The sequence below is a fragment of the Cupressus sempervirens genome, chromosome 4, assembly GCF_028749045.1.
Source record: "Cupressus sempervirens isolate cs-2001-9-10 chromosome 4, ASM2874904v1, whole genome shotgun sequence".
Lineage (NCBI taxonomy): Eukaryota > Viridiplantae > Streptophyta > Pinopsida > Cupressales > Cupressaceae > Cupressus > Cupressus sempervirens.
The window spans coordinates 721,073,062-721,145,150 of NC_143121.1; positions in this window are offsets into that span (position 1 = coordinate 721,073,062).

The following is a 72,089-nucleotide window of genomic DNA, read 5'->3' on the forward strand; positions in this document are numbered from 1 at the left end:
CACTACAAAGAAGAAGGCCATATAGCATTTGAATATTCCCAATGCAAAGGAAGGACATAAAAAAGAAGAAGAAGGCTATGCTAGAGTTGCACATTTTGATGAAGATGGAAAATCATCACATTCTAAATATTTTGAAAGAGAAGAAGTCCTATTGAGTGGTGAGAATGCACCCTAATTAAAGAAGGAGCTTGTTTTGTACAAGGTGTGGATGTGAAGATAATTGTTGTGGTGTGATCATTGATGGTGGAAGTATTGATAATATAGTGTCAAAAATGATTTTAACAAAGTTGAAGTTGAAGAAACAAAAATGCTCACATCCATATCGTATTACTTAGGTGCAAGATTTCTTAGTGAAGTTTAAGATTGGAAGCTACTAGGATGAGGTAATATGTGATATCATACCTATGAACATATATCATATGTTGTTAGGTAGGTTGTAATATTTTGATAGGCATTTTGTACATGATGGGTGAGAAAATACCTACACTCTAACCAAGGATGGAGTGAAACATAAGTTAAAACTATTGACTGATAGAGAAGAAAAGATGTGTAGCACTTCCAGAATATGTTTTTTTGATGAAAAATAGTTCTCAAAGGTATGAATCATGAGCATATGTGTTTCGCTATAATTCCCAAGAATAGTAAAGATAAAAGTAGAGGAGGTGCCTAAAGAAGTTGTAGATATGTTAGAAGATTTTTCTGATATTGTAATAGATAATATACTTGATGTATTGTCCCCAATGAGAAAGATCAATCACCAGATGGATTTGATTCGAGGAGCCTATTTTTGGAATAAGGTAGTGCATAGAATGACACCAATACAAAGTGAAGAGTTGAATAGACAAGTTCATGAGTTGTTTCAAAAGAAGTTGATTTGAGAAAGTTGTATTCCATGTGTTGTACCATCCATATTAGCAGCAAAGAAGAATGGAGAATGGAGGATGTGCATAGATTCTCATGCTATCAACAAGGTCAAATCAAGTACCGATTCTCATTGCCAAGGATGGATGATATTATCGACTATTTGAGTGGGGCTGAGTATTTCACAAAGAAATATCTAAAGAGTGGGTACCATCATATTCGTGTCAAAGAAGGGGATGAATAGAAGACTACTTTCAAGACAGGGGAAGGACTATACAAGTGGTTAGTCATGCCATTTGAGCTAACCAATGCACCAAGAAGTTTCATGAATTAGGTATTGAATGAGTTTTTGAGTAAGTTTTTCATTGTTTACCTAGGTGATATTTTGATCTCTAGTAAGATAGTGGAGGAGCATTTGATCCATATTTGTAAGGTGTTTGATAAGTTTAGCAAAAAAAAGTTGTTGATAAACCTAAAGAAGTGTAGTTTTGTAAAGAAGGAGTTGGTGTACTTATGATTTGTAGTCTCAGTAGAAGGTTTGAAAATAGACAAAGAGAAAGTGAAGGCTATCCTTGAATGGCCTACTCCAAGGAGTGCTATAGAGGTAACATCTTTTCATGGATTGGCTAGTTTTTATAGTATTTGTGGACCCTTAATTGAAACAATGAGAGGTGATAGGAAATAGTTTAAGTGGACTATAGGATCACATAAGAGTTTTAATTTGTTGAAACACAAAGTTACTGAGAAATCTATTTTAGCACTTCCTCATTTTAATATGGTGTTTCAGGTAGACTATGATGCTAGTGGTACTACAATAGGACTTGTTTTGAGCAAAAAAGGTAGACATGTTGCTTATTTCAATGAGAAATTGAATGATGCACAAAGAAAATATTTTTTTTATGATCAAAAATTTTATGCTATAGTTCAAGCATTTAAGAAGTAGAGACACTATCTTATTCCTAATGATTTTGTTTTGTATACTAATCATCAAGCTTTTCAATATTTGAATAGTTAAGGAAAATTAAATTGAAGGCATTTAAAGTGGGTTGAACTTTTTGTAAAGTTATACATTATTTTTGAAACATAGGAGTGGGAAGTCTAACAAAGTTGTAGATGCTCTCAGTAGAAGAAATTTTTTGCTGATAGAATTGTAGATTGAAGTGGTTGGGTTCAAGGAACTTAGAACTTTGTATCCAAATGATCCTAATTTTGGTGAAGCATGGAAGGCTTGTACAGAACCTGTTACACTTGATAGGACAAAGTGGTTGGATCTCTTGATCTAGGATAGTATGTTGTTCAAAGGAAGGCAATTGTGCATTCCCCAAAGTTCAATGAGAGATAATCTCATCAAGGAGAAGCATAATGAAGGATTAGTTGGACATTTTGGTAAAGATAAAACCATAGTTTTTGGCTACTAAGAATTATTACTAGCCATAGTTGCAACAAGATGTGAAGAAGTTTGTCCAAAGTTGTAGAGTGTGTCAAATGGAAAAAGGAATGGAATAGAATACAAGGTTGTATTAGCCATTACTTGTACCAGAGAAGCCATGGGAGGATGTCAGCATGGATTTTGTTCTTGGATTACCAAGGACACAGTGAGTGTGTGATTCTATTTTTGTGGTGGTCGATAGATTTTCAAAGATGACACATTTTATTTGTTGCAAGAAGACTTGTGATGATGTTCATGTGGAAGAGTTGTTTTTTAGAGAAGTGGTGAGCCTACATGGTCTAATAAACAGTATACTTTCAAATCAAGATACCAAATTTGTTGGGTATTTTTGGTGTACATTGTGAAATAAGTCCAAGAAAGAGTTGAAGTTCAATATATCACATCATCCAAAGACTGATGAACAAACATTAGTGGTGAATAGGAGTTTGGAAAATTTGCTAAGATGTTTGGTTGGAAACAAGCCAAAAGAATGGGATCTAATTTTACCTGAGGTAGAATCTTCATATAATAATTTTTTTAATAGAAATGCTGGTAAATCACCATTCAAGATTGTATATGGGAGTAGTCCTAGAAATGCTTCTAAATTGTGATAGTTGGATAAAGGAGAAATAAGTAGTGATAAAGAAGAAGAATTTGTTGAACATTTGAAGAACATCCATGAGTAGGTGAGGAAACACATCATAAAGATGAATATACAATATGAGGCTAAGGAAGGTGTGAAAAGGAGGTATAAGGAATTTTAGATTAGAGATGAAGTCATGGTTCATTTGAGAAAGGAGCATTTTTCAGTGGGTATATATAATAAGTTGAAGTGAAGAAGTTTGGACCATGCAAGATAGTGAAAATGCATAATTCTAAAAATGCTTATGAAGTGGAGTTGCCTACTAAATTGAATATTTCACCGATATTTAACATTTCAGATTTGATAGAGTATTATGAAGTAGGTGATGGAGATGAAGTTGTAGAAGCATAGTAGAGTATTCCAGTAGCTAGTTTGGCTACAAAGGAGACTAAGGAGATATTGGTCAGTTGTGTTGGCAAAACTACAAGGAACAAAACTTGTGAGGAATACTTAGTCAAATGGAAAGAGAGGCTAGTAGAGGATTCATCATGGCTAGCAAGGGAGAAGGTTAACCATCTTGGTTCTCCTCTAAACACCTAAGACATGAATGAGTCACTTCTCAAATTACCTTGGGTGTCTACAGGAGCACCTTGGATGTAAGAGCAATCTTGCATCATCCAAAAATATCTTTATTTTTAGCCTTTCTATTTTAATAAGGAATAGTAGACATAGTGGTTGCTATTTATGGGAGCTTACTATTTTCAATGAGTTTTTTTATATGAGCTTATAATGTTCTCATTTTTTAAAATGAAGGTTCATTTTAGAGTTGTAAGCTTGCAATAAAAATCTCATTGCTCTAGCTTAAGTATTAGAGAAGTTATTGTGGACTTTTGGTGGAAAATTTTGCAAAAAATCTTTAGGCTCACTATTGGAGGTGTAAAAGTACATGGATGAGGTCTAAAAAATTGGTAGAAGAGTGTCAGCATCATTCTAAGCTTGTAGATCATGAGCTGGCATTTTCAAAGGTTGGTTATAATAGCCTATCTGATGAATGGTATGAGAGTTATGGCCTTTCAAAGTTTGGTTACTCAAAATTCCTAAAATAAATGATAAAAATATATTTGGCTAACTCTAGATGTATGGTTAGGGTTTGTTAGCCCTAATTATTAAGTTTGAGCATCTAGAACCTTCTCAGGTAGCATAAAATTGCCTATTTAAGAAAGGCCCAAACATTATCTAGGATAGCTCTAGGTAGTAGTTCACATCATAGTCTTGTAGATTACTATAATGAAGAAACCCATTTGGGTTAGCATATTGTAATTGAGAATTCTATAATTTTGTATTTGTGGTGATAATAAGAAGTCAATATTTTGTTCTCCCATTTGTTGTTATTTTTTTGTTTTTGTTATGTGTTTATGGTATTAAGCAGAGGACCCTTCATCAACAAAACACTTGAACAAATGGATGGCACATTTCATTGAGACCATTAGAATGGCCAAAATACCAATTTATTGGGACACAGTTCTTAGTGTGAATTTAGATGAATAGATGGTGGTGGTCAAAGCTGATCCAATGTTTTATATGACATCTTATTTGGTATATCTATTAGCAACAAGGACCATAGATTATCCATGATTGTTTAAGAGGGAAAGCATGCAAGATGCTAATTCATTTCCTTATGTGGTATACCTCTAGTTAGTAAAGAAGAAGCTCTTCGATTAGAGAAAAGAATACAAAATAGTGAATGATACTTTCATTTTTGTAGTCATCTAGTTCATTGAGGGGGATTATGCGAAAAGGATGCTAGTAGAGGTTTCAACAAGGATTGTAGAAATAGGCACCTACCACATTTAGTTTAAGAAATTCACCTACTTAAGGGTAGTACACAAAACTATAAATCCAAAGAAACTCCCAAGATGTTTGTTAGATGGGCTCATTTTATTGGAGATTGTGAGACAAATCTAATCTACATATGACAAAGTGAGGAAACAACATAAGAAAACCTGGGTATGGCCCATCATCATAGGTCTAGTTGGAGTTAAGTAGAAGTGGGATATCATAAATTTTGATTCAGAATGAGATTAGTATCCCTTGGAGGAGTATAACTCCCCTCATTCATGTTTTGACAATATTGGCATAGTTCAATATTTTGTAGGATAACAATTTGAACATGAAGATGCCATAGAGGATCATTGGATGAATTTAGTAGATGACTAAAATTTCTGGATAAGGGATTATTTTAGGATGACTCTTTATTTGGAAAGCAGTGCCTTGAAAATAAAGGTCTCATTGAAGGTTGTTCAACAAGACACTTCAGATGTCTTGGATCCCCTGTATAATCAGGATAAGATATATGATTGGTTGATTGTGAACATAGAAATTGATAGAGAAGAAAATAAAGATATCAATTACAAGGAGAATCATATCATCTAGTTGACCAAGTAATGGATTAAGAAGTCATTCAAGTTGGACCTGGTTCCTCAAGTAGTAGTCTTTCAGGCCATAGCCTAGCTAGTAAGAAGAATAGAGGTAAAAGTTACAATACCAACATTCCTTTCTCACTCTCTAATTAAACCAAAAATGGTATATATGTTAGAGTAAATAATTAATTAATTATTAATTATTTATTCTTTTACTTAATCTTACTTAGGTTAATGCATATAGTGAATTGTTGTAATGATGAGTTGTTGACAACATGGGAGTTTGTTCCCTTCTAGCATGTTCCACTTTTTTGTAGAAGTGTGCTTGGTTTTCAAACTTATCTTCTTCCACTTTCCAAATTTTTCTACAAGCTTCCTTGAGCCCTTTATATTCAATCTCTCTCTCATTGTAAATTCATTCATTCACATAGCAATTTTATTTTCCTATTGTGAAATATTTTCTCTTGCATTGTTTGCTTCAAGCTCTTGCTCATTCAGTTTCTCTTCAACAAGTTATTTGCATACAGGTGATCTTGATGCACTTTGAAGTTGGATTTTATCAACTCCTACATGGTATTAGAGACCCTACTACTTCTTGTTCGAAGGATTTTTGAGGCTATGATTTGCAGACACAAACTCTATTTTGTTTGTGCATTTTTCTTCAATCCAAGGGTAGAGCAATTTTTTAGAGCACTTTGGGCCCAAATGAACACTGCCATTGGATCTAAAAGGCTAGTTATAGCCAAGATTCATATCAAAATTTTAAATTTTGGCTTTTGAGCATTAGGAAAAAATTTTTTAGCCCCCCTATAGGTTGTCATATGGACTGTACAGATGAAAAAAATATAAAATAAATATATGAAGGGTCGCCACCACAACAATGCTCATAGCCACCACAGGGCTGCTTGCACACCACCCATGCTCTACCAAGGACTGGCCGCATTGCTCATGTAGTGCTCAGCCCCAGCCACCACCAGTGCACAATGCCCACTCTGCCTTTGCTAGTAGCACAGTCGATGCGCCACCAAGTTCTCCTCTCAGGCACCATTGTCACTAGTGCTTTGCTACCTATCACTACTCTGGTGAGTGATGTCACACTACAAGCATCTTGCATCAACAAACTGTCAGTTGAAGTCACTTTTCCAGTGACATGTCATCTTTTGGGCCATTGACATCATTGTTGCTGGACCCTATACTGACATCATTTTCTAGATGGGTGATGTCATCTTTTTGGTTATTGACATTAGAAAACTAGTGACCAAATTATTTTCTAGTGACGAATAGGTGATGACCATATGGGTGTCAAATTTAATCCAGTGATTGTATTTTTCTAGCAAGGTGGTATTTTGGAGTAGTAGTTAGTTTTTTTGGCAATAACTTGAGCATACAAAGGTATTTTTCCAATCTAAAAGAAGTGCTAGAAAGCTGACTCAGAGATAGAGAAAATGGTACTTGTTTTATTACATTCTAAGTTCATTTGAGCTCCTATTTTTGGCATCAATGTAAAGGCTTTTCTTTCCTCCTTCTCTACATCCAGAATCTAGTTTCTTTTTCAATTTGTATTGCTTCCCATAGTTGTTTTTTGTGGTATTTGAGTGATATCATTATCTATTATGGGGGGGGGGGGGGGTTGGGGTGGTATTTCCTTTTCTATAATTTAATTTAGAATAAGGCCCTTCTACTTCCATCTTCTTCTTTCTCAATGGAAAATCCATCTATGACACATCTCACACCACATAACTATCACACCTAGAAGGCACAAATGACTCAGCTTCTCATGTCAAGGGGCTTATGGTCATTTCTAGATGAGAATCAACCTATTCTTGCATGAGCTTTTGATGTTCATTACCACAACAAAAAAATGGATGAGGCCATGGGATTGATTGCACTGAACATTTCAGACAATCTGTTGTTTCACTTGGATGGATTGACCACTCCACAGGCTTATTGGCTCAAATTTTAGACTTTTTTTGGCACAGTGAATGAGTTTTAGGCACTTCAGCTTGATGCAAAGTTGACTTCTTTGTCACCAACCAATTTTCCCACCATTGAAGACTTCTTGATGAAGTTCAAATCTCTACATGCAATTTTACAAGGATGTGGGAAAATCAAAACAGATGATGAGTGCATTTTTTTGATACTCTCAAAGTTGCAGGGATAGTATTAGATTTTTTCTTCTACTTTCTACTCCACTATGGATGCCCTTGGTGACAAACATAGGATGCCTACATTTGAGACATTTTGTGATCCGTTGACATGAGAACAAACAAAGATCCAATAGATGGATGCCTTTGGCTCTTCTAGCCAAGCATTGGTTGCTCAAAATTCTAAGGAGAAATCAAAGAAGAAAGGAAAATCAAAGAAAGACACATCAAAATTTGATCCTGAGCCTCTAGCTACTCCTCTAGCAAACCCTTCAAAGGAGTATCATGTTTTAGCCTTGCATTCTTCATCCCCTGATATAGCGAAAGGTCATGCTATTTCTTCTCGAACTACAACTTTAGGGCCTACATGGATTCTTGATACTGATGCCTCTCACCATATGAAAAACACTCCTAAGTTGCTTACTTCAGTTGCTCCTTGTGCTACCACATAGATTGCTATTGGGAACTCATCACAACTTTCAGTTTTGGATTCTACTTCTATTGCAGTAGTTAGGGACTCTCTTTAGGATGTTCTTTGTGTCCCTAATATTTGGATGAACCTATTTTCTATCTATCAAATTTTCCACTCTAGCTTTGGTAAGATAGTTGAGTTCTCACCACATGATGTGGTTATTTAGGACTTCCATGATTCTAAGATGAATGTGGCTATTGGGAGTGTTGACTCTACATCTAGCCTTTATAGATTTGATGGATTTGAGTCTTCTAATGACACAAGTTCATGTTTAGTTGCACATGCAGATTCAGTAAGAAGACTTTGGCATGAACATTTTAGGCATGTCAATTATAGATATCTTTAACAAATGAGCACATAGGCACTTGTTCTTGGGCTTCCCTAGATTTCCTATCTAGATGGTGTTTGTCAGGGTTGTGCACTTGGCAAGAAACATATGGATTCTTTTCCACATGGACAAGTCACTCATTCTTTGGCACCTTTGCAGTTGATTCATAGTGACCTCATGTCATTTCCTACTCCTTCCTTTTTGGGTGCTAGATATGTGCTTACATTCATTGATGACTTCTCCAGATGCACATGGGTGTACTTTCTCAAGTACAAGTCTAATGTCTTCAATTCATTTCAAGTTTTTAAGGCATTTTTAGAGAAGCAATCTGGTCTTTCTATTCGGTGGATATGCACAGATAGTGGGGGGGGGGAGTATGTGAACCAAGCTTTTAGAGATTTTTGTTCTAAGCATGGTCTTCAACATCAATTTTCAGTGCCCTACACTCCTCAGTATAATGGTGTGGCTGAGAGAAAGAATAGAACACTTCGAGAGATGGCTAATTGTATGATTCAGTTCAAGTCCATGGATTTGTGTTTTTGGGTAGAGGTAGTCAATTGTGCTAACTATATTCAAAATTGGATGCCTCACAAAGAACTTTGACATATGACTCCTAAGGAGGCTTCGTGTCATGTCAAGGCTGATGTATCATCATTTCAAGTTTTTGGGAGTGCAACATGGGCATTTGTACCTAGTGCTTAAAGGAAAGCACTGGAATAGAAGAGTCAAGCACTCATTTTTATTGGCTACTATGAGGATGTTAAGGCTTATAGGTTGTTTCATCCTAATTCCAAAGAGGTCCTATTTCAATGGGATGTCCAATTTGATGAGAGACCTCCTATAGTTCATTCCTTGCATCCAATGCCTACTTCATCTCCCACTACTCCCTCCTCTTTTCCAAGTTGTTCCACAAATAATGAGGATGATGATCATGGTGATCCCCATTTAACTCCACCATAGGATCCACCCTAGATGCCTAAATAGGCTTGAGCTATAGTTGAGGCTACAAGATCTCTGGCTGGTGACCCTTCAACTTCTCATCGCACCCGTTCTCATACTGCAGGTTCTAGTCTTCTTATTCATGCTATTAATGATGATCCTTAGACATTTGCAAAAGCAATAGGACATTCTCCATACATATTTGGTTATGATAAAATGCATTACATATATACCAATCCAATTCATTACCTTTTGGAGTTAGCTAGAATACCAAATTCATCATGATTCACAAAGATGACCCAACTAATGTAACTCAAGTTCTAAATACAAACTTAGTGATGTTCTAATATATGAAAAATATTGTTAATGATCAAAAAACTCTGGCACTTAATTGAAGTTGAAGCTCGGTCCATACTAATCACTTTTGACTAGCTCAAACTTGGTCAATATTGTGTGACTTAGTGAACACTAAGAAACTCGGTAGATATTGAATCACTTGGTTAACACTGCATGACTCGATCAATACTAGATTCACTAAGTTAACACTATGAGTCGTCTTAACACTAGAGAACTTGGTTAAAACTATATAGTGCTCACTTAACACTAGAGGTTCCATTACTTTCGTTGGATAGCTTCGGAGACACTATTATGCTTAGGCTATACTATAAACTATCTCTGATGCTTGGTAGATGCTGCATAGCTTGGCATGAACTACAAATTGTCTATTTATCTTAATAGCAACTAAGAAAATTGGTTAACACTACTGGATGAATGATAAGTGCAATAGAAACTATAGATCTTGGTATCAATGTAACCATTTGACTAAATGTTGTGTCACTAATAGAAAAATTGATCTTAGTGTCAATAGTCTCTCCTTCTATGATAAAATTCTTTCAAACTTAGTTGTAGAATTTTAGAACTAGACATACAACTCTTAAGACAAGTTTAAATTAATATCATCCCCAAAAATGAAGCCAAAATGGTAGGCCAAATAATGGTATTAGAAACCTACATCATTGGATTGGCTATTTAGGATTGGACACCCTACTTTATTTCTAAATGAATTATTCAGTCTCATTTAATTACCAACTAGGGAGGTAAACTTAAAATAGTATTTTCAAATTATATGCTTTAAAATTTCTCAATCTTAAGCTTAACCTATTAAATTTAAATGCTTGAACTTTAGGAAAACTAAACTAGAACTAGTAAATGAAATTACTCTAAAGAAGAATGTAATCATGGTCAAAGGCTACTCTAACTACCTATGTTGTAGGAATAGTTCACTGGTTTTATTATCGATGGCTATAGGAGTAATAGATTTCTACCTTACATAGAAATAAACAAGGAAATGAAATCTACTCTAACAACATACTTCACTCAACAAGTGGGCCCCCTTGGATGAGTGATCAAGAAATAAATCAAGATATATGATATAAACTTAAACTATACATTATATTCATTCATGGAGAAAGATAAAACTTGATTGAAAAAAAATATCACAATAGTGTTTCTATGAAGATCAACTCATTCTACTTCTTCCACTCTCTAAAATATAGTTCTTATTTTAAGAGAAACTACAACTACTTCCTAAATATAAGATCACTCCATTCATGAGGATCAATTACAGTCTCATAAAGTTCAAAATAGAAAGAAAATTAACCATGAATAGATCCTCTAGGAATATAGCATGTTGTGGAAGCTACATCCATGTGTTGCAATGGTAGAAAGAAAGAAATTGTTTGCCCCGCTTGTGAAGGTCTAGCAATTCATGGTTTGCTTTGACTACTCCAGCAGTGAAATATTGATTCTTGAATGGCCACAAAAAACACCTACAAAATAATCAATGTGCACATGACCTTCCATATATATACATGTACATATATATGTGTGTGTGTGTGTATTCTCATCATCAATATTAGAGAAAATTTGTAAATTTCCAATTAACACTCTTGCAAGTCCTATGCCTACAAGAAGAAAACTACCCAAAATGTAACATAGATGGGGAACCATTTATCAACATGTATAACTACTTCATTATACTATTTTTGTCTATGAATTCAAGAAAGTATAACATATTTAAACTATCCATATTTCTACTTCATGTCTTCAAACACACACACACACACACACACACACACAAGTTCATATGCATGAAACCATCAAGTCATGGCAATTTCCAAAATAACTATTTGAAAGCAAGATAAAAAGAACTCAGAAAGATGACCTTTTGGAGGTGTTGGTGTTTTCAAACATCACAGTTTCAAATTACCCTAATGAGACCAAGATACATCTAGGGGTAGCTACTTCCCATCTTCAACATACCCTTTCAGACACTAGGCCAACTATAAGGCTAGACCCTTCTTCTACTTCAGACTCTACAAAACCTAGGTAGGTAGACCTCAGATTCACTTATATGGTACTAGTGCTAAAACATACACTTGAATCTAACAAAGAAAATAAAACGCTTAATCTTCAAACACTTATGCAAAGATCTTAGACATGAAATAGCTAATAAAATGGCCTAGGAAATTGATAAGCTAAGTGAGGGAATCCTTTCAACTCTTAAACGGAAAGGGAAATGGGTGATTATAATTGTTGATTTTAGCAAATCTCCAAATATTCAATAGTAAGAACAAGTTGATCCTATAGCTGATCAGTGCCTTATCCATTGGGAAATTCCATGAATTACACACATATATCTATGATAAAAGTGACATATTCCATACATCAAGATATTAGATCTACCTTATCACTTTGTGAATCAGACACCAGTGTTTATAAAGACCTCATTCTCATGAAGTATCCTTCTCAAATAACCAACAACCCTATAAAATACATATCAAGCATTTACTTGGACCTTTTTTCCAAAAAAAAAATATCAGGCATACAACCTTAAGGGGATGCAAATGGGTCTACTGAAAACATTGCAGATTACAAAGATAGGAGACTAGAATTAGAATGAAACTAAGAGATTTATGCTCAATTGTATTCATTTCTTTGAAACTATACATTCAGATGCATGTAAAACAATTCATAAAACCACTAAATAGATTAGAATTATCTATATTATCTTATCTATTATTGTTCATACAAGAAAAATATGCTAAAGAAAATGGTATCACAATAGTGAAATATGTTCAAAACTAGAAACCTTGCTCTCACAAATATGAGAAAACTCAATATTGGAACCCTTAAAATAAATAAAAAAGAGAGAGATATAGGAGATGAATAAAATCATAGATCTAATCTAGAAGTGATGTGTGTCCACCTAAATCTTCATTCCTTGTTGTTGTAAAGCATCTCTCATCTTTCTACCCCTGAAATCTTATTTGATTCTCATAATTATTTTGTAACAAACTTGAAATATCTCTTCTTCAATGATGAAAACCCTTGTGTTGCCAAAATATCTAAAATGTTGATAAAGTCTTTATTTAACTAACTTGGAAGTGACAAAATTTTCCCCTAACAACATTCATATTGCCTTTTATGTTCATTTGGTTCACCATTTCACTAGAAATCAAATCTGCATTGCCCTAATTGAATGAAATTGAAAAATGGATAGTTGAGAAAAAACCTCGCATAACATGAACTAGTGGCTTCCTATATGAAAATAAACTCCAAAATGCAAAGTTTATTCTCTCCTAATTCTGGTGATATATAATAGTGCCATACTTTCTTACTAGAAACACCCAAAATCATAGTTTAAATTTTAGGCTCTTGTCATAACTTTGAAACTGCATCTTATTTCAAATTTTTAAAATTTTCTAAAGTTATAACTTTACCTTATAATATTTATTTAATTAAAATGACCATACACATACTTTTGAGAGAAAATATTAAAAAATTTATTTTTCATGACGGTGTCTTTTTCCCTCCTACTTTTCAATCTGGGACAAACTAGTTTGACTAGCTCTAACATGTGTCACATTTTGATTCACCAATTTCCTAGTCAATCACTTGACACCTATCACCTGAGTGCCACATGTCACTTTCTCATTAGTCCCCTATCTTTTGACGTAGATGCCATGTCATAGGTCACTATGTTGCTATCCTAGTCACCATGTTTCCACATCATCATGACATAGTGGCATCATGACTCGTGGTACCACGATGCACATCAGCATCTAATTGAAACACCATGTTATCAATCACTATGTTGCATGACACCTCATCATGGTGCCATGTCATCACAACATAGCAATGTCATGACATGTGGCACTATTTGCCATGTCATTACCTCAATTTTTGTGACATGTTTGGAGACCTTTTCCATGTGTCAATTTATAATTTTCCCAACTACTACCATGTGTCATAGTTTGGTTATTCCTATAGGTCTAGGTAATCATGCCACATCATCATCTTTTTTGGTGTGTTTAGGTCAAAATTTCCTTTGTCACAATCCATCTAGGGGCCCCACACGAGAAGTTTGTGGCTCAAAATCCCTGTGTCTTATTAGACACTTAAGAGCTAAGCATTGAAGTATTTAAAGAAAAAAAGTTTACCTCACCACATGCATGTGGGATAATGTGTTCTAAATGTTTTCCTCCTTCCTAAAATTCTATAGATTACTATATGGTCTCTTCCATTTGTGAGGAATGTCCAAACACTACCCACCATGGTTCCTTTTATAAAAATCGAATCCAAAATCAGTGAAATCCTATCAATATCTTCAAATAAGGTTTTCCTTTTAAAGAATAAAATGTGAAAATGGGGCAAAAAAAGTTCAAAAGAATGTAATGACACTTTCAAACCTCCTCATTCAATAGCCTCCAATACTTATTCTTCTTAGACCAGTGCAGAAGCAGCATTTGACAAGTCAAACTTGCAATAAATCCTTTGTTTGTTGTTGAACATTGCTCTTATGGGAGTGAGGATGAGGTAATATTAAAGTAGTCTCTATTGTTGATACTATTCAAATTCTTCTTCAATGCATTTCAACTTCAATATTTTGCATTTTCCATTCTCATTTGGAAATGGATGCCTCGCCTACCACTAATGGCTTTGTTTTGCCTCTAACACTAGGTCTTGCCATTGACAGAGGAGAAGAGAAGAATTGGAATCTCTTCTCATATGGAATAGGATGCTTCCTCTAATATAAACTACTCCCACACTTCAATATCATGGTTTCTCCTTATTTTTTGCCATTTTCATGGAAGCTTTGTAGCTTGCATAGTTGTTCTAGCAATGCATTTATTATTTGGCATATTAGTTGGAGCTAGATAAGGTTAATAATCTATCTCAACACATTCACAATATTTTCTATAAGATAACCTATCCCTAGACTCGGCTTCTATAGCAATAGACATCTCATAGCACTAGTTGCTTAGTTTCTTGGCATGGTGAAAACTCTGGCTCAATTAATAGCAATACCATTGTCCTTCCCACTTAGCTCCACTACTATTGCATATTATTTTTGGTGTTAAAACTAAGACTCAAGGAAGCTTCCCTAGTCTCCTACATTGATCAATTTATTCATTGTCTTTAGCTAGTATACCTTTTGTCTTTTTAGCTTCTTCATCTATTTGACAAAGAAAGGATGATATATGCACATAACACTTTAGTGATTAATATCATTGTAATCCCTTTTTCAAAACATCCTCCTCAAACTTCTATGGTCAAAATGAAAAAAATTTTCCCAATATAGATTCTATAACATCTTGAATCCCTATACTTAAAAAATTTCCTAAAGTCAATCGATCCCCAAGGTCGAGAAATGATCATTGTAAGTGAATTTGGCTATACCTATACTTGGTAAATGTGTTGGAGTAACCTTTGGTGAGATGGTCTATCAGAGTAGCACATGGTGGGTCTAGCTTAAAAAAAATTGAATTCAATCACCTAACCACTCAAATTGATCCATTGGACCCACCAAAACTAATCAAAATCAATCATTGGAAAAATAAATGAAATTCACATTTCCACTTATCTATAAATTGTGATTTCCCTATCAAGGGGTCCTTTGACTAGTTTTAAAAACTGACCAAAACTTTCGATCAGGCTCTAAAAATTGATATACCGAGTCTCGATTCCACATTATTGCACCATTTCGAATCTTGTCTCATAAAATATTCTCAATTAAAATATATTGACTGTCAAAGTTCCCTACTTAGAACTACCTATAGGAAAAGTTGTCAAAAACCCACAAAACACGTTGGAATTTTGGATTTGAAAACAGGGAAAACTAACACTTGAGGGCACAAAAATTGGGACATTGGTTCACTATCACAAAGAGAGTATAAATATGGGATTAAATCTCATGATGAATAACATGGTGCATTTGGAAAGTGGTGAAAGTGGGCTACTCAAATTTGTAGAACTAGAAACATTGGCAGAAAAGTGGTTTTTGTAAATGGAATGGACTTGGGAAATTATGCAGATGGTTTCATCAAGATTTTAAAATCAACACACTTAAAGTATTTTTAGAGTAGAATGCAATGCTACAATCCATTTGATCTCAACTATCATAGATCTAGAGTTATGACATCATGAATATGGGTACCGATCACAAGCAATCTACATTTTATGACACCAGTAAAACTTTACAAATTGCATATGGAATCACATTCAAAAACTAATCAAATGGATTCATCAAGAGCTCAAAATTGAAACATATCAAGTCTCCAACCTGTATAATGCAATGAAAAAGGTTTTTTTTCTCATTTTTGTCAATTGGGTTAAAGTTATAACAAGCCAAACAAGGCCTCAAAGAATTCTGAACAATTTACATCAGCATGACATTACTAAATGACTAACTTTGAGGTATTCAAAACCTAATCAAAACATATCAAAAATAAATGAAATCTAAAAAATAGGTTCTTTGATATGGATATTAAACACTCCCAAAGTAGCAAGTTATGAAATGTAACCAGGTCCAAGATATTCATCTGCAAATTAGGCCTCTTGTTGATGTTTGACACTTGGGCCAAAAATGCAGATTTGGACATAACTCAAAATAAAACTTCATAGAATGACTTAGAATGGAAATTTATCTTCATAGGACAAGTAGATATACTAAATGAAAGGTGTTAGAAACATTAAATACCTCTTAGGCCTCAAATGGATAGTCTGGTACACATCCATTAAAAAGTGCTTATAGGGCTTTTTTTTGAATGGTACTCAAAATTAGGGCTTCAATTTTGAGTCCCAATAGTGGCTCTATTTGGGGATGCATTTTCCTTGTAGGCATGGAAAGGATTTAGATCTGTGGAAGAAGAAAACCACACACTTGACAGCAAAAACTTCTTTTGGACAACTTTATTAAAAGCAAAAACAACTAGTCCTAAACTATACAAACAATGGCCTCGGGCCACTAAACTTTAACAAAAACTTTTACCTCTGTGATATATCTAATTTTCATTCCACTTCCAGGAGGTAAGCTGGAAAAATATCTTCTATCAATTTCACCAATCATATTAGAATCTTGATTCAAATCGCTTGGAAAAATGAAATAACTTTCTTCACTCTCATAGTGCATATATAAATCATCATTAACTTCTACATCATGCTCACTATGAGAAAACAAATCAGCATGATCATGTAAAGTAGGATCAATCTAAAAACCATCATCTACATTGAGTGCTACATGCTATCAACTAAAAACATGAATGATTCATATTCTACTTTGTTCAAAAAGTTGCATGTGTCAAAATTTTGCAACTTACCTTGTGTAATCGGATGTGAAGAGTATGTAAAATCTGATCATTGCCTACTTGTAGTCATGGTACTCATCAAATTAGGATTATCTTTCACTACAACCTCTTCACACTCAATCAACTAATTAGTCACCAAGAATGAAAACTTATCCTAAAAGTGTTGATCTAAATTATGTTGATCACAATCATTTTCTTTATCTAACAAAATGTCAGAATGGACCTTGAACTTATCACTACAAGACTTATTAGTGCATAAAGAAAATCCATATTTGGATTGACAACTTTCACTATTTTCCATTTCATTATCAGAAATATCAAACATATTACATCAATACCAACATGAGAAGAATCTAAAATAGTGTGAAATATCCATTCATTAACATCCCCTACATCTAACAAGTTGTCATGTGCAAAGAAATCTAAGGTACTATCATATAAAATTCCAAAATCTAACAAAGATTATTTGAATTCTATGTCTCTTTCCATATCAAACTTTGGGGAAGTGACATGATTGAATGAAAAAAAATTATGAGGGAAATGAGCATCCTTAGAAACACTTACATGCTTTTCAAAATCACGAGCCACTAGAGCTAAAATTTCATCAGGGCTCAAGAAGACTACCTCACAAATCTTCTCCTAGCTGTGATTATCATCTAGATGACATGAGGAACTTACAACAACAAAATCATTAGTAAAACAATTTGGAACATCAGAATTATTACAACATTCATTCTAATCATGAAAAGAACTACCTCCACTGCTATTATATAATTCCTCAACTCCATATTCATTAGAAAAAAGTTCATTTTCACTTTCATATCCATCTTCCTTGTGCTGATTTCAATCATTTGATTTATTTGCATTTGAATCCACCTCTTCACATTCGAAAGACAAATTATCTTTCTCTATGGATTCATTAGATTCATTACTACCTTGACTTTCAGCCAACCCATTATTATCATTATAAGATATAATATGAATTCTATAATTATCACTTTCTATCTCCTTAATGAATCTTTCAACTTGAAAAAACTCTTGAAATCTTATAGGTGCTAGCCAATTAACTGAATCAGGCTTCAAAACATCAAGAAAAACACTAGGCAGGAAAGACTCCTTGGGCCTAGAATGAAAAGGCATCTTGTTGATTACTAATTTAATCTTTAGATAGCATTTCTTGACATTTAGACCTTTATTATTTCCTACTTCAAGTCTTATGGCACTAACAATCTTATTGTAGATCTGTTTATTCAAGATAGCAATGTTGTTAACCATAGTCTCCAAACTTTCAGAACTTGGTAAACTAATCTCAGATCTAAAATCTAACTCCATGTTAAAATAAAATTTGTGCCTCTTTCTTCTAGTGATGAAAATAATTGAATAGAGGCAACCATTTTTAACACTTGACTTCCATGAAAGAGAAACATGAAAATCAAAAATACCTCAAGTGTTGATGTAAGACTTTGATCTACTGATTTGACATGGGTGCATACTAAAAATTGTTCACACCATTGATAGAAATTTGTAGAGCTGCCACCTCCTTGATTGAGGATAAAGAAATCACTGTTGTGATTTACATTTAAACACTTCTATTTCTTATAACAACATATTGCAAACAACACTTTGAAACTTATCAAGAATGTATACTTTCTTTTCAAGAGACTATCAAAAGATTTAGATATGCCCATACAACTAAAAGTCCTTCAAAATAATGAATTCAACTAGTAAGGAATTGGTATAGAGATTTAGAGTTGCCACTCACACTTGTGAGAAATAAAACATATTTTTTCACTTGAGAAATCTGAACCAGATCTTTTGATGTAGGAGAAATGCAAATCATCAAACCACTCTTGTAGATTTATAAACTTTACAAAGAGAATGCAACTTTGTTCATTCTTGACTCTAAATTTACAATAGTGCTTTGAAAATAAAATTTGGCTAAATTGATTGAAGATGAAAAGTCTTAGCAATACAATTTACAATCAAGCTCAAAGCTACTACTACAAATGGATAAAACATTACTGGGAGACATGAATATTCAGCAAAGAAATGGGAAACACCTCACAACCTTGCTGATGTAACAAATTCTTCCTTCTATATTGAATCTTTTTTCAAATTCTCAAGGTTTGTCTATCATAAAGATTCTAAAAATTCTATTCATATCAAAGATTCTAGTACTTATAACAATGAATTTCTTCATAGACTCCCCACTAGAGTCACCATTTTGTTGGTGACTCGGATGGGAAAAACCATTCTAAAATCTAGAATTGAAATGTTCAATTTACACCATAGATTCTTGTCCTTTTAACTAGGCTTATTGCCCATCATACTGAGTAGGGTCACCATTTTGTTAGTGTTTTGTAACATCATGGTTTCAAATTACCCCGATGAGAACAAGATATATCTAGGGGCAACTACTTCCCATTCAATTTACCCTTTCATACACTAGGCCAACTATAATGCTAGACCCTTCTTCTACTTTAGTCTCTATAAAACCTAGGTGGGTGGACCTCAGATTCAATTATATGGTACCAGTGCTAAAATATACACTTGAATCTAACAAAGCTGATAAAACCCTTAATCTCCTAACACTTATGCATAGATCCCATAAATGAAATAGCTATTAACATGGCCTAGAAATTGATAAGTTAAATGAGGGCATCCTTTTAGCTCTTAAATGGAAAAGGAAATGTGTGATTATAATTGTTGATTTCAGCAAATCCCCAAATATGCAATAGTAAGAACAAGTTGATCCTGTAGCTGATCAGTGCCTTAGTCATTGGGAAATTCCATGAATTACTCATATACATCTATGATACTAGTGACATCTTTCATACATCAAGATATCAAATCTATCTTATCAATTTGTGAATTAAACATTACCACCAACTCTACGAAATATATCAAGCATTTACTTGGCCCTTTGTTCCAACAAAAAAATATCTTAGACATACAACCTTAAGGGTATGCAAATGGGTCTAAGTTATTTTCCCCTAAACCTCAAAATATTGCAAATTATAGAGATACGAGATGAGAATGAGAATGAAACTAAGATATTTTTTCTCATTTGTATTCATTTATTTGAAACTATACATTTAGATGCATGTAGAACAATTCATAAAACCACTAAATAGATTAGAACTATCTATATTATCTTATCTACTAGTGTTCATACAAGAGAGATATGCTCAAGAAAATGGTATCACAGTAGTGAAATATGTTCAAAACTAGAACCCTTGGTCTTAAAAATTTGACAAAACTCAAGATTGGAACCCTTACAATCAATCAGAAAGAGAGAGATATAGGTGATGAATGAAATCTTGTATTTGATCTAGAAGTGCCATGTGTCCACTTGAATCTCCATTCCTTGCTATTATAAAGTATCCCTCATATTTCTACCCCTAAAATCTGATTTTATTCTCATTATTATTTTGTAGTAAACTTGAAATATCTCTTCTTCAATGATGAAAACCCTTGTGTTTCCAAAATATTTTAAATGCATCTGAAATGCTAATAAAGTCTTCATTTAACTAACTTGGAGGTGAACAAATTTTCCCCTAACTATATTCATATTGTCTTTTATGTTCATTTGATTCACCATTTCATTGGAAATCAAATTTGAACTCCCCAACAAAAACTAACAAAAAAAAATGGAAAGCTTTTTTTCTCCCAATTTCGATGATAGATAATAGTGCCATACTTTCTTACCAAAAACACCCAGAATCTTAGTTTGAATTTTAGGCTCATGTCATGGCTTTGAAACTACATCTTATTTCAAATATTTAAAATTTTCCAACTTTAAATCTTTAGCTTATAACAATTTTTTTATTTAAAATGACCATGCATGTACATTGAGGGAAAATTTTAAAAATTGATTTTTCATGTTTGTGCCTTTTTCCCTCCTAGTTTTCAATTTGAGTCAAATTGGTTTGACCAACCCTGGCATGTGTCACATTTTGATTCACCCATTTCTTTCTCAGTCACCTAACACCTTCCACTCGAGCACCACGTGTCACTTTCTCATTGGTCCCCTTTCCTACCACATGGATACCATGTCATCGGTTGATATGTCACTATCCTAGTCAGCATGTTGCCACATCATTGTGACATAGTGACATCGCAAGACATAACACCTTGATCCATGTCAACATCCAGTTGGAAACACCACATCACCACCTTGTCACTATATCACATGACACCTCAGCATGGTGCCACATCATCACAACATAGCCATGTCATGACACATGCCACTATCTGCCACATCAATAACTCAATTTGTGTACCATGGTTGAAGTCCTCTGTCATTTGTTGGTTTATTATTTTTTGAAATGGTGTCATGTGTCATAATTTAGTTGGGCCTATGGGTCCAAGTCATCATGCCACATCATCATTATGTTTGGTGTGTTTGGGTCAAAATTTCCTTGGTCACAATCTATCCAGTGCCCCCATGCAAGAAGTTTGTGGCTCAAAATCCTTGTGTCTTATTAGACACTTAAGAGCTAAGCATTGAAGTATTTAAAGAAAATTTGTTTCCCTCATTGCATGGATGTGGGGTAATGTGTTTCTAAAATTTTTCCTCCTTCCTTCAACACTATGGATTACCACATGGTCTCTTCCATTCGCGAGGAATGTCCAAGCACTAGCCACCATGGTTCCTTTTATGAAAATCAAATCCAAAATAGGTGAAAACCTACCAATATCTTTAGATGACCCTTTCTTTTTAAAGTATAAAATAAAAAAAATGGGGCAAAAGTGGTTCAAAAGAATGTAATGACACTTTCAAACCTCCTCATTTAGTGGCTTCCAACACTTGTTTGCTCAAACCAGTGTAGAAGCTACACAGTTCAAAATTTAGCAAGTCAAACTTGTAATAAATCCTCTATTCACTATTGAATGTTTCTCTTGAGGGAGTGAGGATGAGGTGACATTAAAGTTGTCCCTACATTCTCCTTCAATGCATTTCAACTTCAATCTTTGGCATTTTCCATTCTCATTGGAAAAGGGTGCCTTCACTATTGCTGATGGCTTTATTTTGCCTCTAATTTTGGCTCTTGCCATTGGAAGAGGAGAGAATAACTACCATCTCTTCTCATTTGGAATAGGACATCTCCTCTAATATAAACTTCTCTCACACTTCAAAATTATCCATCTCCTTATTTTTTTCCATTATCATGGAAGCTTTGCAACTTGCATAGTTCTAGCAATACATTTCTTATTTGGCATATTAGCTGGAGCTACATGAGGTTTATAATCTTTCTCGACACATTTACAATTTTCATTATAAGGTAACTTATCCCTAGACTCAACTTCTATAGGAACATATGTCTCATAGAACTAGTGGCATAGTTTCTTGGCATGGTGAAAACCCCAGCTCAATTAATAGTAATACTATTGTCCTTCCCACTTAGTTTTACTATTACCCCATACTCTTATTGGTTTTAAAACTAAGACTCAAGGAAGCTTCCTTTTTCTCCTACATTGATTAATTTCTTCATTGTCTTCATCTAATGTATCTTTTGTCTTTTAAGCCTCTTCATCTATTTGACAAAGAAAGGATGATAAATGCATATAACACTAGTGATTAATATCATTATAATCCCTTTTTTGAAACATCCTCCTCAAATTTCTATGGTCAAAATGAAAACAATTTTCCCAATATAGATTCTATAAAATCTTGAATCCTCATAGTTAAAACATTTCTTGAAGTTAGTCGAGCCCCAAGGTAGGTCTGGTTAAAAAAAATTGAATTCAAACACTCTCAAACTAATCCACTTAGTCCATCATATTGATCAAAATGGATCACTAGAAAAAAAATTGAAATTCACTTTTCCACTTATCTACAAACTATGATTTTCCTATCAAGGGGTCCTTTGATTGGTTTTAAAAACTGACCAAAACACTCGAGTTCTGAAAATCGATATACTGAGTCTCTATTCCACATTCTTGCACCATGTCAAATATTGACTCATGAAAAATTCTCAGTTAAATGATATTTGACTATCAAAGTTTCCTATTTAGTACTACCTAAAAGAAAATTTGTCAAAAAACCACGAAACACATTTAGATTTGACATTGAAAACAAGGCAAACTGACACTTAAGGGCGTGAAAACTAGGGCATTGGTTCAATGTCACAAGGAGAGTATAAATATGGGATTTAAGGTCATGAAAAATAATAGGGTACATTTGGAAAGTGGTCAAAGTGGGTGACTCAAATTTGTAGAACTGGAAACACTAGCAGAAAAGTGGTTTTTGTAAACAGAATGGACCTGGGAAAGTGTGTAGATGGATTCATCAAGACATGAAAATCGGTGCACTTAAAGAATTTTTAGAGTAGAATGCAATGGAAAAATCCACTCAATCTTACCTATCATGAATTCAGATTTATGAAACCACGAACAGGGGTACCAATCAATCTGCATTTTATGACACTAGTAAAACTTTACAAATTGCATATGGAATTGTGTTTGAAAACTGATCAAACAGATTCATCAACAGCTCAAAATTGAAGCATAGCAAGTCTCTGACCTCTAGAATATAATACAAAATAAATTTTCTAATTTTGGAAAACTAGGTTAAATTTATAACAAGTTAAACAGTGCCTCCCAGAATTCTGAACAATTTACATTAGCATGATAATACTAAATGACCAACTTTAAGGGATTCAAAACCTAGTCAAAACATATCAAAAGAACTTGAAATCTAAAACATAGGTTCTTTGATATTGATACTAAAAACTCCCAAAGAAGTGACTCATGAAACATAACTGGGTGCAAGATATTTAACTACAAACTAGGCCTCTTGTCATTGTTTGACACTTTGGTAAAAATGCAGATTTGGACACTGCTCAAAATGGAACTTCACAGAATGACTCAGAATAGAAATTTATTTTCATGGGAAAAGTGGATATATTGAATGCAAGGTGTTACAAAAGTTAAACACCTCTTAGGCCTCAAATGGACAGTCGGGTACACATGCATTAAAAAGTGCTAATAGGCCTTGATTTTTAGAATGGTACTCAAAATCAAGGCTTCAATTTTGAGTCCCAAGAGGAAGCCTATCACAAATTTCTATTATGATAAAAATAAGTGAATATTTTAATTTTTTTCAAAGCAACTCCTAAAGTCCCTCATAGTGGGCAAGGTGTACAAAGTCATTAACTTGCCAAAAACCAATTTTGAACCTTCTCACCTGAAATCGGTTGCAAGTTGGAAACCTGGGAGAAAACCCTGTGTAGCTTGAATAGATGCATTCCTGTGCAAAAACTAATCTCAGAATAGGAAAATTCAGACTTCTATGATTCCAAAATTATATGATAAGGCATACTTTGCCTTCCGAAAATGCCCAGAAAGTCGATTTGAAAACTGCTTCTCTAGCTATAAAAGTTTGGTTCTGCACTATTTGTTTCTTAAATTTATTTTTGACAAATAAAATTCTAAAGTTAAAACTTTAGAATTAATCCTTTTGAAATTTAAAAACTCTAATGTGCAACTAAAACTGAGAAAATGACTAAAATATTTAATTTTTACTCTTCAACATTTTCTTCATCTTTTCAATCTGTGCTCACCTCTTTGTTTGACCGATGCCACGTGACACACCATGATTAGTTGACCTCTCAAATGTAGTGCCCCATCATCACTGGGCAGGCTCATGCCATGTGGCATAATTTTGCTTTCTCGTATTATTTAACCAATGTGCAACTTGATAATGCAGGAATGCGGGCTTCGCACGATCTGACACGTGTCAGCATCTTGTGCATATGCTCATCAACTCGCCATGTCATCAGGTTTGTTTTTTCATTTAAAAGTTTCTCTTATTTGCCTCCAACTAACATCATCCACCACTGCCTAGGACCCGCACACTAAAGCCTTGCCTTCAAAAGGCCCACACTTCAATTCACAATATAATCTGAGTGCAATTGTATTTAAAGACGAAAATACTCTCCATACACACAATGTGGGATAAATGTTTTTAGAAACCCTTTTCATTGTCTGCCATTTATTTCTTGTCTGCTGTGTGAATGGATCAACTGGGGCTTCAAATTTGGTCTGCTCCTTTCCCTATTTTTTTGGATTGGATGAAGGTAGCGACTTTCTCTCTTTAAAAAATGTGATCTCCTTTTATTTGTGCCGCAACTTCATCTGTTTAGACACTGCGTGGGTGTTTTTATTTGATGCTTCTTTATTACTTTAGCATTGAAAGCTCTGTGCCATGGCCTAGTGAGAGCTCCATGTGATGAGTGTTATGGTTATTGCCTCTGTTTGCATTTTTTCCTCAGACCTACGATGGATCTCTCCTACTCTGTTCCTCCTAACATGAGCATTTCTTTTTACTAGCTGATGCTCGTGTTGTTGGCGTGGGTGCTTTGAGCCTTCTTGCCGCAGGCTATCCTTGTGCTAGTGTCTCTAGAAAAAGGAAGGAAATTATACCATTTTTCTGCTCTAAAAGACTCCTACAACCCGTCATGAATGGTGGCTACAGTTCCTTCAAGTGTTGGATGCTAATTCTCTCAATCTGCCAGTTGTGAATGCTCATTTGGCATCCCTGCTAATTCTGCCAGGCATGGATCTCCTTTTTAAAAATGTGGCCTCCATTTTCTAATGCTTGCTGGGCCTTATGAGTCATGGATTGTTGTTGCCTTTGCATGGACAGCTATCAAACACATATAAAATTTTAAATGAAAACGTGTTTGTTGGTGTTGACTGCATCTTTGTATTTACCACAGCTTGTCTTGGCTTTTGGTGATGCTTTTCACTGCCCATTTACCTATTACATAGTGTGTGGAGATCTTTGTTTGTATGTGGAATTTCCTTCACACATAGATTTATTCTTGAACATTTGCTTGCAACTTCTACCCATATGCCGACTCTCCTTTTAAATTGTTTTTGCTTCTCATGTTTTTCTTGTAATAGTTTATAATGATTAAAATCATTATAATATTTTCCCCCCACCTTTAGAAAAAAAATGCCTATCAAGTGCTAAGTCCTTCATAATCTCATGATATTTGGAGCACAAATATTTTACATATATGCACCTTTCCTCTTATGTAATTATGCATAGCTTTGTCTCAAAACTCATCAATCTTTTTAATTAATCATGTGAATTGTGAATGTTTTTGGAGGCCTGCCAGTTGGCATTAAAACTTGATCCAATCAAGTAATCGGGCTATGAAAATTGGCATGAGTGTTCAATCATACACGCTCTACCATACTGCAAATTTTCAGCCCATGAGGAATTCTCAATCAAAAGATTTTAATTTTTGAACATTCATACTTCAATTATCTTGTAGGCAAACAATGTTAAAAAACATAAACTGGGATCGGGTTTGGCATTATAAACTAAGTTATTGATCACCTGGGGTTCTAAACACCAGGGTATAAGTTCTTTGCCTTGAAGAGATTATAATTCCATGTTTTGGGCTCATGAAAAATCACAAGGCACATTTGGCAAATTTCCAAAATAGGCACTTGGAAATTTTAAAACTGGCAAATATGTCAAAAGTAGTTTTTGGCAAATGTACGGACATGCAAAAGTATGCGGATGGATTTGTCATGACTTAAGAATTGGCATACTTCAAGAATTTTTAGGAAACAACACAATGGTACAATCCAGTTAGGCTCACCAATCATAGGACTAAAGTTATAATGTGTCGAACAGGGGTACGAATCAATCTGGACACCTTAGTCATAACAAAACAATGCAAACTGAGATTTTAATCATGTTAGCAAATTGATCAAATGGATTTGTGATGACCTCAAAATTTGAACATATGAAGTGTGTAACCCCTAGAATATGATGCAAAAGGAATTTTATCATTTGGATCAACTGGTCAAAAGTTATAGCTTGTCAAACAGGGCTACCTGGAAATATGCACAATTTGCAAATTTATGAAAATAGTAAATTGCCAACTTTGAGGGATTCAAAACCTAGTCAAATGGATTTGAGACAGCTCAAAATCTGAAAGATAGGATTTTAGATATGGACACTAGATATTCCCAGAGTGGCAAATCATAACACATTTCTGGGTGTGAGATATTTGGATGCAAACATGGTCTCCTGTCGTTGTTTGACACTAGGGAAAAATTGCAAATTTGACAAATGCTTGAATCAAGACTTCGCCAAATGACTCAGGATGACAATTGATCTTCATGAAATGCATAAATAGGTTGAAAGGAGGATGTTAGAAACATTAAACACCTCAGGGGCATTTTAGGTACAGTCGGGTATACATGCAATTATGGGCATTCATAGGGCTTGATTTGACTCAAAATTTTAAATGGTCGCTCAAAATGAGAATGCAATTTTGAGCACCAACAGTGGCTCTGTCTGGGGATGCAAGCCCCTCACAGACATGGAAAGATTTCATATCTCCGAGAGAAGCAGACCACACACCTGAACAAAAAAACTTTCTCGAATAGCTTTATTGAAAGCAAGAAAACTACTGTAACTCTGTACACACGATGACCTAGAGCCACCCAAAAGTTTCAGAACTTCTTACCTCTGTCAAAAACCTGATTCTCATTTACATCTCCCTGAGGTAAACTGAAATTCTCATTATCATTTGTTTCACCCATCACATCAACACTTTCAATTACTTCATTAGGCAAAACAAAACTGCTATCATCATCTTCATAGCGCATATAAAAATCAGAAAAACTTTGTACACCTTGCCCACTATGAAAACATGGATCAACATGATCATGACAACTAATATCAAACTGAAACTCATCACTACTGACTAAATCATGGATTATTCCAACTGGAAACACAAAGTGCTCATATTCAACTTTATTCGACAAGTTATATGGAGCAGGTTGTAACTCACCTTGTTCTTTCGTAAATGAAGAGTATGTGAAATTTGATCATTGCCTACTTGCAACCATGTTACTCATCAAATCAGATTTATCCTTTGTTGAAACCTCTTCACATTCAAACAACTGATTAATCACCAAAATTGAAAACTCATTCTGAAAGTATTGATCCAAACTATGTTGATCACTATCATCTTCTTCATCAAACTAAGAGTCAGAATACACCTTGAACTTATTTTTACAAGACTTATCAACACATGAAGAAAATCTATAATCTGATTGACAATCTTCACTATTTTCCTCTTCATCAAATGAAACATCAAAACAATGTTTAGCAAGATCAACATAAAAAGAATCTGAAACAACATTAACCTTCCCTTCATTAACATTCCCTATATCCAGAAAATCATCATATGCAAAGACATTTGAGGTACTGTCATCTATACCTCCAAAGTCTAACAAAGATTGTTCAAATTCTACCTCTTTTTCCATGTCAAACTTTGGGGAATTGATTTGACTGAATGAGAAAGTATTATGAGAGAACATATGAAGATCCTTAGAGATACTTACGTGCTTTTCAAACTCATGAGCCAACAATTCTGAGATTTCATTGGAGCTCAAGAAGATTGCCTCACAAATCTTCTCTCGACTGCGGTTATCATCTGGACAACATGAAGAACTTACACCAAGAAGATCATTAGTGTAACAATCTGGAAAATCAGAATTATTACAACATTCTTTTTTATCATGGAAATCACTAGATCTATTGTTGTTATAACTTTCTTCAACTTCATATGTACTGTAACAAAATTTATCTTCTCTTTTATATCCATCCTTTTCATGCTGATTGCTATTACCTGATTTAGTAACATTTGAATCCACCTATTCACAATCGAAAGATAGATTATCTTGCTCTACGGACTCATTGCATTCATTACTACCTTGGCTTTAAGCACTCTCATTATCATTAGGAGATATTTCATGAGATCTATAATCATCATTTTCCATCTCCTCAATGAATCTTTCAATTTGTAAAAACCTTTGTAATCTGACAAGTGTTGGCCAATTGATTGAATTAGGTACTAGAACATCAAGGAAAACACTAGGCAGGGAAGATTCCTTAGGTCTACAATGAAAAGACATCTTACTGATTACTGACTTAAGCCTTAAATAATATTCTTCGGCACTTAAACCTTGAATACTGCCTACTTCAATTCTTATAAGACTGACAATCCTTTTGTAGACCAGTCTATTCAGCATAGCAATGTTATTATTCACAATTTCCAAACTCTCAAAATTTGGCAAACTAATCTCAGATCTGAGATCTGACTCCATTATAAAACAAAATTTTTACCTCTTCTTTCTAGTGCTGAAAATCACTTAATAGAGGCAACTTCTTTAAACACTTGACTTCCATGAAAAGAAACATGAAAATCAAAATACCTCAAGTGCTGATGCTGAGTTTTGATCTGCTGATTTGGCATAGGTGCAAGACTGAAATTCTTTACACCACTAATCAAACTTTGTAGAGCCCCCACCTCTTTACAAGAGGAATAAAATAATCACTGTTGTGATTCATTTTTACATTTCAATTATTTATAACAGCAGATTGCAAACAACACTTAAAAACTTATCAAGAATTTAAAACTTCTTTTCCAAGATCTATCAATAGTCTGAGATCTGCCCATACAACTAAAAGTCCTTCAAAATTTAGCAATGAAATCAACTAGGAACAACTGGTATAGAGATTTGAGAGTCGCCACTCACACTTTGTGAGAAATAAAACATAATTTGTCACTTGACAAATCTGAACCAGACCTTCAATGTAGGAGAAACTTGCAGATCACTAACACCTTGAAAAGAATTTACACTTTATAAATTGAATTCTTGACTCTGAAACTTTGTCAATAGTATTTGCAAACTAAACTGATTGAAGATAGACCTATGACAGTCATAGCACACAATTTTCATCCAGTTTTACAACATACTGCTGTCCATGAATAAAGCTCAACTAGGGTGCATGATATTTGAGTAAGAGATCTAGAAAACACATCAGATAACCTACTGCTGCAAAAATTTTATGCACTTCTTCTGCTATATTGAATCTCCTCTCTTAAATTCTCAAGGTTTATCTTACCTCTGATTCAATACAAGTCCCCAGCAAAGTCGCCATTTTGTTGGTGTTTGAAAATGTTACCCATTTCCAATTACCCTGATGAGAACAAGATGCATCTAGGGGTAGCTAAATCCCATTATCAACACATCCATTTAGACACGAGGCCAACTATAAGGCATGACCCTTCTTCTTCTTCAAGCTCTGCAAAACCTAGGCGGGTGGACCTACAGATTCTTTATATGGTACCAGTTGTCAAAGCATACACTGAATCTAATATGAAGCAGATAAAACCTTTATTTGTCCTAATAACTCATGAAATGACATCCATCTACAGTAGCTAAATGCAGATCTAGGAATCTCATGAGCTGAGTGAGGGCATTCTATTATAGCTCTTCAACATGAAAGGGGAAAAGTGTTTGATTATTGATGTTGATCTCAGCAAAACCTCAAATATGCAGTAGTATAACAGGTGATCCTATAAGTGATTAGTGCATTATCTATTGGGAAATTCACACAAAAACCTAACACACATCCCTAAAAATCACTGACATGTGCCATACATCAGGACTTTTTGATCTATCTAACCACTTTGTGAATTAGACATCCGCATCCTTCTGAACCTCATAATCAACTTATCCCTTCATGAAATTTGCAATCCTATGATGAAGAATCAAGAATTTACATAACTCTTTGAGTCATAAGCAAAATAAATCAACATATACAACCAATAAGTTGCAACTGAGTTTCATATTCTTTGTTTACAAAACACAAAAGATCACAAACAACATGAATGAGAGACAAGATATCAGAATGAAGATTGACTTGCTGCTGCCTTATCATTCATTTCCTTGAAACAAATTACAATAAGATGCATGAAATTTAAATGCAAAGCTACCTAATAGATTAGACTATCTGTATTCTTATTTCTTGTTGTTCGTTACATGAGAAATTTGCTGAAGAATGGTATCACAGATTTGAGAGAACTCAAGATTGGAACCATGAATGGTGTCTTAGTTAGAAAAAAACTGGAACCCTTCAAATGGAAGAAAGAAAGAATAATATAGGATGAAGATGAATTCCCAGATTAAACCTACAATCGACATGTGTCCCCTTAGAATTTCATCTCTTGCAACTAAAAAGACTCTCTCTAACCTCTCTCTTCCATCTGATTTGATCTACTGTTTCATCATTACACTCTAACTGCTTTGAAATATCTCTGCCTAATGATGAAATCCTTTTGCATCTAAAATATCTGAAACCTTATGCAATTCTAGAGAAATTGTGAGTTTTTACTAATTTTAATGTAACCAATTCAACCCCAACTACATTTTTACCATCTTTTATGCATATTCAAGTCATTACCTTGCCAAAAACCAATTCTGAACCTTCTCACCTGAAATTGGTTGCAAGTTGGAAACCTAGGAGAAAAACCTGTGTAGCTTGAACAGATGCATTCATGTGCAAAACCTAACCTCAGAATCGGAAAAGTTAGACTTCCACGATTCTGGCAGTATATGATAAGGCATACTTTGCCTTCAAGAAATGCCCAGAAAGTCAATTTGAAAAATGCTTCTCTAGCTATAAAAGTTTGGTATTGCACTATTTGTTTTTTAAATTTATTTTTGAAAAATAAAATTCTAAAGTCAAAACTTTAGAATTAATCCTTTTGAAATTTAAAAGCTCTAACGTGCAACTAAAACTGAGAAAATGACTAAAATATTTAATTTTTACTCTTCAACATTTTCCTCATCTTTTCAATCTGTGGTCAACTCTTTATTTGACCGACACCACGTGGCACTCCATGATTGGTTGACCTCTCAAATGTAGTGCCCCATCATCACTGGGCGGGCCCGTGCCACGTGGTAGAATTTTGCTTTCTCGCATTATTTTAGTAGTGCACAACTAGATAATGCGGGAATGCGAGCTTCGCACGATCTGACACGTGTCAGCATCTCGTGCGTCTACTCATCAACTTGCCATGTCATCATCTTTGTTTTTTCATTTAAAATTTTCTCTTATTTGCCTCCAACTGACATCATCCACCACTGCCTAGGACCCGCACACTCAAGCCTTGCCTTCAAAAGGCCCGCGCTTCAATTCACAATATAATCTGAGTGCAATTGTATTCAAAGACGAAAATACTCTCCATACACACAATGTGGGATAAATGTTTTTAAAAACCCTTTTCGCTGTCTACCATTTCTTGCTTTTCATCTGTGTGAATGGATCAACTAGGGCTTCAAATTTGGTCTGCTCCTTTCCCTTTTTTTTTTGGACTGGATGAAGGTAGCGACTTTCTCTCTTTAAAAAATGTGATCTCCTTTTATTTGTGCCGTAGCTTCATCTCTTTAGACACTGTGTGGGTGTTTTTATTTGATGCTTCTTTATTGCTTTAGCATTGAAAGCTCTATGCCATGGCCTGGTGAGAGCTCCATGTGATGACTATTATGGTTATTGCCTCTGTTTGCATTTTTTCCTTAGACCTGTGGTGGATCTCTCCTACTCTATTCCTCCTAACGTAAGCATTTCTTTTGACTGGTTGATGCTCTTGCTGTTGGCATGGGTGCTTTGAGGCTTCTTGCCGCAGGCTATCCTTGTGCTAGTGCCTCTAAAAAAAGGAAGGAAATTATACCATTTTTCTGCTTTAAAAGACTCCTACAACCTGTCATGAATGATGGCTGCAGTTCCTTCAAGTGTTGGATGCCAATTCTCTCAATCTGCCAGTTGTGAATGCTCATTTGGCATCCCTGCTAATTCTGTCAGGCATGGATCTCCTTTTTAAAAATGTGACCTCCATTTTCTAATGCTTGTTGGGCCTTATGAGCCGTGGATTGCTGTTGCCTTTGCATTGATAGCTATCAAACACATATAAAATTTTAAATGAAAATGTGTTTGTTGGTGTTGACTGCATTTTTGTATTTGCCACGGCTTGTCTTGGCTTTTGGTGATGCTTTTCACTACCAATTTACTTGTTACATAGTGTGTGGAGATCTTTGTTTGTATGTGGAATTTCCTTCACACATAGATTTCTTCCTGAACATTTGCTTGCAACTTCTACCCATATGCCGAATCTCCTTTTAAATTGTTTTTTCTTCTCATTCTTTTCTTGTAATAGTTTATAATGATTAAAATTATTATAATATTTGCCCCCCACCTTTTTAAAAAAAAAAAATGCCTATCAAGTGCTAAGTCCTTCATAATCTCATGACATTTGGAGCACGAATATTTTACATATATGCACCTTTCCTCTTATGTAATTATGCATAGCTTTGTCTCAAAACTCATCAATCTTTTTAATTAATCTTGTGAATTGTGAATGTGTTTGGAGGCCTGCCAGTTGGCATTAAAACTTGATCCAATCAAGTAATCGGGCTATGAAAATTGGCATGAGTGTTCAATCACACATGCTCTACCATACTGCGAATTTTCAGCCCATGAGGAATTCTCAATGAAAAGATTTTAATTTCCAAACATTCATACTTCAATTATCCTATAGGCAAACAATGTTAAAAAACATAAACTGGACTCGAGTTCGGCATTATAAACTGAGTTATTGATCACTTGGGGTTCTAAAAACTAGGGTACAAGTTCTTTGCCTTGAAGAGATTATAATTCTGTGTTTTGGGCTCATGAAAAATCACAAGGAACATTTGGCGAATTTCCGAAAACAGGCACTTGGAAATTTTAAAACTGGCAAATATGTCAAAAAGTAGTTTTTGGCAAATGTACGGACATGTGAAAGTATGCAAATGGATTCGTCATGACTTAAGAATTGGCATACTTCAAGAATTTTTTGGACACAACACAATGGTACAATCCAGTTAGGCTCACCAGTCACAGGACCAAAGTTATAATGTGCCAAATAGGGGTACGGATCAATCTGGACACCTTAGTCATAAAAAAACAATGCAAACTGGGATTTTAATCATGTTAGCAAATTGATCAGATGGATTTGTGATGACATTAAAATTTGAACATACGAAGTGTCTAACCCCTAGAATATGATGCAAAAGGAATTTTATCATTTGGATCAACTGGTCAAAAGTTACAGCTTGTCAAACAAGGCTACCTGGAAATATGCACAATTTGCAAATTTTTGAAAATAGTAAATTGCCAACTTTGAGGGATTCAAAACCTAGTCAAATGGATTCAAGACGGCTCGAAATCTGAAAGATAGGCTTTCAGGTATGGACACTAGATATTCCCAGAGTGGCAAATCATAACACATTTCTGGGTGCGAGATATTTAGATGCAAACATGGCCTCTTGTCATTGTTTGACACTAGGGCAAAATTGCAAATTTGACAAATGCTTGAAACAAGACTTCACCAAATGACTCGGGATGACAATTGATCTTCATGGAACACATAAACAGGCTGAAAGGAGGATGTTAGAAACATTAAACACCTCAGGGGCATTTTAGTTACAGTCGGGTATACATGCAATTATGGGCATTCATAGGGCTTGATTTGACTCAAAATTTTAAATTGTCGCTCAAAATGAGAATGCAATTTTGAGCACCAATAGTCCCTATAACAAATATTTGGTTAACATGATATATTTCTTTTGTGCTCATTATTTCTTCTAAATATATAATATGTTAGCATTTTAGTGGAAGACCAATATTTTGTTATAATCAAATCAATGCTCAAAATAACTTATTTTCTTTGAAGATTCTTAAGTGTGACATAAATTTTAAAAGAAAAAAAGGAATAAGATGATTGTTGAAATGTCTAACCTAATATTAAATTTATAGTTATAACCACATAGAACTAGGATTTTATTTGTGTTTCTTCGCATTAAGACCTATAATTGAAACATAATAATTTACTCAATTAGCTTAAGATATTCTTACTATAAGGATTTTCCAAAAAATTGAAAATGAAAAATTATGTACAAAAAATTGATGACATATAGTAAAGATAAATATAACAGACATGCTATTAGAATTGTTTAATTTGATCAAGATTGTTATTGAGAGAAGGTCATTTCATCCTTCTATGATTATTAATACCAATTTACATTATCATAAAAAATAAATTAAAACTTAGTTAATCTTATCATTTCATCCTTATATGATTCTAAATATCACTTTACATTATCATAAAAATTAATTAAAAATGAGTCCATGCTTATAATACAATTGAGATCAAAAATCAAAAATTTATTATTATTACTCTTTTTATCAAGCTTATATTTTAAATTAGATTGTCAAGACAACTATGGAAAAATTAGGTGGAACTATATCCATCAATTACATTGACCTTTTTGTTTGGCATGTAGGAGGGTCATTGAATGTTCATGTATTTGGAAGAATATTATAGTATGCATTAATATATGTATTTTGAATTTTATCTTGTATTGAGTATGATAATTTGACTAGTATCATTATGCCAATATTGTGTGCTTGAATATCGATGTGATTTCTATGTACCACCATTCATGTATATAGAAAAAATAAAATCTAAAATTATTGAACAAAAATATATTACAATCATATATTATAATATCTTTAGATATGAAAATATGTTTTCAAGGGACCTTAAACTAGAACATAGTAGGTTTTAAATAACGAGACATGAAAATCCAAGATATTCAATAAGCTCTACCAAAAGAAACAAAAGAACGATTAAAAAAGGCAGGAAAAAATTGGAAGCTAGCCAAAATAAATCCCCCACAAACAACTGGTTTGAGGGATAACTTTAAGAAACCCCTCCTAAGAAAAATATGTAAAATATTCCCGAATTCAACATTTAATGTGAAGGAAAAATTTCCAACCAAGGGTGATTTTTATTTTGAGGCAAGGCAAGAAATTATTTTCTATTGACAAAATATTCCTTTCCATATCAAAATTTAAAAATAATTGTGGCGTTTTTTTTGGTGACACACAAGTAAATGTAAGCAATTTTTTTGTTGGTTAAAAATAATTTGTAATATAAGAGGAAAATTAATAGTTTTATATAATGCAAAATATTAATATAGCTAGGTAATTTGTGAGTTGCTATCAAGAGAATATTTAATTTTTTAGTGAATTTATAGAGTCACCAATGGGCCATGGACCATATGATAAGTGTATGATGTATAGTGTACTTGAAGTATGCTAATTCATTAAGATTTGATTAATAATGTGTCCCTTCTTGTTGCCAACTTGGTTTTTGTCACCTTACATGTTATCATTGTTATCATGATTCGTAAAAGGAATTCATGTATATCATCAATGTAACATATATCAATGGTGTTACCTCTATTTAGGGAATAACTTTAAAAATTATAGCATAAATTCTAATTCTTCTCGAAATCAAGACACCTATCCCAAAGTCTTAAATATAAAATAGATGGCTAAAATGCAAGTAGTTGGAGACATGTGTTGGTAAAATGGTAGGTGATGCTTGGCCCCAAGGAAAATATTACTTTATTCTAAGGGTGAAATGACATGGTCAAATAAGAAGACATTATGAAAGGTTTAAAAATATTTTTAAAAACTGTGTCCTAAATGTAGATTACATTATTGATTGGATTAAGATTTGGGACCAATTATGTGCAAACTAATGATTGATTAGTCCAGGATTCGGACCCAAATTATTTAATATCTCAATGACTTATTTGATAGGCCATATGTAGGTTTTATTCACCAAATTTTAGTTTCTCAAAGAGACAAAATCACTAATTGACAAATATTTGCCACTAAAAAAATTACGGATAGGTTTAGAAGGGACCCTGAAACCCCAAGAGATCTGGTAGCTAAATTTTAAAAAAAAATGAATCACATTCTTGATGCACCCTAAGAGAATCATACAAAAGATTAATCTTCTCCTTTCCCCCCTTATTTCTAGGAGTGCAAGTCCATATCAAATTAAAGAGGGAACTTTTTTTTTTTTTTTTCAATAATAGGAGTCCACCCCCCTCCACCATAGAGGCCTTCTTTTTCCAATCTTGCGAAGCCAATTCTTGAGTACCCAAGAGAATAGGTGTAGAATTGGCTACCTTGTAGTATACAACAATAGCAGTGCCAATAAAAAAACTACCAGCAATAATGGTAATGCTAGTAACAACTCTAATAGCATCAATAATAGATCTAACTACAAGAGTAGTAGGAAAATTAGTATCAAATCCAATTTCAATGGGAATAACAACAATAATAGAATCTTTGACAATAGAAGTAGAGATAGCAATATAGACTATAGTATTAGAGCATATATAAGAAGAACCAACAATAAAATCAACTATAGAACCTTTAGCAATAGAATGAATAATAGGGCCATTATTTTGGGAATGCCTAGAGAACTTGGTAGAACTATCATTAAAAATCCCAAGTCCATAACTACCAATAGTAGCTAGAAGAATAGAACTAAGACCAATTTTATCAGAAGAAAAAGTAGTAGGGTGACAACTTATAGTAGCAGCAGAGAATCTAGTAGATGTATCAACAACAAGATATCTAATACTAGGAGTAGCTTTTCTATCCTTGATAGGTTCAGATTTAGGAACAACATAATCAAGTTTACGAGAAGCACCATTACCCTCCATAAAAAAAAAAAATCTTATAAAGAGTGTAGTGTTCAATCAAAGAAACCTTCCACCAAGAGGAAGACTTCTTACTCTTAGCTTTATATAGAGCACAGTGACCTACAAGGTGACTTATGTTAAATCACTTTATACACCTAAAAGGAATCCCTTCATAGTCTAGAGTCTAAATCTAAGACCCCCACCTAAGTATTCTAAAATAATATTTCTAGTAAACCCTTAAAAATATCAATCTCTACTAGAATAAAAGCATAAGTAGAGTACATCATATCATTAGATAACTCATCTACCATAAAAATTTCTCCAAGTGCATCTCCCATAAATTCCAAAAGATTATCAACCCAAAGATGAGGAGGATGATATTAAAGCCTCTCCCAAATCATGTTCATGTTAAAGATTTCCAAAGTGGGGGAAATTCAAGGGACCAATACTTCACAACCAACTTAAAATGATTTTCCCACATGAAAGAATTATTAAATAGAGTGAAATTCCTATCTTTCACAATATCAAATTTAGCAACAAAAAAATCCATATCCATAGGGAAAATATGAAGAGTACATGAGATTAAAGGTTCCCAATGAAAAGTTATCAAACTATTTAAATTAGGAAGAATTGTCCTTAAAACCATGAAGTGAAAGATAATCCTACGAGAGAAAAACTCAAATGAAGCCTCCTTAGTTTCTATTAAAATTTTATGAACCAAAGATATCTGAATAGGGTTAGAAAAAGGGAAAGACTGCATGGTTTTCAATATTAAGCTACCACCATTTCTAGCATCACAAAATCTATTTGTCAAGTAGTTCCAATAGATACCATATTGGCCTATGATAAGGTTCCTACAGTCCTAGTAGAAAGGAATGGTCCCAAACATAGTCCCTCGAGAAGGAAACTCAACACCTAAATGATTAGAGGCTTTAGCCAATAATAAAGCACTAGTTAGAGACACGACTTGAGAGACATGCAAAGTCTCAACAAAATTAGAATCTCTAGCCACTTCTAAAACCCTAGCTCTAGTGCATACAAAAATATGAGCAGCCAATGAAACTTTAGGAACCCAATCTACCAACATAGAATGTACAAAGGAAGAAGAGATTGAAGCCCTAGTCATAGAATAAATAACCTTAGCATATGGAGAACTACTAGAGAAAGACATAAAATTAACCCTATTTGGAGCCTCTATGGTTAACAGAGTGCTCGTAGAAAGGGAGACTAGGGCAGATGCATTACTAGCCTCAAAAGATTCCTAGAATCTAGTTGAAGCCCCAACAAGTGAAGATAACACCACACCAACCATGTTCAAAGCCTTAATGGTCGATACAATTCCAAAAGGAAGGGAGACCAATGTAGAAGCATCACTAGCCTCAATAGACACAACACCAATAGATCCCAGAACACCAAAAGAAGCCCTAACAACTACATCGATGGGAAGTAAAGTCCTAGCTGAAGTAGCTCTAGTAATTTTTGACCTATATTACACTATTACTAAACCTATAGTCTCATAAAAAATGTTTCTATAAAATCATCAATGCAAATATAAAATGACAACTTTATAAAAATAATTTTCTATTTTTATATAATATGACATTTTCCTATTTTGGAAATAAGTAAATGTAAGAGCATATAAGAAGTGGAATCTAATTTGTATTTAAATTAAATTATCAAATGTAAGAATAAATATAACACCATATAGAAAGAGTTTTCGCAAGTGGGTTCACAAAGAAATGTAGGGGGAAATGTGAATCGAGGAAATAAACACTATGTTCATCACATAGCCTCACACCTCAAGAGGATGGATTCAAGGAAAAGGATTCTTTCCATCCAATCCTCAAATTTATTAAACTTTACTAGGTGAATGAAATTCAAATGATAGTAGATAACTAACTATAAACAAGGCATAACAATTATGAAGATAGGTCAAAGAATGCATTTCACCCCATGAGATCTTGATTAATTACCTTAGATCTATGAAACATATACAATGTAATGTAAGAAGCATAAAATGTTTAATTGACAAAGACGGATTAAGGACTTATCTAAAAACAAGATCTAATGTTTTAATTTGAACTTTAACTTGTTTTGTTATTCTCGTGGATGAACAAAGTTGGATCTATTGTTGAAACCATGAAATATGCAAAACCCATAAATTGTTCAATGTTCTAACAATGTCAACATTCTCCTAAAGCAAGGTAGTACTACATCACTAATCAACTATGTAAGACTTTGATTATAATTTTATACTTCCATCAAATGACAAAAAGGATACTCGAAGCATAACTTATTCTTCCTACCATGATCTGTTGATATCTGAAATATGGTAATATGGGGTGGCTACGTAGATGTGTATCTTATTCAACCCTCTATTTTAATGATTTCCACCTCCACAAATATGTGTTATGTCAATGGTAATGTGTGCCATGGTCATGTATGAGATTTTAATGTGCAATTACAAGATATAAATGCCTAGATTAAAACCCTAGTATGAAATTTAATGCTTGAATAATAATGAAGCAACATTGTATAGATTTAATGATATTTGACAAGAAAATCAAGCCCCCAAGCCTAGAGTTCTAATCCATACTCATTATTGATATATTCTACTTTATGATTAAATATTTAATGGTTGAATGATATAATGGAACAAGAAAATTAAGAACTCTTTTTCTTCTAAGGATATTTCCTAGCCTTGTTTCTTTCACCTTGCAAATGTACTATGAAAAATTGTAATGTGCACAATTAATTTTCCGCATGAAGTATTTGTGTGCTTTCTTTCTTGATCTTCCTTGATTTCTCATACAAAACATTAACATTTTTTCCTCTTTCTTAACTTTGAAAAAAAAAAAATTTGAATCATAAAGGAAGATACAAAAACATGATGAATTTTTAAGGACCATCACTAATCATGTATTTTTCTAAAATTTTGGTGGATATGTACAAATGGAACATACATGTATGTGCGATTGTGTGTACACACACGGACACCTATATTTACATGTGTGTGTATGTATGTGTATATGTAAATATATATGTATATGTGTGTGTGTATATATATATGTATATATAAATGTATACATATACATACACACACACACACATATACATAGACACACACACACACACACACACACACACACACAAATGTATGTTTATTTGTATATGTCAACATATATATCAAAAAATGTATAAATATATATACATGTGTGTATGTATAAAAAAATACATACATAAATATATATATATATATATATATATAGTTTACATAGTATATTTTAATGTATGTATGTATATATTAGGTATATATATACATACACACACATAGATGTATATGCTTATACATTGAAATACATGCATTTGCATATACAAATATGTACATGCATATGTGTGTTTTCATTTATATATAGACATTCAATGTATACATTGTGCCATCTTAAAATGGAAGAACTTCCATGTTAAGAGCATTTAGCCCTTCGATTATGTGGTCTAGGGTCAAGCCAAGCTCCTTGAATAGGTCTTTGCATTAATCTAGCTATTTCCCCCCTATTCTACTTCTCTCTCTATTTCCAACCTCTTTTTGACAACTCTCTCTATCAAATTGAGGACTTTGACTTTCTAGGTCAAGGAAAATATTTTAGGTCAAGGTGAACCTTGACCCTAACCTGGGTTAAGGAAAACTTTGACCCTAACCTAGGGTAAGGTCAACCTCATCCCTAACCCTAGGTCCAACTTTCAAGTTTCAAGAATTTTAGGATATCAAGCTTTAGAAAGTTTCATCTTACCACTTCTAGGTTGACTTTTTGGGTTTCAGAATGGTCCACTCTTAAATTTAATTTAATCTAGGTCCATTTCTAGGTGTTAAGGTTAATGGGGATTTAATGCTCCCATGTTAGCCTTCTCTAGAAGTTTGTGCCCAAGATCTCTATATAAGGAAGCCTTCTTCCCTCATTTTGGCATCTATCTACTATCTACTTTCCATGAGAGAATCCACTTTCAATGAACCATTATCTTGTGCATCCATTATTCTATGTTGTAAATATCTACTATCCATCAAGTGTTCAAGCATTTAAGCATTCAAGTGTTCAAGCATCTAATTCATCAAGTAGATCAATTGTTAGCCATTAAAGAATTCAATCTCTATGGAGCCCTCGTATTGAATGTTTCTCCATCCACATGCATCCAAGCATTTTCCTATTCAATGATGATTTCAATATTGGTATTGAAGATCTAATTCCATTGATTTGAGACATCCTACATATATTTCTACATTCAATTGGAGCATCCATACTTGTGGATTCAAGGATTTGAATCCTCCACAAGGATTTCAATATAAGCAAGGTGAATAGTTCCATTTACTTTGTTTATTTATATTGCAATTCTAATTAAATTTCAAGGTTGATTCTAAACTAGAGTTTGACCAAGGAAAATCCCCATCCAAACAAGAACATCAATTTTCTTGTAGATACAAGTGTGGAACAATGAATTAAAGTGCATCTTTGTATACCCATTTTGTCAAACTTGCACGATCCATGGACATAAATTTCATCAGAGAAGTGCAAGTCAAGGTTGACATTTTGGGGCACAATTGTGTCCCAGGGTAATGTTGTGCCCTACTATCTAGGTCAAGGTTGACCTACCTTCAAAAGGATAAAAATTTTGTGGGCTTTCTTCATCTCGACATTTCCAGTCTAGAGTAGGTTGTAGAATTCCCCGAAACTATACATAGACATCAAAAATCATCATTTTCTAGATTCACTTTACTTTGAGGTTAATGTTTTTATTTTATTCATTCAAAGTTTCAAGTACTTACTTTCTATACTATATTACATGATTTCCTCATTTTTCATATTCTCCATCATTTGGTTCATTGTATATCAATCATTCTTTCTGATTAATCAACTTGGATCATTCTTTTTGGGGAATTTGGGTTAAGGATAGATCATATATTTCCCCTCACACCACATTTCTTTCTATCATACATATTTCCCATCCTCTATCCAACAAGGTGAACACATGCACTTTTTCACCTTATTCATTTTGGCGACCCTGACATGTTTATCGTCTTTTCTTTTGTGGAATTAGATGCCCTATTTTGTTTTGTGCTATTAAATTTCATTTCATATTTGTTAGGTTTTTCATTTATTAAGATAAGATTTATTTTAGGCTCCTTTATTTTCTAATTAAAAAATACAAAAAATTGCAAAATCTCTTTCAAAATACAAAATCATTATGCTTTATGTTTTCCAAGTTTAGTATGTTTGCATTACATTGGTTTATGAGCTTTATTACTTCTAGTCTTATTTCTAATCTTCTAGTTAGATGCAATTATCAACTTACGAGTTCCTTTGATCTTGAGTCTTCTTTTCCTTTCCTTAGGATTCTAGATAATAATTTCAATATTCTTGATTCTAATCCTATTATGAAGCAAAAATATTCTCACCCATTTCGTAATGAGGATGAGGCTTTAAGAGTTCCTCCTAAACAAGTCCAAAAACTTTCAATTGAACTTGATAAAATGGGTGATTGGCTTATTCAAGAAAACCATAATGAAGATTTTATTCAAGCTATAGAGGCTCTTAAGAAATTTCTTCATGATAGTGATCAAGGTGTTAATCTCTTGTGTGGTATTACTCACTAGGTGCATTCAAATGTTTAACCTTTAGCTCAAGAAGTTCATGAATTAGGGTTTTTTCCTCCTATCACTAGTGTGGAACCTTCTTCTATTACTTTCCCTAGTGTGCCTACTTGTACTCCTTCTTTTGTGATTGCATGGTTCCCTCTATTCCTATCATTTTTCCTCCTATGTCCCTTCCTATATGACAACCTTCTGATCATAATTTTCCTTTTACTTATTCCAATCCTCTACCAACTATAGTTCCTAGTGTTCCTCTAGTTGTATTTTCCATTCTCATAGCTTCGTACACTTTACCTAGTGTTTATAATGTTGTTAGTTCTCCTATTTCTTCTAATGATGCAACAATTATCATTTTGGCTCAAACCATTTCATCTTTACAACAACAACTTGCTACCTTGACTCAAAACAAGTTTACTATTCCTACTTGTGACATTGGAAGTCCTTTGTCTCAAGATATCATTTGTACCTTAGCGAGCCTATTGAATACAATTGGTTAATTTTGTACTGTCTTTGATGTTACACAAAATTTCATATTTTGACTAGATAATGTATGTTGAGCTCACTCAAGCATTGAAGATAGTTTCCTATGTCACCTAAGCATTCTAGAGTTTGCCAAGTTTAGAAGTTAGTGACTACCAAGTTTACTCAGTCAATGAAACAAAAGTTGGATGGAACCAATGTTAACTGAGCTCACTCGGTTACCAAAAAAATTTTGTGAAGATGTAGTTTTAACCAAGTTCACTTGGGGTAAAAGCACAGATATGTGTCACCGTTTGTGATACCAAAACCTATTTTGGTCAAATCTCATTTCTCTATCAAAACTAGATTTTTTTCAAAAACTAAAAATACCCTTTTATAGATCTCAGATTCAATATCATCATTATATAAATTTTTGAGTGTTTTGATTAGTTATAATATGTTATAATCTCAAAGTATTATAAGTCGATATTTAAACATTTCAGAAGATGCTCCCTCAAAAAAGGAAAAAATATAGTAAATCATATCAAAAAATTAAAAAATTATATTTATCTCTAGAGGAGCGAATCTTCCTCACGAATATGTAATTTTTTTTCAAGAAGGTATAGATTTGATAGGAAAGTTTTGAAAGGAGGAAAAAACTATTGGATTCTGATAAGGTCGAACTTGAGTACTTATAACAAAGAAAATATACATCAAAAATAATTATTTCTTTTTTTGTGCACTAGCTATACATGTCATCTATAAGATATTTTCAAATTAGAACAAAAAAAGATGATTTGCATATACATGTTTGACGAGAACTACACCCTATATTTTTTATAGTTAAAAAAGGGACTTCAAAATAAAATAAAATGAATACATTCCTACTCAAAAAAGTTATAAAAATTAGAGGCATAAAATTCATCCAATTCTACACATTTCATCAGTTTACATCATCTTCATATTTTAAACACAAATACCATTTTTTTTGTCACTAATGTTGAACTGTCACGTTCTAATATCATGTTTCTTTATAAAAAGGTGACACAAGTTTGTTCTTTTACCCCTTGGTTAACATAGCTGAAAATCATTTCTAAGGTAGTGACTACTGAGCAAGGTTAGCTAACGAAGGATTTTCTTATTTTGGCATAATGAGTTCAATAGATTTGTTTGTTGGTTCTATCCAAATAAAGTAATGAATATTAATTATTTTAAGATGTATTCAAGCTGACTTGATAATGCATAAGGTATAAGGTTAAAGTCAAGTTGAGGTTTGAATGTGAGGAAGTGTATGGAAAAATAGAAGATGTCTAGAGGAAGTGAATTAGAAGGATAAGAAGAATATCCTTGTAGAGCTAAAAAGATACATTCAATCCGAAAGGATCAAGTATACAAGAAAGAATTGTAATATATAATCATAATTTTAGTTGCATTAGAAATCGGGCCATCTCATTGTTAGTCTCTAACCATTATAGTAGTGATCTAAATCACTTAACATAGTTGGCTTAGTAACTATTTATAAATCCTCTAAAAACATGGAATTTCTATTTAAGTGTCTAGAGACCTCTAATAAGGCCACTTCTAATAGGGTGACTAAATCCTCTAACAAGGTCACATCTAACACTATGTTTTATAACTTTTAATAGGGTTTGGTCCTAATAGGGCTCACTTCAAAGAGTGAAAATCAATTACTAGTTGCAATTGGTGGTTTTTTCCAAATTGGATTTCCATGTTAAATCTTAGTGTCACTTCTGTTCAAGATATTTTTTTTATGTGTATGAAACTAAGTTAAGTAAGGTTAATCATAGATAATATCTTAAGATTTTCATGCTAAGAATTTGTTGAGTTACAACAGATTTTTAGTATTAACCAAGTGCTTGTATGTTTACTGAGCATCAATATTTTCAGTGAAGTTTATTTTTTTGCTAACATCTAAGAGATCTAGGATTTATTTTTGTGGTAATTGATTCACCCCTCCCCTCTCAGTTACTCCTCTTATATTTCTAAAAATTGGTATCAAAGCTTCTTAGTTCTTGTAGAGAAGGTTTCAAGGACCTAAGCTAAAGATCAGAATGTCTTTCAGAAGAGAGATTCTCAAGCTGAACAAAGATGACTTTGAAGCATGGTAAGAACTTACAAAGTTGCACCTAGTAACCATCGGTGATTCAAGTTTGAAATATTTTGAAAATTCTTACAAGGCTTCCACTAGAACATTGACTATGGAATATATTGTTGAAAAGAGAAATCATAATATTATGATGATTGACATAGCATCAGCTCTTAACTATGCTAAATTTGATGATATCAAAGGATGTGTAATTGCTTATGACATGTGGACAAAACTAAAGGATATCTATGGAGGATATGATAATGTGAAAAGAGCCAAGGCATAAAAATTGAGAGGTCGGTTTGATCATATGAAAATGAGAGAAGATGAAAACATTTTAAAATATGTTAATAGAATCAAAGCCAGTGTTAGTGCTATCAAAGCCTCTAGAGGAACAATTAAAGATGTGACAGTGGTAATCAAGGTACTCAAAACCCTTCTTCCTATATATGCAATCAAAGTGTTTGCTATTCCAGAGATGAGATGTGATCCAAATAGTAATATTACTTTGGATGCTCTAGTTGGAAGATTGATTGCATTTGAAGTAGATAGCTATCATAATTATATGCCTAGTTCTAACAATCTTGAGTCTGCATTTGAAGCCAAGGTATCACTCAAGAAGAAAGATAAAAGGTCAAACAAACAAAAAATCTAAAGGTTAAGAGGAAGATTGTTCTGATAGTGATCTTGAAGCCATTGAAGAATTACTTGCAAGAAGCTATCCCAAAGGTAAACGAAAGTACAAAGGTAAATTCCTTTGATTTATTTCTCTTGTAAAGAAGTTGGACACATTGCTACAAGGAGTCAAAACAAAGAAGACAAAGATAAAAAGAAGCATAGAAAATACAAAGGAAAGAAGGATTTCAACAATTGCAAGGACTATAGGGAAAAAGGTAAGAAATCTTGTTTCATAGCTAAAGATTCAAATAGTAGTGAAGATGATGAAATGGTCTATATGTTGTAAAAAATGAATCTGATGATGAAGGAGATAAAATGACACTTATATCTCATGTTAGAAGAACATGATACATAGATTATTGATAGTGTTTTCTCACAACATATGAATGCTAAGAAAACAAGTTTGAACATATGGAACATTATGATGGTCTAAGTGTGAGATTTTGAAACAATGAACCATGTTGCATAAAGAGAAAAGGTTGTATCTCGCTAACTAATGAACTTGGATAGGATAATGCTTATTGGCTTGAAGCCTGACTAAAACATAATATACTAAGTATGGCATAATTGAATAACATTGGATTCAAGGTAGAATTCATGAATGGGAAGGCCAAGGTGTTGGATGCAAAAGGAAATCTAGGTAGGTTCGGTAAACAAACCTAAGGTAATCTCTTCTACCTAGATCTCAGTGAAAGATCATGTTTTATTTCTCAAGTAGAAGAAAGCTGGTTGTGGTATAAAAGGTTATGTCAAGTAAACTTTGATAATTTGATAAAAATAAGAAAAAAAAAAAGACTGAGAGGTATTCCTAGCTTAAGGAAGCCTAATTTGGGCCAATGCAAAAATTGTCAAATTGGTAAGATGGGCAAGACAAGTTTCAAAGAAACAACTATCATTTTGAAGAAGTCTTGGATTTGGTTCATACAAACTTATTTGGACCTATTTGAATAGAAAGATGCGATGGAGATAAGTAATTTATTCTTTTTGTTGATGATTAGTCTAGAATGATGAATGTTATGTATCTGAAAGAGAAGTCAAAAGCTTTTCAAAAGTTTAAATGGTATCTTGCGAGAGTAGAAAAAGAAACTAGAAAGAAACTAAAGTGTTTGAGATTAGATAGAGGTGGTGAAGTCATCTCTAATGAGTTCAATAAATTATGCACTAAAAAAGGAATTAAAAAACACATATTAGTCGGTGGTACACCTCAACAAAATGGTATAGCTGAAAGAAGAAATAGATCCATCATGGATTGTGCAAGAACAATTATGGTAGAAAAGATTATTGCAATCAAATACTAGAAGGAAGTAATCAAAACTCCAATGCATACATTTAACAAAGTAAAACTAAAGAAAGACTCAAATCAAACTCCTTATGAAGTATTGTACAACTACAAAACTAATGTAAGTTGCTTAAAATTATTTGGTAGAAAATATGATATTCTAAAAGAGGCTAGGAAAGGTAAATTTGATTTAAAGGTGATTAAGGTATATTTCTAGGATACTCCAGTAGAAGTAAATAATATAAATGTTTGAATTTATCCACTCATAAGATTGTCAAAAGTGCACATGTGAGAATTGATGAGTTCGTATAAAAGAATGAAGAAGAGAGCAACAAAGAACTTGAGAATAACAAAAGGTTTATTTATTATGAACCTGATACATTGCCATATCTAATTGGAAGTTAGGAGACTTCACCTGTTGAGTCTGTAAAATCTCCAAAAGAACTCAAGTTAGAAACTAGTGTAACTTGAGTCACTATCAAAAGGACCCAACTCTCAATCAAAGGCTATCGAGTTGTAACCAAAGAAAATCAAGTCTTAACGATGCAAGTCATAGACAGTGGGATCTGAGCTCCATATAGAAGATCATGGAGAGGCTAGTGGAACAAATATTAAATCCAAAGTAACTATGTTAGAAAGATATGTTAGAAGGCACCATGCACCTAATTAGATCACTATAGATAAGTTGGATGGTACAATGACAAGAAACAAATTAAAAGGTACATGCTTGCTTACTGAATTTAAACATAGATCAATAAAAGATGCTTTGGATAATGAAAGTTGGATTGAAGCTATGAATGAAGAGATGGAATAGATAGATATTAAGAATAAGAATTGGACTCTTGTTCCTAGACCCAAGCATAAAAATGTAATTGGCACAAAGTAGGTTTTTAGAAATAAGTTGAATGAAGATGGAGAAGTTTCCAAAAATAAAGCAAGGTTACTATGCAAAGGTTATTCTCAAGAAGAAGATATTGATTATGGTGAAAAAATGTCTCCTATTGCAAGATTAGAAGGTGTTAGAACTTTACTTTCTTGTTTTGCACATAGGAGATTTAAAGTTTATCAAATGGATGTCAAATTTGCACTCTTGAATGGAATTCTTGAAGAGGAAGTTTACATAGAACAAGCTAAAGATTTTGTGGATCCTAGAAAAAGGAATATGGTCTATAAATTGCACATGTAGTGCCCACCCCTAGGTCACATTTTGATTATCATTGTCGAACTCTTTTAGGGCTAGTTTTATGTTGTTGGTTAGCAGCATTGTTTTGAGATATTGTTTCAAATTCAGTTTATTATATGATGAGATTACTTGGTACTTTACATTTTATTTATGCATGATGATTATTACATTATTTTCAGTTATTGATGATGATTAGATAGAAAGTTTACTATCACATGTGTTTTCTTATGGATACTTACCCCATACTTGCATGTGTATGGTGTGCGTGTTTGTTCTTATGTATGGCGTGTCTGATGTGGTTAAGGAAAGGAGTCATAGTCACTTGCTAGTCGAGATCTACACGATGCACCACTTCTTGCCATTGCCTATTTAGCTTAGTATATATTGTGCTTGTACATGCATGGTTTTTATGCAGGTTGTAGGTACCGGGTATTGACTTCCCTGAATTGCTAGGATGAGTGTACCCTATCACGTTATCTTAATGGTAAGAGAGGGGAGATAAATTCTCAAGTCCAAATCCCAAGCCTTTAAGCCATTTGTCCTAATTGAAAATTAGGACAAGTATTTGAGTTGAGTACCCTTTGAATGCGTTGGATGACGTAATTCGTGATATTAACACTTGGTTTGATTTTGTATGTATTTTGGCTATGATGGGTTTTTTGCATTTTACCTTGTAAGTCTTTGGAGTATTTTCTATTAATTAAGCCTAATTAAAAGATTTAATTAATGGTTTAATTTAATGAAAAATTAATATGGTATTTTAATATTTATTTTATTTAATTAATTAGAAAATTAATTAAATAAAATAATTAAATTTGAAGAAAAAAATTATAATTTTAAAGTTGGAATGTGATAATATTTATTTAAATTAATAAATATTTTAGCAATTAAATCTTGTAAATAAATGTAAAAGTGGAAAATATATTAAAATTATTAAAAGATTCTAGATTTCATGTGATTAAAATATAAATATATTAAGATAAAATAAGTGAAATTATTAAAGTTGGTGCATGAGATTTAAAAATGATAAATAAATTAAATTGGAAAGAGTAAAGTAAATATTAAATTAATTAATGTGCATCATTTTAATATTTGCTCACATAGGAGTTTGCAAATTCTCAAGAGTTGTCATGTAGACAACACAGGAGTTTGCACTCTAAGTATGCACAAGTTGTCTACACTTAGGAGTTAGCATATTATTTGAGCACATGATGTCTACAACCTTATGACTCATCTAGAAGGTTGGAGAAGACTCATGCTTAGTTGTCATGCTTATCTTCTAGTTGTTTCTAGAGACATTCTAGATGCATCTTAGAGGCCTTTAAATAGAGGCTCTCCTAGTGTGTTTGGATAAGCTTCAAAGCTTACATGCATTTGAGAAGCTCATATGCTTCTACATGCTCATATGCTTCTACATGCTCATACGTTTCTACATGCTCATATGCTTCTACAAGCACTTCTAGTCACATTTTTTATGGACTTCTAAGGCATGGCAAATTAGCATCAGTGTCCAGGTGCACTCGTGATAATCACATAATCTATTTGCACGCTTTCTCTTCATGTCTTCATCATGTCTGTTATATGTTTTTGAATAATCTTTGTGATTGAATCTTCAATCTTGAAATTAGAATCTAGATATATATGTTAATTTTTATTTGAATGTGAATGAAACAATAGAATACCCTAGCTTCCATTCATGAAAATAAATTAGATCTGAATCGAGTTTGGGTTTGAATTTATATTGTGAAATTAGATAGATAGGATTTGAAACTAAGGTGGAAATTCTAAGTTGAAAATTTGAATGGTTAGAGGTAATCTTTCTATCAAATTATATTTTTAGATGCATATGAACAAACCCTTTTTATTAATGGATAATTTAGAGAGCAATTGTTTTATGAAAATTCTTAGCCTATAGATTAAGATAGCCCTTTTATTTAATAACTATATTCTTTGTTAAAAAAAAAAATTACATATATGTTCAAATCTGCATACATTTATATATATATATGTATTTAGTAAAATGATGTATATTGTCACAATGGAAAATATATTTAAAACTACGAATCGCTTTTGAAATGTGAATTGAATTGCATTTGAGAAACATTTATTCAAAAACATTTTTAAAAAAAATATTATAACAAAGTTTATATCGCATATGGGAGGGCGAAGCCCATACCCCACTGGCAATGAATGCCAAGTACCTGCGTCGTAGGTACTACAACAGCAGGCGGTACTCAGTACTGCTGTCGCCGCAGGCCCTGCAACTACGTCAGCGGTAATAATACAAGTGTTTGCATTTGTTACATTTTTTTACAAAATGTTTATGATATATGTTATTTTGACTTTTTAATATATGTTTGTTTTTATTAATATGTGTATATTGTTAAATATTAATTCATTTTTATTTAAATATATACATATTATATGTTATTAATATGATATGTTTTAATTGATATTTTATTTACTAAAAAGTTTTAATAACACTATTAAGCTTGATAATAGTATTGTTAAGTTTTGCGATATGACATTGACAATAGTTATTATTCAATGAAAATATATTGTTAATATGTTAAGGTTAATAAAAGTCATTATAACATTGTTATAACATTGCTATGTTATGTATTTGAAATTGATTATTGGTAATGAGAATTTGAATTACTATGGTATTATTAATATGTTATGTATTATTAAATATATTATTGATATACCTTAAATCGTGTTAAGAGTTACTTATATCTTAACTAATTAAGTTTATGGAAGGTTTCTCTAATTTGATTAATAATACTTTTAATAAGTTTATTATTTATTAATATTTGTTGGGTTTAACAAACTATTAATAAATAATAGTATAAATGGTTTAAATAGTTATCAATTAATTCGATTAGAGTTAATCTAGAGGAGATTATTTAATGATTAAAGTTTTGTAAAAGATATTTGGATTTGGAGTATAATTAATTTTTAATCAATTGATATTCATTGAGTTGATATTATAACTATGATATTAATAATTAAGTTGTGTGATAGAATCTTAATTGAAATGATTATCGATAATACAATTTGTTAAGGAATATTAGTATTCATTGAAAGAATGACGAATGTGGTCATTATAGAATTATTAATAAGATTCCCAATATAGCTTGTTATTAAATATTAACAAGTTATTATTATTGAACTATGAATATGAATGTTTGTGTACTGGATTATGGTTGACTTTTAACGTACAAATTATAGTTAGTTATTAATCAACAGATATTTATTGGGTTGTTGGTATGGTTATGTAATTATTAATTAAATTAATTAATTAGAGTTAATTAGATTTAATTAATAATTAAGTTATGTAATAAAGTTTAATTGATATGCTAATATCGATTCCTCTAGTGAATTTGTGAAGTATATACTTTGAAGTTGATGAGTCGTACTCTCATGACTTGAATAATGACCTTAGATATTTTAATGGTGAAGACTTAGTAACATTTAATTGAGGACTATTAGAATGTTAAAAAGGTCTTGGACTGTGTACCTATGTTAATTGATTGATTTAATTGATCCTTTTAATAAAGTTATAATCTTCCTATTCGAAGACTAGTATCTGGCTTTCTTATAATTTAAACGAATAATGATCCTTGATTTATGTTGAAAGTTTAAGTAACATTAAAGAAGAGTTAATCAATTAGAATATGGATCACAGTTAAATAAAGAGAACAATTTAATTAAAGGTCAATGATGATCAGTTTAATGAGTAAAGTATTTACCCTTAAGTTGTTCTTAGAATGTAATTTTAAATAATGGAAGGATAATGTTATCGGGGGAACAAATGGGTTGACTTGTAGGTCAAATGATTACTCTTATACACTTGAAGTATATTGGTAAACTGAAATTGAAACTCCACACATTATTCAGCTATGTGTTTTTAGCAAAACCAAAACATGTGTTTGCATTGTGTTTTCTCTATGCTTCTTGTTTTGGGTTTTTGGGTTGACTAGTGTTTACTAGTCTTAGGTTGTTACCAGAGGCTCGAGGGTTTATGAGATGTGATGGCATGTTGATCTTATTTGGTCTTGATCATTCTAAACCCAACCATGGTAATGTGATTGTATGCTCTATGAAATGTTTGTATTTACTGATTGTTATTGCTCATTAGTCTTCTTGAGTGAAGCTGAGTTATATGTATCTGAGACACTTGACTTAACCATTTTTGAGTCATCAATCAATTATCCTTGAATTAATTTCTAGTCGCCATGATGAGATTGAAATGTTGATTTATTTCTTGATGATGTCATGTTGTGACATGTTTTCACTCAACCATTTTGGAGTCTTCGATCAGTATGATTTTTGAAATATATTTTGGTTATTGAGAACCAATGGATACTTTTGATTATCAGTGATGCCTTTAGTTGCCAATAGAGAACTATTATGATCATGATTATCTATGGATTCTTTTCATGTTCTCATGGAGATTTGATGCTTTTATCGTGGATATTTGATGATTCTTATTGTGGATTATCTTTTGGTATTTCTTTCCAGTCACTCGTATAGGACTGGGGTGATTTTATGATTCCATGAGCTTAGGGTAGGTTATCTACTTGTAGTGTCAGGAAGTGGCTTGCAATGGGGGCTAGGGCCCTAAGTGGCTGCCAGGGTAACTCATTGTAAGTTTTTTTAATAAGTGATAACATTTACACACTAAATGGGGATTAAATGAACCTAAAAAGATAATTTTTTTAGTTCTCGCCCATGCCTCGAGTGCTTGTATAGACTAGGATGGGAGTAGAGAGAACACATGGTTGTGACCTTGCATTCCATGCTATGCCTTGTCAGTATGAGAGGATACTAGTGGCCGTATGAGGATCAGTAGGGACTCGTGGAGTTTAGCTAACTACCAAGGTAACATCTACATGATATATGCAATGACACTTTCCCGCTTGCATAGTATGTTTCCTACATGTCATTGTGTACCTCTGGGAAGTAGATGTTAGTTTTGTGATTGGAACCTTATAGTTAGTAGACTTTTAGGATTCTTGGACTTAGAGAGTACTTTTATGCTATGTGTTTTGGATAGCCTATTTGGAACTGGAGATTATCTCCTCAACACAGTGGGAGTGGACCACTTAGGTTCCATGCAGTCGAGTGGTAGTGTTTTTCCACTCTTATCATTTGAGATCTGTCTGAGAAACTGTGGCTGATGCATTCCTTGATTATGATGGTAGACACATATTGGTGGTAATGTTTCTTATACTTTATCTTGCATGTAGATTTCTTTTCTGCATATGGTGTAGTATGATTTAGGAGTGGCATTCCTACTATGTTAATAGTCGATGATCTCTTCGGTGATCTAGAATGTTATGCACAAAGGGATCGCTAGGATCCACGATGGTCTAATGATGCTATTTATGGTTGGGAGGAACCGTGCACTTAGTTATTTATGTTTGTGATGTATGTTTATCTTTTATAATGGATGTTTATATCTTTATGATGATGATGTATCATGTATGACATGTGGTTTCATTTACTTAAATTGCATCATGAATTAATATTGGATGATGATGTACTTTATTTACACGATGTATATTATTTTAAGCCTTTCATACCTTGTGACATGTACAGTGGATGATTGAGCTTAACTAAAATGTAATTACTATAAAGACACTTGTATATTGTTTAAGAACACTGGATGTATCATTGCTAAGGATGTGATGTTAGAAGAATAGTTAATTTACATGTAATTCAATGTTAAGGGATCCTTAAAGAATGAAACTTGTTATGTATGTTATGTTTAATTTTATTGAATTGTTGCAAATGCTTCCGTTACTATGCATAAGTTGTAAATGGTTTATCTTTCATGTTTAAAAAAAAAAAAAATTTGTTGGGCAAACTTAGTGAAATTTTAGATTAATTCTTTAGATCCCTTGGTGGGGCATTATAGCACAAAGCATTGTATAATCTCAAGAAACTACCTAGAGCTCACTATGAAAGACTTCATAACTACTTGATAAACATTGGTTTTCAAAGAACAAATGATAACAATACCATGCATATCAAAGAAAGACTAGACAAGAATATAGTATTGGCAAAAATCTTTGTGGATGACACAATATTTTCTAGAAATGATGATTTAAGTAAAGCTTTTTCAAAAGAGATGAGAAAAATATTTGATATTGTTGGTGTAAATAATTATTTACTTATTACACTTACTTAAGTTTACTTAGGTTTATGCATTATTTAATTATTTTGCATTATTTTATTTGTGAGACACTTCGGAGTTTGTGCACTCTTGTGAGTTGTCTTGATGACATCATAGGGGTCCGCACCTCTTTTTAAGCACATGGTGTCTGCAACACAGGAATCTTCTACACACATGTGACACTTTTTCATTCTTATCCATTCATCTAGAATGTTGGATAAGGTGCTTAGTTGTCTTATCTCCTAGTTGTTTCTAGAGACATTCTAGGTGCTTCCTGAGAGGCCTTTATATACAAGCACTTCTAGTGTGTTGAATATCACATTCTAAATAGAGCAATGTATTCGAACGTACTCTGATTAATTGTTCATATCCATTTTTAGTCTATAGTTGTGCTTGTGTTTGAGTTCTTAGTTCTTGGGTGAATTTTTCCCTTAGGCAAATTCTTACATGGTATCAGAGCAACTTGGAGACTTTCTCATCACATAGGTGTTTCGAGACCACGCTTGCTTCATCATCTCAGCCTAAATCTAGAGTGTTGCAAAAATTGGGAGCGTCTAGAGCCAGATCTGACCTCACCATTGCATCTAGAATGTTGAACTGGTGAAAATCGGCTACAAAGCTGCCTACCCTAGGCCAAAGTCAAAATTATGAGGTGATTTTTTTTGTAAACTAGAACTCGAAGGACTGAATTGCAAAATTGGTATGATCATTTCAGATCTATACATTTAATTTTTAGATCTACATTTTTTTCATCTGCATCTCTACTTTTTTTTTTGATCTGCATTATTTTTTGGAATTTTTTTGGCCATAGGGCCATAGGAGAGATTTTTTACAGGTAAAGATTGAAGCTTGTTGGTGCAAATCTGATATTTGCATCACATTCAAAAGGTCCAAAAACCCCCAGATCAAATTTTGTTTCATCCAAATCGGACATCTGAGGCAAAATCTAGAGCCATTTGTTTTTTTGGAGGTGCGATGGCGATTCAAAAAAAATAACAGTAGCAACGATTTTCAAATAGCAATATCTTCCTCATACGAACTCCTTTTTATGAGCATTTGTTTTTGTTTTGGGGTAGGATTTCATGATTTACACATTGGTGCAGGTGGTTTGAGATCTCTATTTCTAGATTTTTCTGCAACTCCAAAATCTTGAATTTTGCCACTTAAAATGCTTGGTACAGGCTCATCTGGACTCCAAATCAGGTTCCATTTTTTTTGAAAGTGCATTTTTTTTGTCTACTTTCCAAATCTGCAATCAAATTATAGGTTTTGTAAATAAAAATTCTACTTTTAGAAATAGGCCCTAAATTGGCAAGTGGCTTTCAAGTGCCAACATCATCTTTTTCAAGGGGTGTTCTTTGATTTTTTTGGAGGTTTCTTTGATTGGTCCATCATGGAAGAGTCAGATTTGATTGAATTGACCCCACACAACTATCACGAATGGAGTCAACTTGCTATCAGATATCTCCATCAGCACAATGTATTGCCCTATGCACCAGATCTTGAGTTTACTTTTGATCAGCATGACATCATTTGGTGTACTCTCTATTTACATATGGAATATAAAGTTCTAAAAAATTTGATCAAAATTAAGTCATCTGATCCATATATTTTTTGGTTGTATCTTTGGGAGCATTATGGAGATCCAGCTATTCCTCCATTCCTAGAAGATCTTCTTCCTCCAATTGTAGTTGACTCCTCTTTAGATGAGATCACACCTCCAATTCCTGTTGCTCCTACTGATCCTATTTCAGCCATAGATGCTTCAGAATTAGTGCAGCAGGATACTTTATGTCTTCCTACTCTACCTTCATGCAAAGACTTCCTTTCAAATATTGCATAGTTGTTCATGGAGTCTCACATTGAAAATGTGGGAGATATTATTGATGAAATTCATCTTTTTTTTTGAGGCGGATATTCCATCCTTTTTCGCAGTGACAGATTCATGTACTTCAATACTGCAGGGTACTCATGGTCTTCTAGGTGATGATTTCTTGCCAGACATTTCAACTCTATTCTTGGAGTCACATACAATAGATATGGGAGACTCTTATGATGATTTCTCATTTCTCTTTGTTAAGGAGTCTTCTACAATTGTTGTGAGGGCCCACTCTGACCCTCAACTCCATTCTCTACATGATCAATCCTTCCAGGTTGGCATGATTGTGGATTCTTATGTACAACATCTACAGGAGGTCTCTTCATCGGTTGACAAGACTGTTGGTTTCCTGAGATAGGTTCTACCTCCTTCCTTGTTCAATCTACTCTTCTCTTTAGCAGTAAACCATCATCAGTATCGAAACAGGGATTTTTGAACAAGTTTTAGAGATACTAGTCATCATAGAGATTCCTTCTCCATCTAGGGGATGCATCTCACAGGTACCCTTGCCTTTGTTTCTTCCAAAGGGGAGGAACATCATACAGACCTCATGGATCAACTTCTACATTAGAGCATTTCTCACTAATCGACACACTATTTTTGGGGGGGGGGGGGGGGGGGTGTGGGGGGTAGGGGACTACCTCATCTCCTTCTTCTCTTTTTTGGGGGGGACTTTTTCCTCATAGGAAGTTTTGTCCTTCTCCATTCTTTCTTGTATATACATGGATGCATGTCATAATGGGGGGGTCTTGATTACTCCATCCATCCATGCATCCCTTTTATCTCTCTTTTTGGGGGAGGGTTTTTCCCATGAGGTTTCCCCTCTTTCCTTGCTTTATAAGAGATTTGCATTTTCATTATGTACATGGGTACCTAACATGGCCTAGTAGCTGAGACTTATTATGCATCTTCATCCTAGTTTTCGTAAGCTTAAGGGTATTCCCCTAAGTTGCACTTAAGCGGGAGTGTTGGTGTAAATAAGTATTTAATTATTACACTTACTTAAGTTTACTTAGGTTTATGCATTATTTAATTATTTTGCATTATTTTATTTGTGAGACACTTAGGAGTTTGTGCACTCTTGTGAGTTGTCTTGATGACATCACAGGGGTCCACACCTCTTTTTAAGCACATGATGTCTACAACAGAGGAATCTTCTACACACATGTGACACTTTGTCATTCTTATCCATTCATCTAGAATGTTGGATAAGGTGCTTAGTTGTCTTATCTCCTAGTTGTTTCTAGAGACATTCTAGGTGCTTCCTAAGAGGCCTTTATATATAGGCACTCCTAGTGTGTTGAATATCACATTCTAAACAGAGCAATCTATTCAGACATACTCTAATTAATTGATCATATCCATTTTTGGTCTACAGTTGTGCTTGTGTTTGAGTTCTTAGTTCCTGAGTGAATTTTTCCCTTAGGCAAATTCTTACAGATATGTCCATGTTTGGAGAGATAAAATTCTTTGTTAGATTACAGATTCAATAGAAGAAAGGCGGTATCTACATTACTCAATCCAAATATATCAAGGAGATACTAAAGAAGTTTGGAATGGAAGATTCAAGACTAGTTGGAACACCTATGTCTACTAGAAATAAGCCTTCCAAAAATGATGATTCCAAGGAGGTAGATCAGACCACATATAGAACAATGATTGGAAAACTACAATATGTAATGCATACAAGGCTTGATGTTGCATTAGCAATTGGTATGGTGGCAAGATTTTTAGCAAATCCTAAAGAAAACCATATGATGGAGATAAAAAGAATCATGAGGTATCTAAAGGCTACTGAAGGCTATGGATTATGGTACAAAAAAGGAGGCAATTTAGATTTGAAAGCATTCATAGATGTTCATTGGGCAAGAATTGTTGATGACAAAAAGAGCAAAAGTGATGGAACATTCTTTCTTGGTAAAAGACTAGTGTCCTGGACAAGTAAGAAGAAAAATTATATTTCTTAGTCTACATTAGAGGTAGAATAAGTGGTAGCAATAGCTAATTGATCCAATGTTTTTTGGTTTAAGCAATTGTTGGCAGGTATGAAGGTAGAGATCAAGGATCCAATTGTTATCTTCTATGATAACACTAGTGCAATTAATAGATCAAAGAATCATGAGATGCATACCAAGACCAAGCACATTGCTATAAAATATCATTTTCTAAGAGAACTGGTGCACCATATTAAAGGAGACCTTGTTCATCATTTTAAAATGTTTCAAATCCTTTGTAGTGATTATGCTCATGACCATAGGATTTTAGCTAAGTTGTTTGCTCTAAATTTGCCTTACAATCATGTTGCCTTCTTATTCTATTAATTCATTTCCATAACTTACCAATGCTTTTATTCAATAATTTCAAAACAACATTGGTCAACAAGTGCCTTTGACTGATTTGATGCATTGTAAACAAAATTCTAAGAAAAATGACTGAATTTATTCATAGATTTAAGCATTTACATTCTTTGATTTCCTATCTTTTTCCTAATATTGATATTCAACATATGTTTATTTCAAATTTACAAAAGTATATTATAGACAAGATTATGCTTACTAAATTTACCTCTTTTCAACAACTTTGTGCAATGCTTCATCATTATCAATTACAAGTGAGTCAATTTGAGAACACAACTCTAATGGATCTGTTTCCTATTGATTAAATTGAGGTTGCTTTTAATCCAAATAAAGTTGAAAAATTCAACAACTATGTCAAGATAAATAAAAAAGAAAATACAAATATTGATCAAGTTGTTGTTGCATCTCATAATTCCACTTTTGCATCCACTACTTTTTTATTAAATTGTATTTTTACTAAGCTTTCTGAATCTTTACATTCTATTATGAATTGGTTGTTAATTGCTAATATTATTACTTTACCTCCTATTCAAAATATTTTACCTACTACAATGGCATCTAAATATTTTGATTCTAAAGATTTTTGTCAATATCATCTTCAAAATGGTCATGATACTAAGAAATGTTATTCTTTAAAATATAGGGTTCAAGATTTAATTGATTCTAATGCTTTATCTGTTGATAATTTTGATGGTAGTGGGAATAAGTTTGTTTCTCCTTGTAATCAAAATCTACAAATCTATATGAATCCTTTACCTACACATGATACTAATACTATTGCTCAACCATCTTCTATTGATATTGGATATAATTTAGAGATGGATGATCTTAATCATGTTGTTAATCAAGTGGAGCACATTGATCAATTTGTATCTCCACCTCAACCTTTTCTTCAATCTCAAGTTTTAGCTTGAGCTCAACTAAAACCTAAGCCTAAATTTAAGATTCAACCTAAACCTCGACAACAACCTAAGAATAAAAGACCTCAAGAATTTTTCATTAGCTTTGATGATTCTGATACTATTAAAGCTCCCGATGGTCCCCTTTATAGTTTTGCTAGGATTTCTCAGATACCTCATGGTTGTCTTGTTGATCCTACATCCTTAGTCAATGTTATTACTGAAGAAAATCTTTTTTGTGAAAAGATTACAATTCTATTCATGATACATTGGATGTGTGGTTTCAAACTTGTAATGGTTTTCTTTATCCATCACTTTTTTCTACTGATTTACCAGTTGAACTTTGTAGAAAAAATGTGAATACTACTTTTATTGTTGTTGCTACTTCTGATTAGTTTCATGTTAATCTTTTTTTTCCATGGTTAAATTCCATGAATGTTGTTGCTTCACTATTCATAAATGTCTTAAATTTGTTCATGATGAAGAAATGAAGATGATTAATCATAGTTTATATCACACTTCTAGGCCCAAGGATTGTGCTACACTTGACTTCTATTTGCCTTCATTACCTAATTCATGTCATTCTCAACCTGATCATCTTATTCAATCATATCAAGCTTATAAGCATCATAAGATTGTTGAGTTAAGTTTTCCTCCTATGGATCTCAATCATGGTCTTTTTCCTACATATTCTATGGATCTCTATCATGGTCTTTTTCCTACACCTTCCCTAGCTCATTTATCTATGGCTTCTACATCTGTTAATAAAACTCCTCCTATGGCTTGTCAATCTATTGATAATCCTATTAATCCTCTTATAGAACCTATAAAGGATCTATTAATTATTCCTCCTAGTTCTCAACACATTTCAAAGAAGAAAAAAAGTAATCAATCTGCTAATTAACCTCGTAAGAAGCATTGTGCTCAAGCTAAAGCTCATAAATCTTTACCTTCTTTGTATACAACTATGCATAATGTGTTAGGAGAATTTTTTGTTAATAATGATGTTAAGATGTGTGATTCTGATGATTCCGTTCATAGCTTTGAGCATATTTTGATTAATATAGTTGAAGAAGATAATATTTCTAATATTAATGATGAAACTATTGATAATGAAATTTCTTTACCTATTATGCTTTCATCACAATTAACACTTACACCTAATATCGAATATTGTGATTCTCAAGAGGATACTTGTTTGGAACTAGCTATTATTTATACTATATTGGATATAGTCCCTTTAACAAGTTACCCACCTTCCCTAAATGATATATAATGAGATGGGGAGAGTAGGTGATGCACTTGATTGGCTTATCTTTCATGGTAGCCTTTTGTGTGTTTGTCAGTTGTACTGTACTTCTCCTGTGATGTGTTTTCTAAATGTTACCAGATTCTTTTATATGATCTTTGTTGCTCGATTGGTACAAGGTGATAAAAGAATCAAACATGTTGTATTAATCCTCTATATGTATCTTTATTCTTACATATTTTTTTTAATGTTATGTTGTAAACATGCTATTTTTTGTACATGTTTCTTTGTGTGATAATCTTGGATTCATGACTTGGTAGCACTAATTACTTTCGGTCTCCAAGTCATGGTCTAAAAAGATTCTTCTTTGTATTTTGTATGTGATCTTTCCTCCTTTGCAACTGTAGTTCTACTTTCTTTGGAGAATGATTTCAATTCATTAAAAATAATATAATATATAGATTTATATGTTTATATGGTATTTCCCTTTATTTGTCTTCATTTGGTGGCATGTCATAGTGGAAACATAATTAGTGGAGTTGTTTATGTTTTTGTTAAAGTCATTGCTCCTGTTAACGTGTTAGCAATGAGTTTAACATGGGGGAATATGCCCTTCTCACTTATTGAACAAAAACAATTTTTGATAGAAATATATTATTTTTCAAGATATTTTTTTCTCCCATTTTAGATTAGTGACTAATCCTTAAAGTATGGATTTATATTTTAGAATCTCTTGATCCTACCAGTTTCAAATTTTTTATCCCTTAAGTTTGAAGGTGTCCTTGAGGTTAGATATCTTTTTTTTTCTAGTTTTACTCTTATAGAATATAATATTCTTGAGAGTGAATTGTTGATGGGTTGACTAGTGAGTATCCACATTCACTAAGTAGTTCAATTATATCTTTCTAGTTGTATAATTTTCTTGTGTGGTTTACAATAAGATGTATGTTTTCATTGATTGAGATAATAAAGCTCTTTTTCTTTTTCTCTTTTTCTACAGATGTTTCTATTATTGTGATCTTGGAGTTGACAAAGACTTGAGTCTTTGGGGGCTAAAGGATCTCTTTGTCCATTTTATTTTAATAAGATTATCTTTTCATTACAATCTACTTTACCAAGAGTTTGCATCAATTCCATACTATTGCTAAAGTGGGGGTGCTAAAGTGGGGGCTTAGTGTATCATCTTAAAATGGAAGCAATTCCATGTTAAGAATGTTTAACCTTATGATTAAGTGGTCTGGTGCCATGTCAAGTGTTTTGAATAGGTCTTTGCATGGAATATGGTTGCTTTCCCACTTCTCTCTCTCTCTCTCTCTCTCTCTCTCTCTCTCTCTCTCTCTCTAGCCTCTTTCTGACAACTTTCTCTATGAAACTCAGGAATTTGATTTTTTGGGTCAAGGATGATCTTTTAGGTCAAGTTTGACCTTAACCCTAACTTAAGGTAGGGTTGACCTCATCCCTCACCCCAGGTCCAATTTTTAAAAAAATTCATTTTCCTACTTTTGGGTCAGTTGTTTTGGGTTTTTGAATGGTACTCTCTTAAATTACATTTAATCTAGGTCCATTTATAGGGTTTAAGGTTAATGGGGATTTCATGCTCCCATTTCAACCTTCTCTAGAAGTTTGTGCCCTAGATCTCTATATAAGGAAGCATTCTTCCTTCATTTTGACATCTATCTATTATCTAATTTTCATGAGAGAATCCACTTTCTATGAACCATTATCTTGTGCATCCATTAGTCTATGAAGTGAAGATATACTATACATCAAGTGTTCAAGAATTCAAGCATTCAAGCATTCAAACATCCAATTCATCAAGGAGATCCATTGTTAGCCATAGAAGGATTCAATCTCTATGGAGCCCTCATGTTGAAGGTTTCTCCATCCACATTCATCCAAGCTTTTTTCGATGTAAAGATCCATTCAAGATTGGTTTTGAATATCTAATGCTATTGATTTGAGACACCCTACATATATTTGTACATTCATTTGAAGCATTTGTACTTGTGGATTCAAGTATTCAAATCCTCCATGAGGATTTCAATATATGCAAGGTGAATAATTATGTTTACATTGTTTATTTATATTGTAATTTCCAATACATTTCAAAGTTTATTCCAAACTAGGGTTTGACCAAGGAAAACCCTTGATTCAAACAATAAAACCTTTTTTCTTGTAGATATAGATGTGGAACAATGAATTAAAGTGTAGATTTGGATACCCTTTTCGTTGAGCTCATAGGATTTGTGACCACACAAATTTTGTCAAAGCAATGCAACTCAAAGTTGACTTTTTGGGGCACAATTGTGCCCTAGGTTAAGATTGTGCCCTACTATCTGGGTCAAGGTCAACCTACCTTCAAAAGAACAAAATTTTACTAGGTTTTATTCATCTCAATATTTCTAGTCCAAAGCAGGTTGCAAAATTCTCTAAAACTGTACATAGACATCAGAAATCAGCGTTTTACAAATTCACTCTACTTCAAGGTTAGTATTTGTCTTTTATACATTCCAGGTTTCAAGTACTTACTTTCTATAGTAGATTATAGGATTTCCTCATTTCTTCATATTATCCATCATTTGGTTCATTTGTGCATCAACCACTTCTTTGTGATTGATCAATTTGGATCATACTTTTAGGAATTTAGGTTAAGGATAGATCCTCTATTTCCCCTCACATCACATTTCTTTCTATAATCCATATTTTCCTTCCTCTATCCAATAAGGTGAACACACACTTTTTCACCTTATTGATGTGTGTGTGTGTGTGTGTGTGTGTGTGCGCGCGCGCGCGCATGTGTGCACGTGTGTGTGTATGTGTGTACGTGCGTATATAATAGTAAAGAATATAATAATGATTTTTGTGTAAAAATAATTAGCTCTTTTGATGTCACTAAAACTCCTTTCACCACAGAAGGAACCCTATTGTTTCTATCATAATCGTATAGTGTAGTTTCACCTATGGTAAACCCTTATTAATTAGGGTTTTAGTCAAATCCCCATATGTAAGAGATTTCAAATGAAACCCACCAACATGAGATAAAATAATTTTTGAGTGGGTTTTCAATTGAAACCCCATTTGATTAAACTTTCGATAAGATTTCAAAAATTTTGTTCGAAACTATTTTTGGGTTATGATTAAGCCTCTTTTTGATCAACCATTCTCCCTCCACCCATTTTAGGATTTTTTCCTAAAACTAAGGAAATTCTTCCTCTAAAGAATTGTAATGCATTATTGTGGGTACTCCCACTGCTCAATAGTGACTATTTCTAGATTACTCTTGAATTTTCTGAATTTAAACAATATTACATCCCAATAATGAGGTATTGAACGAGATAAATAATTTTAAAAGAATCCTAACATTTTTCTTTTGTAATATGTACTTCATTTCTATCCATATATAGAACTAGTGCTTTAACGTGTATATTTGGTAAACTCTTATATCTCAGTTATTTTTTATTATTATACGCAAATTAGAACACACAAAATGAATTAGTATACATTAGACTATATATGCCATTTAGGCAAATTGTTTGTAGCAAAGTTTGGCTCCTTTAGACTAAGCAATGGCAAAGGTTGAATTTGTTCAAAATAGTATGGATATTTTCAAGTAATTATAATTAGAAAATAGAGGTTTAATTACAAAACATTATACCAACTTCCCCCTTACAGACATGGGAGGTTTGGAACAAGCTATAAAATTCTATAATGACAAATGCAAGTGAGTGTTTTTATTATATATGAAATCAACTTCTAATGTCCCTATCACAAATGTTAGGTTAATGTGATGCATTCCTCCTTACCTAGTTCTTTCTTCCGAATATATAGTATATAAGCATTTTAGTGAAAGACAAATATTTTGTTATAATAAAATGAATAATCAAAATAACACTTTCCATTAAGGCCTCTTAAATGTGACATAAATCTTAAAAGAAGAAAGGAATAAGGTTATTATTGAAGGTTCTTATATTCTATTATATATCTATTATAACCATGTAGAACTAGACATTTGTTTGCGTATTATTATATTAAAACCTATAATTCAAAACAACTTACTCAATTGACTTAACATATCTTTGCTATAACAAATACTAAAATACAGGGAAAATAACAAGATTAATCTATATTTTTCTTGATAAAACATAATAAACATATAAAAGATGTTTATAAGATACATGTGATTATGATTTGCTCATTTCGATTTTGTTTTTATTCACAAGAACTTATTCAATCCTTATATGACTCAAAACACCACTTTACATTATCATTAAAAGAATTAAACAATAGTCCATCCTTATAATTACAACTCAGGTTACAAATCATAAATTTATTACTAATACTTTTTTATCAATCATATGTTTTATCTTTATTTAAAATTAGTTTTGTCAAGACAGCTACCGAAAAATTACGTGGAACATTGATTATTGTGCTTAGCGTCTTGGAGGGCCTTGGACCGTTCGAGTGTATGAAAGGTCATCTATGGTTTGCTTTAATTTCTGTGTACCGAGTATGTCAGATAAGTGTCGTCCTGTCAATATTTTGTGCTCAAATATCGACTCGTAGATTGCTTTGTACCGCCATTCATGTATGTAGAAGACAAAATATTTAAACCTAGCAGACAAAACTATCTTACAAGCCTATATTATAATGTTACTAAATGTATAGTCTGAGAAAAATATGTCTAGAAGATCGTCAAAGCAAATATATGGCAACTATATATAAAATCTTGAGAGAACATGAAGACAAGTTTGCCTACGTATCCAAAAGACTCTTCCAAAAGCCACTGAGCTAGCCATGTACATAATTTGTCTGAATAAGGTTTGTTTCTTTGAACTCCTATTGCCTTTATATAGCTACCATGATTTGATGTAATTTTGTTATCAGTATTTACTCAATGGCTTGGAATAAAGAATCTAAGTCGAAGAGTTTTCCTGCAAGGAGAAGCATAATCCATGAGAGATCGAAAGTTCTCCAACTTCTCATTCCTAACTTGAAGAAGGTTGGCTTATTTCCACGGTTTTTACTTATATACTAGAGTTTCATCTTTGAACTAATATGTGTAAGATTTTACAATCAATCTGAAAAATAAATGAAGAATCATGTTGAAAGAAAAAGATACGAATTACAGAAACATAAAAATATAGAGCTAATTAAGAATGAATTTCTATTGCTCATTGATTGTTAAATCAATATATAAAATGCATGATTTATACACAATTAACTCCACAGAATAAGAGTAATTCAGGGTGAAAGATTGGGGTTATCGGCTAACTAAAGGATATTGATCTGTTAATAACAATTGGAATCTTCAGTTATGCATGAAGAGAATCACCAAATCGTATCAAAACTACCAATGAATCACCACCAAAACTAAACAGAACTGCCAGTTGAAATTAATCACCAACCCCACCCCCACCCGCACCCCCCCTAATTCTAACATGGAGAAAAGAGAAATCTAAGGAGAGGAAAGAGGGAAAACCCAGTGGGCATAAAACCCTCCCTCAAAATAGATGCTAATAAGGCAATAGAACTATGTAATGCCCCGCCAAGGGATCCAAAGAATTTCACTAAGTTTGCCAAACAATTTTTTTTTAAACATGAAAGTAAAATCATTCATAACATCTGCGGAAGCAATAGTAACATCCAATTGAAAATAACATAACATAACATATTACATTCTTTAAAGATCCCTTAATGTTGAATTACTTCTAATCATAACTTATTCATCTAACATCACATCCTTATAAAATAACAATGATGCATCCAATGTACTTAAATAATATACAAGTGTACATTTTAGATTGCTCAATCATCCACTATACATGTTACAAGGTATGAAAAGCTTAAAAGAATAAACATCCATGTAAATAAAGTATATCATCATCTAATATTAATCCATGATGCAATAACATAATGAAACCATAACCATACATCATCATCATAAATATATAAACATCCATCATAAAAGATAACCATATATCACAACATAATCTAACTAAGTGCACGGTTCCTCCCAACCATAAATAGCATCATTAGACCATCATGGATCCTAGCCATCCCTCCGTGCATAACATTTCAAAGCACCGAAGAGATCATCGGCTATAAACATAGTAGGAATGTCACTCCTAAAAATATCCTACTAACATGCAAAGCAAAGCATAGGATACCATCATCTAACATATGCAAACTATCAATATAAGAAACATGCCAATAAATACATCCATCATAAGGTATATCATCAACCATAATCATCCAAGAACATAATGAAGATAAATACCAACCAAAAATACTCCAGCCACGGTGTCTCGAACGGATCTCAAATGATAAGAGTGATAAAACACTACCACCCGACCGCATGGTACCCAAATGGTCCACTCCCACCGTGCTGAGCAGATAATCTCAAGTCCCAAACAGGTTATCCAAATCACATAGCACAAATCTCTATGAGTCCAAGAATCCTAAAAGTATACTAACTCAAAGGTTCCAACACACACAAAACCGACATCTAATTCCCAGAGGCACAACAATGACATGTAGGAAACCTACTCTGCAAGAGGAAAGGTGTCATCGCATTTATCTCGTACAAGTTACCCTGGCAGTTAGCTAAACTCCACGGGTCCATACAGATCTCATGTGGCCACTAGTATCCTCTCATACTAACAAGGCATACTCACAACCATGCGTCTCACTACTCCCATCCTAGCCTATACAAGCGCTCAAGGCATGGGCGAGAACCAAAACAATTATCTTTTTAGGTTCATCTAATCCCCATTTAGTGTGTAAATGTTATCACTTATTAACCAAACTTACAATGAGTTACCCTGGCAGCCACTTAGGGCCCCTGCCCCCATTGCAAGCCACTTCCCGACTACAAGTAGATTACCTACCCTAATGCTCATGGAATCATAAATCACCACAGTCTTGTACAAGCAACTGTAAATAAAATCCAAAAGATAATCCATAAAAAAAATATCAAATATCCACAATATAAGCATCAAATATCCATAATAAGAATCATCAAAATCTCCATGAGCATCTGAAAAAGCATCCATAGAAAATCATGACCACAACAGTTCTCTATTGGCAACTGAAAGCATCACTGATAATCACAAGTATCCATTGGTTCTCAATAACCAAAATATATCTCAAAATAATCACCATATCCATTGGTTCTTCAACAAGCAACGAAGAATATCTCAAAATCATACTCATCAAATATCTCAAAATCATACTGATCGAAGACTCCAAAATGGTTGAGTCAAACATGTCACAACATGACATCATCAAGAATAAATCCACATTTTAGTCCCATCATGGCGACTAGAAAATAATCCAAGGATAACTGATTGATGACTCAAAAATGATTAGCTCAAGTGTCTCAGATCCATATACATCTCAGCTTCACACATGAAGACTGATGAACAAATACAAACATTTCATAGAGTATACGATCACATTACCATGGTTGGGCTTATAAAGATTGAGACCAAATAAGATCAACATGCCAACACATCTCATAACCCCCGAGCCTCTGGTAACAACCTAGGACTGGTCAACACTAGTCAACCCAAAAACCCAAAACAAGAAGCATATAGAATACACGATGCAAACACATGTTTTGGTTTACTAATATCTCATGGATGAGTTAAGTGTAGAGGTTTCACTTCTCTGTTTGCAAGTATACTTCAAATGTCTAAGTTTCATCATTTGACCTACTAGTCAACCCGTTTGTTTCCCCCAATATCATTATCCTTCCATTATTAAGAATTACATTCTAAGAATAACTTAAAGATAAATATTCACTAAACTGATCATCATTGACCTTTAATTAAATTGTTCTCTTTATTTGACCAAGATCCATATTACTAATTGACTACATTTCAACATTATCAAAGGATCATCACTCATTCATAAAAGAACCAATTATCAATCTTCGAATAAGAAGACTATAACTTAATTAAAATGATCAACTTGATCAATCAATTAACATAGGTACACCATCCATGACCTATTAACATTCTAATAGTCTTCAATTAGAAACTTAATTAAGTGTTACTAAAGTTTGAGTCTTTTAATTTAATCGTTATCATCGTTGACAACCATATAATATCTAAGGTCATAATTCAAGTCATAAGACTTATCAACTTTGATATCAATATCTCTACAATCTCATTAAAATAATTATATCAGATAAATCTCTATTACATAACATAATTATTAATTAAATCTAATTAACTCTCATTAATTGATTTAATCAATAATTGCACAGCCATTCAATCAACCTAATGAATATTAGTTGACTAACAATAGTTTGTACTTCAAAGTCAACACAAATGTTAATATATTAACAAGTTATTTTGGAAATCTTATCCATAATGACTACATTCATCTTTCTTAACGATTTCGTATTAATGATAATCATTTCCTAGTTAAATCTCTATCACATTTAATTATATTGACAACTTATTAATTGATTAAAATCAATTATACTTCAAAACTTTAATCATTAAATAATCTCCACTAGATTAAATCTAATTGAATTATTTGATATCTATTTAAACCATTATTTATTAATAGTTTGTTAGTCCCAACAAACATTAATAAATAATAAACTATTATTAATCGATATAGAGAATCTTTACATAAACTTCATTAGTTAGTATTTAACTAACTCTTAGTATGATTAAGGTATAACAATAAGTTACCTAATAATTCGAACGCATTAACATTATCATAATGTTATAACGATGTTATATTGTAGAAATGACACATTGTCCAATATCATTAAGATTTGAGTCTCTTAATTTAAAATCATCTTCGTAGTATAAAATTACCATCTCTAAATTATTTAATATATCTCTTCCATCAGTTCTATCTACAATCGTTCCTATGAAAATCCCCATTAATTCTTTTAAAACATTCTTATTAGTCTTTTTAGACTAATTAAGTAGTTATAAATTCTAACTATATTGCTCTATTGAAATTTCAATAACTCGATTATCAACATAAACAAAATCTTGCTAATATTATATATATATATATATATAATGATCAATACTTCATAATAATTACAAAGTCGAATTACAATATTATATATACATATATATGCATTTGTATATTTCATACACATATATATACATATAATATTATTAAATTGAATTGCAAAATCCGAAATCCTCATTACTGCCCAATGAATCACTGTCGGCATTTTATAAAAGTGTTGTGTCATGTCACAGTCGTGTGCAATGTCATGAGCGGTTTGTTAATAATATCCGTGCGACCTGACGCATCGTTAGTGGAAGTGTTAATGGTCACACACATTTTAAAACTCTTGCCCAACCATACTCGAGGAAAGGCCATGCGACTCGCGGGTCGAAGGTATGCCACCACGAGGTACGTTGGAGTCCCTCCCACTTATATATATTTTTTGTTTAATGAAACGTTTGCAATAACATTTTCTACTATGCAATAAAACGTGCGATTCGGGTTTGATAAATAAAGTTTCTCATTTCGACTTACACAAATATATATATATATATATATGTATATAAGAATATATATATATATATATATATATATATATATATATATATATATATGTATGTATGTATATAAGAATATGTATGTATATGTATATATATATATATATATATATATATATATATATATATATATATATATATATATATATATATATATATATATATATATATATATATATATATATATATATATATATATATATATATATATATATATATATATATATATATATATATATATATATATATATATATATAGAATTAAAAGGCTTTTCTAAACGAGAATTTTCCTTTTTAAATAATTGTTTTTATTTTTTTAATTTATTTTTTAACATATCCATTAATCCATCCAATAAGTCTAACTATAAATTTGAAATCATCATTCTCAATTTGATTCTATTTCGAACCCAAACCCGATTTAGATCTAGTTTTCTTTCTATATTGAAACTAGGGTTTTCTAAATAGAATATCTAGATACAAATTTCAATTAAATCACAAGAGTATTCAGACACATAGACATGATAAAGACAGGAAGAGAAATAGTGCAAATAGAGTATGAGATTATCACGAGTGCACCTAGACACTGATGCTAATTCACCATGCCTCAGAATTCCATAGAAAATCCCTTCCTTCTCTATCATTCAAAATTCCTCCAAGATCCAGCCAATCGAATCCTCCAAGTGACTAGAGGTGCTTATAGAAACATAGAAGCATGTAAGAACATATGAGCATATGAGCTTCTCCAATGTATGTAAGATTTGAAGCTTCCATTTTAGCTTGTGGCTTGTAGCTTCCATTTAAGCTTGTAGCTCGTAGCTTTCATTCCGCTTCTCCAAACACACTAGGAGAGCCTCAATTTAAAGGCCTCTAAGATGCATCTAGAGTGTCTCTAGAAACAACTAGAAGATAAGCATGACAACCAAGCATGGGTCTTCTCCAACCTTCTAGATAAGTCTTAAGGTTGTAGACACCATGTGCTCAAATAAAATGCTAACTTCTAAGTGTAGACAACTAGTGCATTCTTAGAGTGCAAACTCCAGTGTTGTCTACATGACAACTTTCGATAATTTGCCAACTCCTATGTGAGCAAATATTAAAAAAATGCACATCATTAATATAATATTTGATTTACTCTTCCCAATTTAATTTATTTATTTATTAAATCTCATGCACTAACTTTTATAATTCCACTTTTCAATATTAATATATTTATATTTTAATCATATGAGATTTAGAATCTTTTAATAATTTAAATATGTTTTCCACTTTTAAATTTTATTTTCCAAAACTTAATTTTTAAAATATTTATTAGCTTTAATAATAATATTATTTAGTCATTTATTTAAAAATGAACTCCAAATATATTATTATTAAAAT